General features: G+C 34.5%; 1 protein-coding gene across 1 annotated transcript; it reads right to left on the reverse strand.

The window, feature by feature from the left end:
* Positions 1 to 31252: 31252 nt before the first annotated feature.
* LOC139875629 (uncharacterized) lies at positions 31253 to 41899 on the reverse strand. Its single transcript, XM_071862951.1, has 4 exons — positions 41726 to 41899; positions 32049 to 32266; positions 31468 to 31573; positions 31253 to 31387 (listed from the first exon to the last, which is right to left on the reverse strand). Exons 1-4 carry the CDS (start codon positions 41897 to 41899, stop codon positions 31253 to 31255), a joined length of 633 nt encoding a protein of 210 aa, XP_071719052.1.
* Positions 41900 to 72089: the final 30190 nt, after the last annotated feature.

Here is a 72089-nt window from a genome sequence, read left to right on the forward strand (position 1 = left end):
TCGATCTTCTCTTCCTCATCTTCGAATGCTCCCGGACACAATAGGCACAATTCTGTGAATCGTCTTTCGTACATGGTAATATCAAATCCTTGGGTTCATAACCCTCTAAGTTCTGTCTTGAGCTTATTGACCTCGGTTCTGGGACGGTACTTCTCGTTCATCAAGTACTTTAATGCTGACCACGGTAGTGCGTACGCATCGTCTTGTCCCACTTGCTCTAGATAGGTATTCTACCATGTTAACGCAGAACCTGTGAAGGTATGCGTAGCGTATTTTACTTTGTCCTCTTCAGTACACTTACTTATGGCAAACACCGATTCGACCTTCTCAGTCCACCGTTTTAATCCGATCGGTCCTTCGGTTCCATCAAATTCCAAAGGTTTGCAGGCAGTGGATTCTTTGTAGGTGCATCCTACACGATTTCCTGTACTGCTAGATCCAAGGTTATTGTTGGTATGTAGCGCAGCCTGTACTGCGGCTATGTTTGAAGCTAGAAAAGTACGGAATTCCTCTTCATTCATATTCACGGTGTGTCGAGTAGTCGGTGCCATTTCCTTCAAAATAGTAAAATGGAACAAGTTAATCATACAGAATATTAAGAGTAGTTGATAGTATTTTGTAGCATAATATGAACTCATTTATAAAAGCTTTTTCTTCATATTAGCGTTTTATAAGTTTAAATTCGGGTAGTACCTACCCGTTAAGTTCATACTTAGTAGCTAATATACAATTCAACTACTACAATTCTATATGAAAAACTGATTATAATAATATTTCGCGTTCAAACTTTTACACAATATTTTACAAACTTACAATACCGCTTATTTTACATATAGCATGAAATATAGCACACAATAAATTTGATACAAGATGGTTGTGAAGATAATTCTAGCTAGTACACAAGTCGTTCAGCAAAGGCAATAAAGACACGTAATTCATACGTCCAGAAACAAGTCATGCATTCTGGTTTTACTAGGACTACTTCCCATCCTTGGTCTTGTGGAACATAACCATTATGGCCGTTGATAAGACAGCGTGTTGTAACGTCGTCAAAGGGACGAGGGTTACGTAATGTCCAACAGTCCCGTAACAATCTAAAAACCTCATTTCTTACCCCAATTACCGACTCCGTCACTTGTGGAAACGTTTTGTTTAATAGTTGTAGCCCGATGTTCTTGTTCTCACTTTGGTGAGAAGCGAACATTACTAATCCGTAAGCATAACATGCTTCTTTATGTTGCATGTTAGCCGCTTTTTCTAAATCACGAAATCCAATATTCAGATATATTGAGTCAAAATAATTTCTTAACCCATTGCGTAAAATAGCATTTGGGTTCCCCGCAATATATGCGTCAAAGTAAACACATCGTAACTTATGGATTTCCCAATATGACATCCCCCATCTTTCGAACGAAAGCCTTTTATAAACCAAGGCATTCTTGGAACGTTCTTCGAATGTCTTACAAACTGATCTCGCCTTAAATAGTTGTGCCGAAGAATTCTGACCGACTCTAGACAAGATTTCATCAATCATGTCTCCGGGTAGGTCTCTTAAAATATTGGGTTGTCTATCCATTTTGTGTTTTTATACTGTAAAATAGACAAGTGTTAGATTCATAAAAAAATATACTTATTAATACAAGCAATTTTTACATATATCATAAAGCATAAGCACACTATATTACATATATTACACCACACGAATACAACTATCTTATTCCGACTCGCTTGTTTCTTCTTCTTCGGTTTTGGTTCGTTTTGCCAAGTTTCTAGGGATATATGATGTTCCCCTAATACGAGCCGTTATTTTCCACATTGGTTTAGAAAAACCTGGTGGTTTAGAGGTTCCCGGGTCATTGTTACAACTTAAGGACTTCGGGGGTTGACGATACATATAAAGTTCATCGGGGTTGGAATTAGATTTCTCTATTTTTATGCCCTTTCCCTTATTATTTTCTTTTACCTTTTTAAATTCAGTTGGGGTAATTTCTATAACATCATCGGAATTCTCGTCGGAATTCGATTCATCGGAGAATTGGTAATCCTCCCAATATTTTGCTTCCTTGGCGGAAACACCATTGACCATAATTAACCTTGGTCGGTTGGTTGAGGATTTTCTTTTACTTAACTGTTTTATTATTTCCCCCACCGGTTCTATTTCTTCATCCGGTTCCGATTCTTCTTCCGGTTCCGATTCTTCTTCCGGTTCTGACTCTTCTTCCGGTTCCTCTTCGGGAACTTGTGAATCAGTCCACGAATCATTCCAATTTACATTTGACTCTTCATTATTATTAGGTGAGTCAATGGGACTTGTTCTAGAGGTAGACATCTATCACATAATATCAAACGCGTTAAGAGATTAATATATCACATAATATTCACATGTTAAAAATATATAGTTTCCAACAAAATTTGTTAAGCAATCATTTTTCAAGTAAACACGGTCGAAGTCCAGACTCACTAATGCATCCTAACAAACTCGATAAGACACACTAATGCAAAATTCTGGTTCTCTAAGACCAACGCTCGGATACCAACTGAAATGTCCCGTTCTTATTGATTAAAAACGTTCCATATTAATTGATTTCGTTGCGAGGTTTTGACCTCTATATAAGACGTTTTTCAAAGACTGCATTCATTTTAAAACAAACCATAACCTTTATTTCATCAATAAAGGTTTAAAAAGCTTTACGTAGATTATCAAATAATGATAATCTAAAATATCCTGTTTACACACGACCATTACATAATGGTTTACAATACAAATATGTTACAACAAAATAAGTTTCTTGAATGCAGTTTTTGCACAATATCATACAAGCATGGACTCCAAATCTCGTCCTTATTTAAGTATGCGACAGCGAAAGCTCTTAATAATCACCTGAGAATAAACATGCTTAAAACGTCAACAAAAATGTTGGTGAGTTATAGGTTTAACCTATATATATCAAATCATAATAATAGACCACAAGATTTCATATTTCAATACACATCCCATAAATAGAGATAAAAATCATTCATATGGTGAACACCTGGTAACCGACATTAACAAGATGCATATATAAGAATATCCCCATCATTCCGGGACACCCTTCGGATATGATATAAATTTTGAAGTACTAAAGCATCCGGTACTTTGGATGGGGTTTGTTAGGCCCAATAGATCTATCTTTAGGATTCGCGTCAATTAGGGTGTCTGTTCCCTAATTCTTAGATTACCAGACTTAAATAAAAGGGGCATATTCGATTTCGATAATTCAACCATAGAATGTAGTTTCACGTACTTGTGTCTATTTTGTAAATCATTTATAAAACTTGCATGTATTCTCATCCCAAAAATATATGATTTTAAAAGTGGGACTATAACTCACTTTCACAGATTTTTACTTCGTCGGGAAGTAAGACTTGGCCACTGGTCGATTCACGAACCTATAACAAATATGTACATATATATCAAAGTATGTTCAAAATATATTTACAACACTTTTAATACATTTTGATGTTTTAAGTTTATTAAGTCAGCTGTCCTCGTTAGTAACCTACAACTAGTTGTCCACAGTTAGATGTACAGAAATAAATCGATAAATATTATCTTGAATCAATCCACGACCCAGTGTATACGTATCTCAGTATTGATCACAACTCAAACTATATATATTTTGGAATCAACCTCAACCCTGTATAGCTAACTCCAACATTCACATATAGAGTGTCTATGGTTTTTCCGAAATATATATAGATGTGTCGACATGATAGGTCAAAACATTGTATACGTGTCTATGGTATCTCAAGATTACATAATATACAATACAAGTTGATTAAGTTATGGTTGGAATAGATTTGTTACCAATTTTCACGTAGCTAAAATGAGAAAAATTATCCAATCTTGTTTTACCCATAACTTCTTCATTTTAAATCCGTTTTGAGTGAATAAAATTGCTATGGTTTCATATTGAACTCTATTTTATGAATCTAAATAGAAAAAGTATAGGTTTATAGTCGGAAAAATAAGTTACAAGTCGTTTTTGTAAAGGTAGTCATTTCTGTCGAAAGAACGACGTCTAGATGACCATTTTAGAAAACATACTTCCACTTTGAGTTTAACCATAATTTTTGGATATAGTTTCATGTTCATAATAAAAATCATTTTCTCAGAATAACAACTTTTAAATCAAAGTTTATCATAATTTTTAATTAACTAACCCAAAACAGCCCGCGGTGTTACTACGACGGCGTAAATTCGATTTTACGGTGTTTTTCGTGTTTCCAGGTTTTAAATCATTAAGTTAGCATATCATATAGATATAGAACATGTGTTTAGTTGATTTTAAAAGTCAAGTTAGAAGGATAAACTTTTGTTTGCGAACAAGTTTAGAATTAACTAAACTATGTTCTAGTGATTACAAGTTTAAACCTTCGAATAAGATAGCTTTATATGTATGAATTGAATGATGTTATGAACATCATTACTACCTTAATTTCCTTGGATAAACCTACTGTAAAAGAGAAAAATGGATCTAGCTTCAACGGATCCTTGGATGGCTCGAAGTTCTTGAAGCAGAATCATGACACGAAAACAAGTTCAAGTAAGATCATCACTTGAAATAAGATTGTTATAGTTATAGAAATTGAACCAAAGTTTGAATATGATTATTACCTTGTATTAGAATGATAACCTACTGTAAGAAACAAAGATTTCTTGAGGTTGGATGATCACCTTACAAGATTGGAAGTGAGCTAGCAAACTTGAAAGTATTCTTGATTTTATGTAACTAGAACTTGTAGAATATATGAAGAACACTTAGAACTTGAAGATAGAACTTGAGAGAGATCAATTAGATGAAGAAAATTGAAGAATGAAAGTGTTTGTAGGTGTTTTTGGTCGTTGGTGTATGGATTAGATATAAAGGATATGTAATTTTGTTTTCATGTAAATAAGTCATGAATGATTACTCATATTTTTGTAATTTTATGAGATATTTCATGCTAGTTGCCAAATGATGGTTCTCACATGTGTTAGGTGACTCACATGGGCTGCTAAGAGCTGATCATTAGAGTGTATATACCAATATTACATACATCTAAAAGCTGTGTATTGTACGAGTACGAATACGGGTGCATACGAGTAGAATTGTTGATGAAACTGAACGAGGATGTAATTGTAAGCATTTTTGTTAAGTAGAAGTATTTTGATAAGTGTATTGAAGTCTTTCAAAAGTGTATAAATACATATTAAAACACTACATGTATATACATTTTAACTGAGTCGTTAAGTCATCGTTAGTCGTTACATGTAAGTGTTGTTTTGAAACCTTTAGGTTAACGATCTTGTTAAATGTTGTTAACCCAATGTTTATAATATCAAATGAGATTTTAAATTATTATATTATCATGATATTATCATGTATGAATATCTCTTAATATGATATATATACATTAAATGTCTTTACAACGATAATCGTTACATATATGTCTCGTTTAAAAATCATTAAGTTAGTAGTCTTGTTTTTACATATGTAGTTCATTGTTAATATACTTAATGATATGTTTACTTATCATAGTATCATGTTAACTATATATATATATATCCATATATATGTCATCATATAGTTTTTACAAGTTTTAACGTTCGTGAATCACCGGTCAACTTGGGTGGTCAATTGTCTATATGAAACATATTTCAATTAATCAAGTCTTAACAAGTTTGATTGCTTAACATGTTGGAAACATTTAATCATGTAAATATCAATCTCAATTAATATATATAAACATGGAAAAGTTCGGGTCACTACAGTTAACATGATATTATGATAAGTAAACATATCATTAAGTATATTAACAATGAACTTCATTTGTAAAAACAAGACTACTAACTTAATGATTTTGAAACGAGACATATATGTAACGATTATCGTTGTAATGAAATTTAATGTATATATATCATATTAAGAGATATTCGTACATCATAATATCATGATAATATAATAATTTAAAATCTCATTTGATATTATCAACATTGGGTTAACAACATTTAACAAGATCGTTAACCTAAAGGTTTCAAAACAACACTTACATGTAACGACTAACGATGACTTAACAACTCAGTTAAAATGTATATACATGTAGTGTTTTAATATGTATTCATACACTTTTGAAAGAATTCAAGACAATTATCAAAATACTTCTACTTAACAAAAATGCTTACAATTACATTCTCGTTCAGTTTCATCAACAATTCTACTCGTATGCACCCGTATTCGTACTCGTACAATACACAGCTTTTAGATGTATGTACTATTGGTATATACACTCCAATGATCTGCTCTTATCAGCCCATGTGAGTCACCTAACACATGTGGGAACCATCATTTGGCAACTAGCATGAAATATATCATAAAATTACAAAAATATGAGTAATCATTCATGACTTATTTACATGAAAACAAAATTACATATCCTTTATATCTAATCCATACACCAACGACCAAAAACACCTGCAAACACTTTCATTCTTCAATTTTCTTCATCTAATTAATCTCTCTCAAGTTCTATCTTCAAGTTCTAAGTGTTCTTCATAAATTCTACAAGTTCTAGTTTCATAAAATCAAGAATACTTCCAAGTTTGCCAGCTTACTTCCAATATTGTAGAGTGATCATCCAACCTCAAGAAATCTTTCTTATGTACAATAAGATATCTTTATAATATAAGGTAATACTCATATTCAAACTTTGATTCAATTTCTATAACTATAACAATCTTATTTCGAGTGAAAATCTTACTTGAACTTGTTTTCGTGTCATGATTCTACTTCAAGAACTTTCAAGCCATCCAAGATCCTTTGAAGCTCGATCCATTTATATTTTTTCCAGTAGGTTTATCCACAAAACTTGAGGTAGTAATGATGTTCATAACATCATTCGATTCATACATATAAAGCTATCTTATTCGAAGGTTTAAACTTGAAATCACTAGAACATAGTTTAGTTAATTCTAAACTTGTTCGCAAACAAAAGTTAATCCTTATAACTTGACTTTTAAAATCAACTAAACACATGTTCTATATCTATATTATATGCTAACTTAATGATTTAAAACCTGGAAACATGAAAAACACCGTAAAACTGGACATAAGCTGTCGTAGTAACACCGCGGGCTGTTTTGGGTTTGATAATTAAAAACTATGATAAACTTTGATTTAAAAGTTGTTCATTTGGGAAAATGATTTTTCTTATGAACATGAAACTATATATAAAATCATGGTTAAACTCAAAGTTGAAGTAGGTTTTTCAAAATGGTCATCAAGACGTCGTTCTTTCGACTGAAATGACTACCTCTTACAAAAACGACTTGTAACTTATATTTCCGACAATAAACTTAAACTTTTTATGTTTAGATTCATAAAATAGAGTTCAATATGAAACCATAGCAATTTGATTCACTCAAAACGGATTTAAAATGAAGAAGTTATGGGTAAAACAAGATTGGATATTTTTTATTTTTGTAGCTACGGGAAATACTAACAATTCTATACAAATCATATCCTAGCTAACTTATATTGTATTATACATGTATTCTTATATATTATGTAATCTTGGGATACCATAGAAACGAATGCAAATGTTTTTACATATCATATCGACCCATGTATATATATTATTTGGAACAACCATAGACACTCTATATGCAGTAATATTGGAGTTAGCTATACAGAGTTGAGGTTGATTCCAAAAATATATATACTTTGAGTTGTGATCTAGCCTGAGACGTGTATACACTGGGTCGTGGATTGATTCAAGATAATATATATCGATTTATTTCTGTAAATCTAACTGTGGAAAACTAGTTGTAGGTTACTAACGAGGACAGCTGACTTAATAAACTTAAAACATCAAAATGTATTAAAAGTGTTGTAAATATATTTTGAACATACTTTGATATATATGTACATATTTGTTATAGGTTCGTGAATCGACCAGTGGCCAAGTCTTACTTCCCGACGAAGTAAAAATCTGTGAAAGTGAGTTATAGTCCCACTTTTAAAATCTAATATTTTTGGGATGAGAATACATGCAGGTTTTATAAATGATTTACAAAATAGACACAAGTACGTGAAACTACATTCTATGGTTGAATCATCAAAATCGAATATGCCCCTTTTTATTAAGTCTGGTAATTTAAGAATTAGGGAACAGACACCCTAATTGACGCGAATCCTAAAGATAGATCTATTGGGCCTAACAAACCTCATCCAAAGTACCGGATGCTTTAGTACTTCGAAATTTATATCATATCTGAAGGATGTCCCGGAATGATGGGGATATTCTTATATATGCATCTTGTTAATGTCGGTTACCAGGTGTTTACCATATGAATGATTTTTGTCTCTATGTATGGGATGTGTATTGAAATATGAAATCTTGTGGTCTATTGTTACGATTTGATATATATAGGTTAAACCTATAACTCACCAACATTTTTGTTGACGTTTAAAGCATGTTTATTCTCAGGTGATTATTAAGAGCTTCCGCTGTCGCATACTTAAATAAGGACAAGATTTGGAGTCCATGCTTGTATGATATTGTGTAAAAACTGCATTCAAGAAACTTATTTCGTTGTAACATATTTGTATTGTAAACCATTATGTAATAGTCGTGTGTAAACAGGATATTTTAGATTATCATTATTTGATAATCTACGTAAAGCTTTTAAACCTTTATTGATGAAATAAAGGTTATGGTTTGTTTTAAAATGAATGCAGTCTTTGAAAAACGTCTCATATATGTAGTGACCCGAACTTTTCCATGTTTATATATATTAATTGAGATTGATATTTACATGATTAAGTGTTTCCAACATGTTAAGCAATCAAACTTGTTAAGACTTGATTAATTGAAATATGTTTCATATAGACAATTGACCACCCAAGTTGATCGGTGATTCACGAACGTTAAAACTTGTAAAAACTATATGATGACATATATATGGATATATATATATATATATATAGTTAACATGATACTATGATAAGAAAACATATCATAAAGTATATTAACAATGAACTACATATGTAAAAACAAGACTACTAACTTAATGATTTTTAAACGAGACATATATGTAACGATTATCGTTGTAAAGACATTTAATGTATATATATCATATTAAGAGATATTCATACATGATAATATCATGATAATATAATAATTTAAAATCTCATTTGATATTATAAACATTGGGTTAACAACATTTAACAAGATCGTTAACCTAAAGGTTTCAAAACAACACTTACATGTAACGACTAACGATGACTTAACGACTCAGTTAAAATGTATATACATGTAGTGTTTTAATATGTATTTATACACTTTTGAAAGACTTCAATACACTTATCAAAATACTTCTACTTAACAAAAATGCTTACAATTACATCCTCATTCCGTTTCATCAACAATTCTACTCGTATGCACCCGTATTCGTACTCGTACAATACACAGCTTTTAGATGTATGTACTATTGGTATATACACTCCAATGATCAGCTCTTAGCAGCCCATGTGAGTCACCTAACACATGTGGGAACCATCATTTGGCAACTAGCATGAAATATCTCATAAAATTACAAAAATATGAGTAATCATTCATGACTTATTTACATGAAAACAAAATTACATATCCTTTATATCTAATCCATACACCAACGACCAAAAACACCTACAAACACTTTCATTCTTCAATTTTCTTCATCTAATTGATCTCTCTCAAGTTCTATCTTCAAGTTCTAAGTGTTCTTCATAAATTCCAAAAGTTCTAGTTTCATAAAATCAAGAATACTTTCAAGTTTGCTAGCTCACTTCCAATCTTGTAAGGTGATCATCCAACCTCAAGAAATCTTTGTTTCTTACAGTAGGTTATCATTCTAATACAAGGTAATAATCATATTCAAACTTTGGTTCAATTTCTATAACTATAACAATCTTATTTCAAGTGATGATCTTACTTGAACTTGTTTTCGTGTCATGATTCTGCTTCAAGAACTTCGAGCCATCCAAGGATCCATTGAAGCTAGATCCATTTTTCTCTTTTCCAGTAGGTTTATCCAAGGAACTTAAGGTAGTAATGATGTTCATAACATCATTCGATTCATACATATAAAGCTATCTTATTCGAAGGTTTAAACTTGTAATCACTAGAACATAGTTTAGTTAATTCTAAACTTGTTCGCAAACAAAAGTTAATCCTTCTAACTTGACTTTTAAAATCAACTAAACACATGTTCTATATCTATATGATATGCTAACTTATTGATTTAAAACCTGGAAACACGAAAAACACCGTAAAACCGGATTTACGCCGTCGTAGTAACACCGCGGGCTGTTTTGGGTTAGTTAATTAAAAACTATGATAAACTTTGATTTAAAAGTTGTTATTCTGAGAAAATTATTTTTATTATGAACATGAAACTATATCCAAAAATTATGGTTAAACTCAAAGTGGAAGTATGTTTTCTAAAATGGTCATCTAGACGTCGTTCTTTCGACTGAAATGACTACCTTTACAAAAATGACTTGTAACTTATTTTTCCGACTATAAACCTATACTTTTTCTGTTTAGATTCATAAAATAGAGTTCAATATGAAACCATAGCAATTTGATTCACTCAAAACGGATTTAAAATGAAGAAGTTATGGGTAAAACAAGATTGGATAATTTTTCTCATTTTAGCTACGTGAAAATTGGTAACAAATCTATTCCAACCATAACTTAATCTACTTGTATTGTATATTATGTAATCTTGAGATACCATAGACACGTATACAATGTTTCGACCTATCATGTCGACACATCTATATATATTTCGGAACAACCATAGACACTCTATATGTGAATGTTGGAGTTAGCTATACAGGGTTGAGGTTGATTCCAAAATATATTTAGTTTGAGTTGTGATCAATACTGAGATACGTATACACTGGGTCGTGGATTGATTCAAGATAATATTTATTGATTTATTTCTGTACATCTAACTGTGGACAACTAGTTGTAGGTTACTAACAAGGACAGCTGACTTAATAAACTTAAAACATCAAAATATATTAAAAGTGTTGTAAATATATTTTGAACATACTTTGATATATATGTATATATTGTTATAGGTTCGTGAATCAACCAGTGGCCAAGTCTTACTTCCCGACGAAGTAAAAATCTGTGAAAGTGAGTTATAGTCCCACTTTTAAAATCTAATATTTTTGGGATGAGAATACATGCAGGTTTTATAAATGATTTACAAAATAGACACAAGTACGTGAAACTACATTCTATGGTTGAATTATCAAAATCGAATATGCCCCTTTTTATTAAGTCTGGTAATCTAAGAATTAGGGAACAGACACCCTAATTGACGCGAATTCTAAAGATAGATCTATTGGGCCTAACAAACCCCATCCAAAGTACCGGATGCTTTAGTACTTCGAAATTTATATCATATCCGAAGGGTGTCCCGGAATGATGGGGATATTCTTATATATGCATCTTGTTATTGTCGGTTACCAGGTGTTCACCATATGAATGATTTTTATCTCTATGTATGGGATGTGTATTGAAATATGAAATCTTGTGGTCTATTGTTACGATTTGATATATATAGGTTAAACCTATAACTCACCAACATTTTTGTTGACGTTTTAAGCATGTTTATTCTCAGGTGATTATTAAGAGCTTCCGCTGTCGCATACTTAAATAAGGACAAGATTTGGAGTCCATGCTTGTATGATATTGTGTAAAAACTGCATTCAAGAAACTTATTTTGTTGTAACATATTTGTATTGTAAACCATTATGTAATGGTCGTGTGTAAACAGGATATTTTAGATTATCATTATTTGATAATCTACGTAAAGCTTTTTAAACCTTTATTGATGAAATAAAGGTTATGGTTTGTTTAAAAATGAATGCAGTCTTTGAAAAACGTCTCATATAGAGGTCAAAACCTCGCAACGAAATCAATTAATATGGAACGTTTTTAATCAATAAGAACGGGACATTTCAGTTGGTATCCGAGCGTTGGTCTTAGAGAACCAGAAAATTTGCATTAGTGTGTCTTATCGAGTTTGTTAGGATGCATTAGTGAGTCTGGACTTCGACCGTGTTTTCTTTAAAAATGATTGCTTAACATTTTTGTTGGAAACTATATATTTTTAACATATGAATATTATGTGATATATTAATCTCTTAACGTGTTTGATATTATGTGATAGATGTCTACCTCTAGAACAAGTCCCATTGACTCACCTAATAATAATGAAGAGTCAAATGTAAATTGGAATGATTTGTGGACTGATTCACAAGTTCCCGAAGAGGAACCGGAAGAAGAGTCGGAACCGGAAGAAGAATCGGAACCGGAAGAAGAATCGGAACCGGATGAAGAAATAGAACCGGTGGGGGAAATAATAAAACGGTTAAGTAAAAGAAAATCCTCAACCAACCGACCAAGGTTAATTATGGTCAATGGTGTTTCCGTTAAGGAAGCAAAATATTGGGAGGATTACCAATTCTCCGATGAATCGGATTCCGACGAGAATTCCGATGATGTTATAGAAATTACCCCAACTGAATTTAAAAAGGCAAAAGAAAATAATAAGGGAAAGGGCATAAAAATAGAGAAATCTAATTCCAACCCCGATGAACTTTATATGTATCGTCAACCCCCGAAGTCCTTAAGTTGTAACAATGACCCGGGAACCTCTAAACCACCAGGTTTTTCTAAACCAATGTGGAAAATTACGGCTCGTATTAGGGGAACATCATATATCCCTAGAAACTTGGCAAAACGAACCAAAACCGAAGAAGAAGAAACAAGCGAGTCGGAATAAGATAGTTGTATTCGTGTGGTGTAATATATGTAATATAGTGTGCTTATGCTTTATGATATATGTAAAAATTGCTTGTATTAATAAGTATTTTTTTTTATGAATCTAACTCTTGTCTATTTTACAGTATAAAAACACAAAATGGATAGACAACCCAATATTTTAAGAGACCTACCCGGAGACATGATTGATGAAATCTTGTCTAGAGTCGGTCAGAATTCTTCGGCACAACTACTTAAGGCGAGATCAGTTTGTAAGACATTCGAAGAACGTTCCAAGAATGCCTTGGTTTATAAAAGGCTTTCGTTCGAAAGATGGGGGATATCACATTGGGAAATCCATAAGTTACGATGTGTTTACTTTGACGCATATATTGCGGGGAACCCAAATGCTATTTTACGCAATGGGTTAAGAAATTATTTTGACTCAATATATCCGAATATTGGACTTCGTGATTTAGAAAAAGCGGCTAACATGCAACATAAAGAAGCATGTTATGCTTACGGATTAGTAATGTTCGCTTCTCACCAAAGTGAGAACAAGAACATCGGGCTACAACTATTAAACAAAACGTTCCCACAAGTGACGGAGTCGGTAATTGGGGTAAGAAATGAGGTTTTTAGATTGTTACGGGACTGTTGGACATTACGTAACCCTCGTCCCTTTGACGACGTTACAACATGCTGTCTTATCAACGGCCATAACGGTTATGTTCCACAAGACCAAGGATGGGAAGTAATCCTAGTAAAACCAGAATGCATGACTTGTTTCTGGACGTATGAATTACGTGTCTTTATTGCCTTTGCTGAACGACTTGTGTACTAGCTAGAATTATCTTCACAACCATCTTGTATCAAATTTATTGTGTGCTATATTTCATGCTATATGTAAAATAAGCGGTATTGTAAGTTTGTAAAATATTGTGTAAAAGTTTGAACGCGAAATATTATTATAATCAGTTTTTCATATAGAATTGTAGTAGTTGAATTGTATATTAGCTACTAAGTATGAACTTAACGGGTAGGTACTACCCGAATTTAAACTTATAAAACGCTAATATGAAGAAAAAGCTTTTATAAATGAGTTCATATTATGCTACGAAATACTATTAACTACTCTTAATATTCTGTATGATTAACTTGTTCCATTTAACTATTTTGAAGGAAATGGCACCGACTACTCGACACACCGTGAATATGAATGAAGAGGAATTCCGTACTTTTCTAGCTTCAAACATAGCCGCAGTACAGGCTGCGCTACATACCAACAATAACCTTGGATCTAGCAGTACAGGAAATCGTGTAGGATGCACCTACAAAGAATTCACTGCCTGCAAACCTTTGGAATTTGATGGAACCGAAGGACCGATCGGATTGAAACGGTGGACCGAGAAGGTTGAATCGGTGTTTGCCATAAGTAAGTGTACTGAAGAGGACAAAGTGAAGTACGCTACGCATACCTTCACAGGTTCTGCGTTAACATGGTGGAATACCTATCTAGAGCAAGTGGGACAAGATGATGCGTACGCACTACCGTGGTCAGCATTCAAGCACTTGATGAACGAGAAGTACCGTCCCAGAACCGAGGTCAATAAGCTCAAGACAGAACTTAGAGGGTTACGAACCCAAGGATTTGATATTACCACGTACGAAAGACGATTCACAGAATTGTGCCTATTGTGTCCTGGAGCATTCGAAGATGAGGAAGAGAAGATCGACGCGTTTGTGAAAGGATTACCGGAAAGAATCCAAGAAGATATAAGTTCACACGAGCCCGCCTCCATACAACAGGCATGTAGAATGGCTCACAAACTAGTGAACCAGATTGAAGAAAGAATTAAAGAACAGACTGCTGAAGAGGCCAATGTGAAGCAAGTCAAAAGAAAGTGGGAGGAAAACGGTGATAAGAATCACCAATACAACAACAACAGCAATTACAACAATAATCGCAACAATTATCCCAACAATCGCAACATCAATCGCAACTACAACAAACGGCCCAACAACAACAACAACAACAACAACAACAACAACAACAGCAACTACAACAATCATCCCAACAACAATAATAACCGCAACAACAACAACAATCAGAAGCAGCTATGCCAAAGGTGTGAAAAGAATCACTCGAGGTTCTGCACCAAATTTTGCAACAAGTGTAAAAGAAATGGTCATAGCGCGGCGAAGTGTGAGGTCTACGGACCAGGGGTTAATAGAACGAAAGGAACAAATGGTGTCGGAACGAGTAATGGCGGAGCAAGTAGTGTCGGAGCAAGTTATGCCAATGTAGTTTGTTATAAATGTGGAAAACCAGGCCACATTATTAGAAATTGCCCGAACCAGGAGAACACGAATGGACAAGGCCGTGGAAGAGTTTTCAATATTAATGCGGTAGAGGCACAGGAAGACCCGGAGCTTGTTACGGGTACGTTTCTTATTGACAATAAATCTGCTTACGTTTTATTTGATTCGGGTGCGGATAGAAGCTATATGAGTAGAGATTTTTGTGCTAAATTAAGTTGTCCATTGACGCCTTTGGATAGTAAATTTTTACTCGAATTAGCAAATGGTAAATTAATTTCAGCAGATAATATATGTCGGAATCGAGAAATTAAACTGGTTAGCGAAACATTTAAGATTGATTTGATACCAGTAGAGTTAGGGAGTTTTGATGTGATAATCGGTATGGACTGGTTGAAAGAAGTGAAAGCGGAGATCGTTTGTTACAAAAATGCAATTCGCATTATACGAGAAAAAGGAAAACCCTTAATGGTGTACGGAGAAAAGGGCAACACGAAGCTACATCTTATTAGTAATTTGAAGGCACAAAAACTAATAAGAAAAGGTTGCTATGCTGTTCTAGCACACGTCGAGAAAGTACAAACTGAAGAAAAGAGCATCAATGATGTTCCCATTGCAAAAGAATTTCCCGATGTATTTCCGAAAGAATTACCGGGATTACCCCCACATCGATCCGTTGAATTTCAAATAGATCTTGTACCAGGAGCTGCACCAATAGCTCGTGCTCCTTACAGACTCGCACCCAGCGAGATGAAAGAACTACAAAGCCAATTACAAGAACTTTTAGAGCGTGGTTTCATTCGACCAAGCACATCACCGTGGGGAGCTCCTGTTTTGTTTGTCAAGAAGAAAGATGGTACATTCAGGTTGTGTATCGACTACCGAGAGTTGAACAAACTTACCATCAAGAACCGCTACCCACTACCGAGAATCGATGACTTATTTGATCAACTACAAGGCTCGTCTGTTTATTCAAAGATTGACTTACGTTCCGGGTATCATCAAATGCGGGTGAAAGAAGATGATATTCCAAAGACTGCTTTCAGAACACGTTACGGTCATTACGAGTTTATGGTCATGCCGTTTGGTTTAACTAATGCACCAGCTGTGTTCATGGACCTTATGAACCGAGTGTGTGGACCATACCTTGACAAGTTTGTCATTGTTTTCATTGATGACATACTTATTTACTCAAAGAATGACCAAGAACACGGTGAACATTTGAGAAAAGTGTTAGAAGTATTGAGGAAGGAAGAATTGTACGCTAAGTTTTCAAAGTGTGCATTTTGGTTGGAAGAAGTTCAATTCCTCGGTCACATAGTGAACAAAGAAGGTATTAAGGTGGATCCGGCAAAGATAGAAACTGTTGAAAAGTGGGAAACCCCGAAAACTCCGAAACACATACGCCAGTTTTTAGGACTAGCTGGTTACTACAGAAGGTTCATCCAAGACTTTTCCAGAATAGCAAAACCCTTGACTGCATTAACGCATAAAGGGAAGAAATTTGAATGGAATGATGAACAAGAGAAAGCTTTTCAGTTATTGAAGAAAAAGCTAACTACGGCACCTATATTGTCATTGCCTGAAGGGAATGATGATTTTGTGATTTATTGTGACGCATCAAAGCAAGGTCTCGGTTGTGTATTAATGCAACGAACGAAGGTGATTGCTTATGCGTCTAGACAATTGAAGATTCACGAACAAAATTATACGACGCATGATTTGGAATTAGGCGCGGTTGTTTTTGCATTAAAGACTTGGAGGCACTACTTATATGGGGTCAAAAGTATTATATATACCGACCACAAAAGTCTTCAACACATATTTAATCAGAAACAACTGAATATGAGGCAGCGTAGGTGGATTGAATTATTGAATGATTACGACTTTGAGATTCGTTACCACCCGGGGAAGGCAAATGTGGTAGCCGATGCCTTGAGCAGGAAGGACAGAGAACCCATTCGAGTAAAATCTATGAATATAATGATTCATAATAACATTACTACTCAAATAAAGGAGGCGCAACAAGGAGTTTTAAAAGAGGGAAATTTAAAGGATGAAATACCCAAAGGATCGGAGAAGCATCTTAATATTCGGGAAGACGGAACCCGGTATAGGGCTGAAAGGATTTGGGTACCAAAATTTGGAGATATGAGAGAAATGGTACTTAGAGAAGCTCATAAAACCAGATACTCAATACATCCTGGAACGGGGAAGATGTACAAGGATCTCAAGAAACATTTTTGGTGGCCGGGTATGAAAGCCGATGTTGCTAAATACGTAGGAGAATGTTTGACGTGTTCTAAGGTCAAAGCTGAGCATCAGAAACCATCAGGTCTACTTCAACAACCCGAAATCCCGGAATGGAAATGGGAAAACATTACCATGGATTTCATCACTAAATTGCCAAGGACTGCAAGTGGTTTTGATACTATTTGGGTAATAGTTGATCGTCTCACCAAATCAGCACACTTCCTACCAATAAGAGAAGATGACAAGATGGAGAAGTTAGCACGACTGTATTTGAAGGAAGTCGTCTCCAGACATGGAATACCAATCTCTATTATCTCTGATAGGGATGGCAGATTTATTTCAAGATTCTGGCAGACATTACAGCAAGCATTAGGAACTCGTCTAGACATGAGTACTGCCTATCATCCACAAACTGATGGGCAGAGCGAAAGGACGATACAAACGCTTGAAGACATGCTACGAGCATGTGTTATTGATTTCGGAAACAGTTGGGATCGACATCTACCGTTAGCAGAATTTTCCTACAACAACAGCTACCATTCAAGCATTGAGATGGCGCCGTTTGAAGCACTTTATGGTAGAAAGTGCAGGTCTCCGATTTGTTGGAGTGAAGTGGGGGATAGACAGATTACGGGTCCGAAGATTATACAAGAAACTACCGAGAAGATCATCCAAATTCAACAACGGTTGAAAACCGCCCAAAGTCGACAAAAGAGCTACGCTGACATTAAAAGAAAAGATATAGAATTTGAAATTGGAGAGATGGTCATGCTTAAAGTTGCACCTTGGAAAGGCGTTGTTCGATTTGGTAAACGAGGAAAATTAAATCCAAGGTATATTGGACCATTCAAGATTATTGATCGTGTCGGACCAGTAGCTTACCGACTAGAGTTACCTCAACAACTCGCGGCTGTACATAACACTTTCCACGTCTCGAATTTAAAGAAATGTTTTGCTAAAGAAGATCTCACTATTCCGTTAGATGAAATCCAAATCAACGAAAAACTTCAATTCATCGAAGAACCCGTCGAAATAATGGATCGTGAGGTTAAAAGACTTAAGCAAAACAAGATACCAATTGTTAAGGTTCGATGGAATGCTCGTAGAGGACCCGAGTTCACCTGGGAGCGTGAAGATCAGATGAATAAGAAATACCCGCATCTATTTCTAGAATATTCGTCAACACCTTCAACAGCTTAAAATTTCGGGACGAAATTTATTTAACGGGTAGGTACTGTAGTGACCCGAACTTTTCCATGTTTATATATATTAATTGAGATTGATATTTACATGATTAAATGTTTCCAACATGTTAAGCAATCAAACTTGTTAAGACTTGATTAATTGAAATATGTTTCATATAGACAATTGACCACCCAAGTTGATCGGTGATTCACGAACGTTAAAACTTGTAAAAACTATATGATGACATATATATGGATATATATATATATATATATAGTTAACATGATACTATGATAAGAAAACATATCATAAAGTATATTAACAATGAACTACATATGTAAAAACAAGACTACTAACTTAATGATTTTTAAACGAGACATATATGTAACGATTATCGTTGTAAAGACATTTAATGTATATATATCATATTAAGAGATATTCATACATGATAATATCATGATAATATAATAATTTAAAATCTCATTTGATATTATAAACATTGGGTTAACAACATTTAACAAGATCGTTAACCTAAAGGTTTCAAAACAACACTTACATGTAACGACTAACGATGACTTAACGACTCAGTTAAAATGTATATACATGTAGTGTTTTAATATGTATTTATACACTTTTGAAAGACTTCAATACACTTATCAAAATACTTCTACTTAACAAAAATGCTTACAATTACATCCTCATTCCGTTTCATCAACAATTCTACTCGTATGCACCCGTATTCGTACTCGTACAATACACAGCTTTTAGATGTATGTACTATTGGTATATACACTCCAATGATCAGCTCTTAGCAGCCCATGTGAGTCACCTAACACATGTGGGAACCATCATTTGGCAACTAGCATGAAATATCTCATAAAATTACAAAAATATGAGTAATCATTCATGACTTATTTACATGAAAACAAAATTACATATCCTTTATATCTAATCCATACACCAACGACCAAAAACACCTACAAACACTTTCATTCTTCAATTTTCTTCATCTAATTGATCTCTCTCAAGTTCTATCTTCAAGTTCTAAGTGTTCTTCATAAATTCCAAAAGTTCTAGTTTCATAAAATCAAGAATACTTTCAAGTTTGCTAGCTCACTTCCAATCTTGTAAGGTGATCATCCAACCTCAAGAAATCTTTGTTTCTTACAGTAGGTTATCATTCTAATACAAGGTAATAATCATATTCAAACTTTGGTTCAATTTCTATAACTATAACAATCTTATTTCAAGTGATGATCTTACTTGAACTTGTTTTCGTGTCATGATTCTGCTTCAAGAACTTCGAGCCATCCAAGGATCCATTGAAGCTAGATCCATTTTTCTCTTTTCCAGTAGGTTTATCCAAGGAACTTAAGGTAGTAATGATGTTCATAACATCATTCGATTCATACATATAAAGCTATCTTATTCGAAGGTTTAAACTTGTAATCACTAGAACATAGTTTAGTTAATTCTAAACTTGTTCGCAAACAAAAGTTAATCCTTCTAACTTGACTTTTAAAATCAACTAAACACATGTTCTATATCTATATGATATGCTAACTTATTGATTTAAAACCTGGAAACACGAAAAACACCGTAAAACCGGATTTACGCCGTCGTAGTAACACCGCGGGCTGTTTTGGGTTAGTTAATTAAAAACTATGATAAACTTTGATTTAAAAGTTGTTATTCTGAGAAAATTATTTTTATTATGAACATGAAACTATATCCAAAAATTATGGTTAAACTCAAAGTGGAAGTATGTTTTCTAAAATGGTCATCTAGACGTCGTTCTTTCGACTGAAATGACTACCTTTACAAAAATGACTTGTAACTTATTTTTCCGACTATAAACCTATACTTTTTCTGTTTAGATTCATAAAATAGAGTTCAATATGAAACCATAGCAATTTGATTCACTCAAAACGGATTTAAAATGAAGAAGTTATGGGTAAAACAAGATTGGATAATTTTTCTCATTTTAGCTACGTGAAAATTGGTAACAAATCTATTCCAACCATAACTTAATCTACTTGTATTGTATATTATGTAATCTTGAGATACCATAGACACGTATACAATGTTTCGACCTATCATGTCGACACATCTATATATATTTCGGAACAACCATAGACACTCTATATGTGAATGTTGGAGTTAGCTATACAGGGTTGAGGTTGATTCCAAAATATATTTAGTTTGAGTTGTGATCAATACTGAGATACGTATACACTGGGTCGTGGATTGATTCAAGATAATATTTATTGATTTATTTCTGTACATCTAACTGTGGACAACTAGTTGTAGGTTACTAACAAGGACAGCTGACTTAATAAACTTAAAACATCAAAATATATTAAAAGTGTTGTAAATATATTTTGAACATACTTTGATATATATGTATATATTGTTATAGGTTCGTGAATCAACCAGTGGCCAAGTCTTACTTCCCGACGAAGTAAAAATCTGTGAAAGTGAGTTATAGTCCCACTTTTAAAATCTAATATTTTTGGGATGAGAATACATGCAGGTTTTATAAATGATTTACAAAATAGACACAAGTACGTGAAACTACATTCTATGGTTGAATTATCGAAATCGAATATGCCCCTTTTTATTAAGTCTGGTAATCTAAGAATTAGGGAACAGACACCCTAATTGACGCGAATTCTAAAGATAGATCTATTGGGCCTAACAAACCCCATCCAAAGTACCGGATGCTTTAGTACTTCGAAATTTATATCATATCCGAAGGGTGTCCCGGAATGATGGGGATATTCTTATATATGCATCTTGTTATTGTCGGTTACCAGGTGTTCACCATATGAATAATTTTTATCTCTATGTATGGGATGTGTATTGAAATATGAAATCTTGTGGTCTATTGTTACGATTTGATATATATAGGTTAAACCTATAACTCACCAACATTTTTGTTGACGTTTTAAGCATGTTTATTCTCAGGTGATTATTAAGAGCTTCCGCTGTCGCATACTTAAATAAGGACAAGATTTGGAGTCCATGCTTGTATGATATTGTGTAAAAACTGCATTCAAGAAACTTATTTTGTTGTAACATATTTGTATTGTAAACCATTATGTAATGGTCGTGTGTAAACAGGATATTTTAGATTATCATTATTTGATAATCTACGTAAAGCTTTTTAAACCTTTATTGATGAAATAAAGGTTATGGTTTGTTTAAAAATGAATGCAGTCTTTGAAAAACGTCTCATATAGAGGTCAAAACCTCGCAACGAAATCAATTAATATGGAACGTTTTTAATCAATAAGAACGGGACATTTCAATATAGAGGTCAAAACCTCGCAACAAAATCAATTAATATGGAACGTTTTTAATCAATAAGAACGGGACATTTCAGTTGGTATCCGAGCGTTGGTCTTAGAGAACCAGAATTTTGCATTAGTGTGTCTTATCGAGTTTGTTAGGATGCATTAGTGAGTCTGGACTTCGACCGTGTTTACTTGAAAAGTGATTGCTTAACAAATTTTGTTGGAAACTATATATTTTTAACATGTGAATATTATGTGATATATTAATCTCTTAACGTGTTTGATATTATGTGATAGATGTCTACCACTAGAACAAGTCCCATTGACTCACCTAATAATAATGAAGAGTTAAATGTAAATTGGAATAATTCGTGGACTGATTCACAAGTTCCCGAAGAGGAACCGGAAGAAGAGTCGGAACCGGAAGAAGAATCGGAACCGGAAGAAGAATCGGAACTGGAAGAAGAAATAGAACCAGTGGGGGAAATAATAAAATGGTTAAGTAGAAGAAAATCCTCAACCAACCGACCAAAGTTAATTATGGTCAATGGTGTTTCCGCCAAGGAAGCAAAGTATTGGGAGGATTACCAATTCTCCGATGAATCAGATCCCGACAATGATTTCGATGATGTTATAGAAATTACCCCAACACAATTTAATAAGGCAAAAGAGAACAATAAGGGAAAGGGCATAAAAATAGAGAAATTTGATTCCAAACCCGATGAACTTGATATGTATCGTCAACACCCGCATTTCTTAAGTTGTGACAATAACCCGGGAACCTCTAAACCACCAGGTTTTTCTAAACCAATGTGGAAAACGACGGCTCGTATTAGGGGAACATCATATATCCCTAGAAACTTGGCAAAACGAACCAAAACCGAAGAAGAAGAAACGAGCGAGTCGGAATAAGATAGTTGTATTCGTGTGGTGTAATATATGTAATATAGTGTGCTTATGCTTTATGATATATATAAAAATTGCTTGTATTAATAAGTATTTTTTTATGAATGTAACTCTTGTCTATTTTACAGTATAAAAACACAAAATGGATAGACAACTCAATATTTTAAGAGACCTACCCGGAGACATGATTGTTGAAATCTTGTCTAGAGTCGGTCAGAATTCCTCGGTACAACTATTTAAGGCGAGATCAGTTTGTAAGACATTCGAAGAACGTTCCAAGAATGCCTTAGTTTATAAAAAGCTTTCGTTCGAAATATGGGGGATATCACATTGGGAAATCCATAAGTTACGATGTGTTTACTTTGACGCATATATTGCGGGGAACCTAACTGCTATTTTATGCAACGGGTTAAGAAATTTTTTTGACTCAATATATCCGAATATAGGATTTTGTGATTTAGAAAAAGCGGCTAACATGAAACATAAAGAAGCATGTTATGCTTACTGGTTAGTAATGTTCGCTTCTTACCAAAGTGAGAACAAGAACATCGGGCTACAACTATTAAACAAAACATTCCCACAAGTGACGGAGTTGGTAATTGGGGTAAGAAATGAGGTTTTTAGGTTATTACGAGACTGTTGGTCATTACGTAACCTTCATCCTTTTGACGACGTTACAACACATTGTCTTACTATCGGTTACAACGGTTATGTTCCACAAAACCAAGGATGGGAAGTGGTATTAGTAAAACCAGAATGCATGACTTGTTTCTGGACGTATGAATTACGTGTCTTTATTGCCTTTGCTGAAAGCCTTATTTATTAACTAGAATTATCTTCGCAACTACTTTGTATCAAAGTTTTATGTGCTATATTTCATGCTATATGTAAAATAGCGGTATTGTAAGTTTGCATTTTATTGTATAAAGGTTTGAATATGATATATATATTTTTTTTTTGTGATTAGTTTTTCATATAGAATTGTAGTAGTTGAAATGGTATGTTAGCTACTAAGTATGACCTTAACGGGTAGGTACTACCCGAATTAAAGAGTATAAAATGCTAATATGAAGAAAGAGCTTTTATAAATAAGTTCATATTACGCTACGAAATACTATTGACTACTCTTGATATTCTATATGATTAACTCGTTTCATTTGACTATTTTGAAGGAAATGGCACCGACTACTCGACACACCTTAAATATGAGTGAAGAGGAATTTCGTGCCTTTTTTGCTTCAAACATGGCCGCAGTACAGGCCGCGCTACATACCAACAATAACTCTGAATCTAGTAATACAGCTAACGGCGCAAGAAATCGTGTAGGATGCTCCTACAAGGAATTCACTACCTGCAAACCTTCAGAATTTGATAGGACCGAAGGACCAATCGGATTGAAACGGTGGACCAAGAAAGTTGAATCGGTCTTTGCCATAAGTAAGTGTGCTGAAGGAGACAAAGTGAAGTACGCTACGCATACCTTCACAGGTATTGCGTTAACATGGTGGAATACCTATCTAGAGCAAGTGGGACAAGATGCTGCTTACGCGCTACCGTGGTCAGCATTCAAGCACTTGATGAACGTGAAGTACCGTCCTAGAACCGAGGTTAATAAGCTCAAGTTAGAACATAGAGGGTTACGAACACAGGGATTCGATATTACTTCGTACGAAAGACTATTCACAGAATTGTGCCTATTGTGTCCGAGAGCGTTCGAAGATGAGGAAGAGAAGATCGACGCGTTTGTGAAAGGGTTATCGGAGAGAATCCAAGAAGATATAAGTTCACACGAGCCTGCCTCTATACAAAAGGCATGTAGAATGGCTCACAAACTAGTGAACTAGATTGAGGGAAGAATTAAAGAACAGGCGGCCGAAGAGGCCAACGTGAAGCTAGTCAAAAGAAAGTGGGAGGAAAATGGTGATAAGAGTCACCAAAACAACAACAACTATCCCAACAATCGCAACATCAACCGCAACTACAACAAACGGTAAAACAACAACAACAACAACAACTACAACAATCATTCCAACAACAATAACAACCGCAACAACCACAACAACAACAACAATCAGAAGCAGCTATGCCAAAGGTGTGAAAAGTATCACTCGAGATTCTGCACCAAATTTTGCAACAAGTGTAAAAGAAATGGTCATAGCGCAGCGAAGTGTGAGGTCTACGGACCAGGGGTTAACAGAACGAAAGGAACAAATGGTGTTCGGAATGAGTAATGGCGGAGCAAGTAGTGTCGGAGCAAGTTATGCCAATGTAGTTTGTTATAAATGTGAAAACCGGGCCACATTATTAGAAATTGCCCGAACCAGGAGAATACGAATGGACAAGACCGCGGAAGAGTTTTCAATATTAATGCGGCAGAGGCACAGGAAGACCCGGAGCTTGTTACGGGTACGTTTCTTATTGACAATAAATCTGCTTACGTTTTATTTGATTCGGGTGCGGATAGAAGCTATATGAGTAGAGATTTTTGTGCTAAATTAAGTTGTCCATTGACGCCTTTGGATAGTAAATTTTTACTCGAATTAGCAAATGGTAAATTAATTTCAGCAGATAATATATGTCGGAATCGAGAAATTAAACTGGTTAGCGAAACATTTAAGATTGACTTGATACCAGTAGAATTAGGGAGTTTTGATGTGATAATCGGTATGGACTGTTGAAAGAAGTGAAAGCAGAGATCGTTTGTTACAAAAATGCAACATTATACGAGAAAAAGGAAAACCCTTAATGGTGTACAGAGAAAAGGGAAACACGAAGCTACATCTTATTAGTAATTTGAAGGCACAAAAACTAATAAGAAAAGGTTGCTATGCTGTTCTAGCACACGTCGAGAAAGTACAAACTGAAGAAAAGAGCATCAATGATGTTTCCGTCGCAAAAGAATTTCCCGATGTATTTCCGAAAGAATTACCGGGATTACCCCCACATCGATCCGTTGAATTTCAAATAGATCTGGTACCAGGAGCTGCACCAATAGCTCGTGCTCCTTACAGACTCGCACCCAGCAAGATGAAAGATCTGCAAAGCCAATTACAAGAACTTTTAGAGTGTGGTTTCATTTAACCAAGCACATCACCGTGAGGAGCTCCTGTTTTGTTTGTCAAGAAGAAAGATGGTACATTCAGGTTATGTATCGACTACCGAGAGTTGAACAAACTTACCATCAAGAACCGCTACCCACTACCGAGAATGGACGACTTATTTGATCAACTACAAGGCTCGTCTGTTTATTCAAAGATTGATTTACGTTCCGGGTATCATCAAATGCGGGTGAAAGAAGATGATATTCCAAAGACTGCTTTCAGAACACGTTACGGTCATTACGAGTTTATGGTCATGCCGTTTGGTTTAACTAATGCACCAGCTGTGTTCATGGACCTTATGAACCGAGTGTGTGGACCATACCTTGACAAGTTTGTCATTGTTTTCATTGATGACATACTTATTTACTCAAAGAATGACCAAGAACACGGTGAACATTTGAGAAAGGTGTTAGAAGTATTGAGGAAGGAAGAATTGTACGCTAAGTTTTCAAAGTGTGCATTTTGGTTGGAAGAAGTTCAATTCCTCGATCACATAGTGAACAAAGAAGGTATTAAGGTGGATCCGGCAAAGATAGAAACTGTTGAAAAGTGGGAAACCCCGAAAACTCCAAAACACATACGCCAGTTTTTAGGACTAGCTGGTTACTACAGAAGGTTCATCTAAGACTTTTCTAGAATAGCAAAACCCTTGACTGCATTAACGCATAAAGGGAAGAAATTTGAATGGAAGGATGAACAATAGAAAGCGTTTCAGTTATTGAAGAAAAATCTAACTACAGCACCTATATTGTCATTGCCTGAAGGGAATGATGATTTTGTGATTTATTGTGATGCATCAAAGCAAGGTCTCAGTTGTGTATTAATGCAACGAACGAAGGTGATTGCTTATGCGTCTAGACAATTGAAGATTCACGAACAAAATTATACGACGCATGATTTGGAATTAGGCGCGGTTGTTTTTACATTAAAGACTTGGAGGCACTACTTATATGCGGTCAAAAGTATTATATATACCGACCACAAAAGTCTTCAACACATATTTAATCAGAAACAACTAAATACGAGGCAGTGTAGGTGGATTGAATTGTTGAATGATTACGACTTTGAGATTCGTTACCACCCGGGGAAGGCAAATATGGTAGCCGACGCCTTGAGCAGGAAGGACAGAGAACCCATTCGAGTAAAATCTATGAATATAATGATTCACAATAACCTTACTACTCAAATAAAGGAGGCGCAACAAGGAGTTTTAAAAGTGGGAAATTTAAAGGATGAAATACCCAAAGGATCGGAGAAGCATCTTAATATTCGGGAAGACGGAACCCGGTATAGGGCTGAAAGGATTTGGGTACCAAAATTTGGAGATATGAGAGAAATTGTACTTAGAGAAGCTCATAAAACCAGATACTCAATACATCCTGGAACGGGGAAGATGTACAAGGATCTCAAGAAACATTTTTGGTGGCCGGGTATGAAAGCCGATGTTTCTAAATACGTAGGAGAATGTTTGACGTGTTATAAGGTCAAAGCTGAGCATCAAAAACCATCAGGTCTACTTCAACAACCCGAAATCCCGGAATGGAAATGGGAAAACATTACCATGTATTTCATCACTAAATTACCAAGGACTGCAAGTGGTTTTGATACTATTTGGGTAATAGTTGATCGTCTCACCAAATCAGCACACTTCCTGCCAATAAGAGAAGATGACAAGATGGAGAAGTTAGCACGACTGTATTAGAAGGAAGTCGTCTCCAGTCATGGAATACCAATCTCTATTATCTCTGATAGGGATGGCAGATTTATTTCAAGATTCTGGCAGACATTACAGCAAGCATTAGGAACTCGTCTAGACATGAGTACTTCCTATCATCCACAAACTGATGGGCAGAGCGAAAGAACGATACAAACGCTTGAAGACATGCTACGAGCATGTGTTATTGATTTCGGAAACAGTTGGGATCGACATCTACCGTTAGCAGAATTTTCCTACAACAACAGCTACCATTCAAGCATTGAGATGGCGCCGTTTGAAGCACTTTATGGTAGAAAGTGCAGGTCTCCAATTTGTTGGAGTGAAGTGGGGGATAGACAGATTACGGGTCCAGAGATAATACAAGAAACTACCAAGAAGATCATCCAAATTCAACAACGGTTGAAAACCGCCCAAAGTCGACAAAAGAGCTACGCTGACATTAAAAGAAAAGATATAGAATTTGAAATTGGAGAGATGGTCAAGCTTAAAGTTGCACCTTGGAAAGGCGTTGTTCAATTTGGTAAAAGAGGGAAATTAAATCCAAGGTATATCGGACCATTCAAGATTATTGATAGTGTCGGACCAGTAGCTTACCGACTTGAGTTACCTCAACAACTCGCGACTGTACATAACACTTTCCACGTCTCGAATTTGAAGAAATGTTTTGCTAAAGAAGATCTCACTATTCCGTTAGATGAAATCCAAATCAACGAAAAACTTCAATTCATCGAAGAACCCGTCGAAATAATGGATCGTGAGGTTAAAAGACTTAAGCAAAACAAGATACCAATTGTTAAGGTTCGATGGAATGCTCGTAGACGACCCGAGTTCACCTGGGAATGAGAAGATCAGATGAAGAAGAAATACCCGCATTTATTTCCAGAAGATACGTCAACACCTCCAACTGCTTAAAATTTCGAGACGAAATTTATTTAACGGGTAGGTACTGTAGTGACCCGAACTTTTCCATGTTTATATATATATTAAATGAAATTGTTATTTACATGATTAAGTGTTTCCAACATGTTAAGCAATCAAACTTGTTAAGACTTGATTAATTGAAATAGGTTTCATATAGACAATTGACCACCCAAGTTGACCGGTGATTCACGAACGTTAAAACTTGTAAAAACTATATGACGACATATATATGGTTATATATATATATATATATAGTTAACATGATATTATGATAAGTAAACATATCATTAAGTATATTAACAACAAACTTCATTTGTAAAAACAAGACTACTAACTTAATGATTTTGAAACGAGACATATATGTAACGATTATCGTTGTAATGATATTTAATGTATATATATCATATTAAGAGATATTCATACATCATAATATCATGATAATATAATAATTTAAAATCTCATTTGATATTATAAACATTGGGTTAACAACATTTAACAAGATCGTTAACCTAAAGGTTTCAAAACAACACTTACATGTAACGACTAACGATGACTTAACAACTCAGTTAAAATGTATATACATGTAGTGTTTTAATATGTATTCATACACTTTTGAAAGACTTCAAGACACTTATCAAAATACTTCTACTTAACAAAAATGCTTACAATTACATTCTCGTTCAGTTTCATCAACAATTCTACTCGTATGCACCCGTATTCGTACTCGTACAATACACTGCTTTTAGATGTATGTACTATTGATATATACACTCCAATGATCAGCTCTTAGCAGCCTATGTGAGTCACCTAACACATGTGGGAACCATAATTTGGCAACTAGCATGAAATATCTCATAAAATTACAAAAATATGAGTAATCATTCATGACTTATTTACATGTAAACAAAATTACATATCCTTTATATCTAATCCATACACCAACGACCAAAAACACCTACAAACACTTTCATTCTTCAATTTTCTTCATCTAATTGATCTCTCTCAAGTTCTATCTTCAAGTTCTAAGTGTTCTTCATAAATTCTACAAGTTCTAGTTTCATAAAATCAAGAATACTTCCAAGTTTGCTAGCTTACTTTCAATCTTGTAGAGTGATCATCCAACCTCAAGAAATCTTTCTTATGTACAGTAAGATATCTTTCTAATATAAGGTAATACTCATATTCAAACTTTGATTCAATTTCTATAACTATAACAATCTTATTTCGAGTGGAAATCTTACTTGAACTTGTTTTCGTGTCATGATTCTACTTCAAGAACTTTAAAGCCATCCAAGATCCTTTGAAGCTAGATCCATTTGTCTTTTTTCCAGTAGGTTTATCCACAAAACTTGAGGTAGTAATGATGTTCATAACATCATTCGATTCATACATATAAAGCTATCTTATTCGAAGGTTTAAACTTGAAATCACTAGAACATAGTTTAGTTAATTCTAAACTTGTTCGCAAACAAACGTTAATCCTTCTAACTTGAATTTTAAAATCAACTAAACACATGTTCTATATCTATATGATTTAAAACTTGGAAACACGAAAAACACCGTAAAACTGGACATACGCCATCGTAGTAACACCGCGGGCTGTTTTGGGTTTGATAATTAAAAACTATGATAAACTTTGATTTAAAAGTTGTTCTTCTGGGAAAATGATTTTTCTTATGAACATGAAACTATATCCAAAAATCATGGTTACTCAAAGTGGAAGTATGTTTTTCAAAATGGTCATCAAGACGTCGTTCTTTCGACTGAAAGGACTACCTCTTACAAAAACGACTTGTAACTTATATTTACAACTATAAACCTATAATTTTTCTATTTAGATTCATAAAATAGAGTTCAATATGAAACCATAGAAATTTTATTCACTCAAAACGGATTTAAAATGAAGAAGTTATGGGTAAAACAAGATTGGATATTTTTTATTTTTGTAGCTACGGGAAATATTAACAATTCTATACAAATCATATCCTAGCTAACTTATATTGTATTATACATGTATTCTAATATATTATGTAATCTTGGGATACCATAGACACGTATGCAAATGTTTTGACATATCATATCGACCCATGTATATATATTATTTGGAACAACCATAGACACTCTATATGCAGTAATGTTGGAGTTAGCTATACAGAGTTGAAGTTGATTCCAAAAATATATATACTTTGAGTTGTGATCTAGCCTGAGACGTGTATACACTGGGTCGTGGATTGATTCAAGATAATATATATCGATTTATTTCTGTACATCTAACTGTGGACAACTAGTTGTAGGTTACTAACGAGGACAGCTGACTTAATAAACTTAAAACATCAAAATGTATTAAAAGTGTTGTAAATATATTTTGAACATACTTTGATATATATGTACATATTTGTTATAGGTTCGTGAATCGACCAGTGGCCAAGTCTTACTTCCTGACGAAGTAAAAATCTACGAAAGTGAGTTATAGTTCCACTTTTAAAATCTAATATTTTTGGGATGAGAATACATGCAGGTTTTATAAATGATTTACAAAATAAACACAAGTACGTGAAACTACATTCTATGGTTGAATCATCGAAATCGAATATGCCCCTTTTTATTAAGTCTGATAATCTAAGAATTAGGGAACAGATGAAATGTCCCGTTCTTAATGATTAATAATCCATGTCCTAACTTTACCAATAGATGCTAAACTTAATGTAGTATCACAATGATTGAATGTTCATAAAGCAGTGTACCTGAAATAAATGGTAATTGCGGAAGAATAAGAGAACGGAATATGCAGATAATCTCATGACATCTTCCGCATTACACATCCAAAATGAAGTACATATTGGGAACTAACATACATATAATTTGTTTGATTATATGTTTATAAGCTTAAAGAGTAATAATCACATCTTAATATAAGTTTTCTTACAAGATAAGACTTTTGAAATAGTTCAGAATACTCATGTGATGTGATAAAATCCCATAGTGTGTCATTCTGACCAATGTCATTGTTGTGCTCAAGCTCCATAAGGTACCTATGTTGGGTATGAAGTTGGAACGTTGGTTGTTAGATGAGGCCATTATTTTACTACTAGATACCTGAGTAGTACTCCCTCCATCCCAAATCTAAAACCATTTTTTTTTATTTTGTTCCAAATTAATTGCCTATTTCCAAAAATATATAAGAATAAAGATGTAAAAGTTCTTTTATAACTTATAAGACTAAAAGATATGTAATAATCAAGAGGTAAACCTGAAAGTTAACAAAAATACGATATTTTTTAATCCACGTGTTTTTTTTATATGTATACAATGGAATTGGAATAGAGTGAGTAATTAAATACGAGTAGGTAGCTAGTTTTCAGAGACTAAAAGCTTCTGACCTAGCGGTAATAAGAAAACTCATCAATCTTGAGGTTGTGAGTTCGATTTCCATTATGGACAAAAAAAGAGTGTGTGTGCGTGTGTGTTTGTTGTTCCAAAAATATATTATTCCGAGCATAAATGTACCTCAAAGCATCATCCTTGAACTTGGTCAATTCCCGAAGAATCATCAAAAAGAAAGGATTTACTACATTTGTTTTTTGTGCAAACAAACTTGATAAACCGTTTCGATTACCCCATTCATAGCCATTGCCTTCATCTAAGCTCACTGAGAACGACATGTCAGAAATCTTCATATCAACTTCGAGCGTCTCAAATAAATCCATAATGTTGGGACATGTGACCTGCGTAATAGTTCAAAATAATACATCAACTATGCACACAATGACACTCAGGGTGGCAATTTGGGCAGATCAAGTTGGGTCACATGGATTAACGGGTAGAAAGTACCCATATGAGAAATTAATGGTTGATGGGTAAAACGAATCTACCATGAACACAAATGTACTTCATAACCCGTTTAGGTTACATATCAAACAAGTTGCGTCAAATGGTCAAATTTTAAAACTTAAATTCGGATCGTGTCAAGTAGTTAAAATAAAAATATAATAGTTTCGGTTTTTTTATCGTTAACCGGAACTCCACTGATAAATGAAAGTTGTTGATGGTTGACTCGAAATCTAAGAAGTTTAATTTAGTATATTTATACTTAGGTTTATGGTCGTGTCGAGAAGGCTAACTCGTTGTTGAAGTTCATTAGGTTTTTAGGATATATTTATGTTAACTTATTCCCAAAATTATGCTCTATTATAAATTGACATGCAATACAATAAGAATCTTCCAGATTATCATATCTAAGTTATTTTCAACATAAAAAAAAAAAGATGATTAACTAAATTATTAATATAGACATTCTATGTAATCACAATAAGGATCACAAGGTATGTTCTATAATGGTAGAAAAGTGTGCACAAGGTAAAATATAATTCCATTTAGTGATGATATGCCATTTCTTGTTTAATTTGACCACAAAGCTGTTCTGTTTTGTCTTAATCAGTTAGATAAAGTATTAATATTTTCCTTTTTTAAATTTATTAATATTTTCTGTTAGATGCTTCAAAACAATCTCTCTTTAGAAAAATAATGAAGGCATTGTTTTGATAGCAAAACACACACATGTATATATATTGTGGAGAGTTCATCAAGAACCAAAAAAGTACAAATTTACTACAACCAACTTTTCCCTATTAGATGAGACTCAATTACTATATCAATGAATAAATTCGTTCAGTTATGTTACGTCAATTTAATAGAAGATTCAGGATGCTAACTATATCAAGTTGCAAGTATTACATGTTACTTGTATGTTGATGAATGGAAGAGAAACTTAGTATCAGGGCCGGCCCAAAGGGTGTACAAGATGTACACTTGTACAGGCCCATTAATTTTGAGGGCCCAATATACTATTATAAATACACAAAAATTAATTAATTCCACACACATGTATATATATTGTGGAGAGTTCATCAAGAACCAAAAAAGTACAAATTTACTACAACCAACTTTTCCCTATTAGATGAGACTCAATTACTATATCAATGAATAAATTCGTTCAATTATGTTACGTCAATTTAATAGAAGATTCAGGATGCTAACTATATCGAGTTGCAAGTATTACATGTTACTTGTATGTTGATGAATGGAAGAGAAACTTAGTATCAGGGCCGGCCCAAAGGGTGTACAAGATGTACACTTGTACAGGCCCATTAATTTTGAGGGCCCAATATACTATTATAAATACACAAAAATTAATTAATTCAACCCAGATCTACAGGCCCACCTCATCAAGAACCAAAAAAGTACAAATTTACTACAACCAACTTTTCCCTATTAGATAAGACTCAATTACTATATCAATGAATAAATTCGTTCAGTTATGTTACGTCAATTTAATAGAAGATTCAGGATGCTAACTATATCGAGTTGCAAGTATTACATGTTACTTGTATGTTGATGAATGGAAGAGAAACTTAGTATCAGGGCCGGCCCAAAGGGTGTACAAGATGTACACTTGTACAGGCCCATTAATTTTGAGGGCCCAATATACTATTATAAATACACAAAAATTAATTAATTCAACCCAGATCTGCAGGCCCACCTCATCTTATCCCCAAACCAGAGCTTTATTATATATAGGGTCATTTGTTTATAAAACCCAACGATGTGGGATGAAATACATAGTACTTTAAGTAGAGATAAAATAGAGAAATCCAGTACTCTGGATGACATTAACCAGATGTTTCCTACATGTCAGTTTCTATAACTATGTATATTTATGTTTGTGATTATATGATTAGGTCAAACTGAATTTTGGTTGTATTTCATTCTTATGGTTGATTATGTCATTTGCACTTCTAGCGAATTGACAGAAGAAACGATAATTTAGATGGGAGCATAATAATTAGCTATATTATAAAATGTTTATAGTGGGTGAAGGGATCTTATAGATCTTAGGTATACATTTAGTTTAAAATGAGGGTGTACTAGGTATGTGCAGGATCTTATTGATCTTGGGTATACATTCAGTTTAAATCGAAGTAATTTTTTTTAACTCTTGTTTTTTTTTAATAAAAATGACAACAATATTTAATTTTTGTGTATGCTAACTTCAATGGTCATGAACTTTATATTATTCATTTGAGTCGAAGGGCCTTTTTTTTTTATTTCGTTCAGGCACTTAAATTCTTGGGACCGGCCCTGCTTAGTATTCATTTTGTTGGGATAAATGAACGAGTTTGGTGATTTGTGTCTTAACTTTAGGATTTTATGAATTAGTCTATCTAGTTTCTACCTTGCATTTACTTTTTGAATTAGTCAGTAACCACATGCATGGTGATGGAGTTATTTTATTACCATTTTAGTTTTCAAGTATGACTATTAATGGTTTTTTGTTTCTAGCAATATAATGGATCAAGTTTTCATTTATTTTGTTGTTTGCATACTTTGACATTTGGTATCAGAGTTCTCACATAGTTAACACTTATAAAATATATGGCTTACAAAAAAACTGCTATGCTAATCACTTTGATGGTCATTATGACCATTTGAGTGAATTAATGAAAAACTTTTTAAGAACTAAAGGACTATGGCACATAGTTGAAGATGGGTTCGAAGAACCAAAGAGTGTGGGGATTCATAAAAAAAGGCAAATAAAGCAGCTTGAAAGTTCTTGGATCAAGGAAATTAGGTAAAGCATTACCTGTTCCAAGCCCTTGATATATCAATGTTCGAACAAATATTGAACACGCAAACATCCAAGATCATCTAGGAATTGATGAAGTTGAAGTACGGTGGAAATATGAGAGTGAAGAATGCTCTTTAATAAGAGAATTTGAAATCTCGCTAATGAAATGATGAAAGTATCACTAAGTACTTTACTAGAGTGATGGAAATTTCAAATAAGATGAGGACTAAAGGGGAATCGATTGCTTGAAGAAAAAATTATTGAGAAGATACTACCTATACTTACCAAAAAGTTTACCTACATCATAGTCACTACTCAATAGGATCAAGACACGGAACTGATGTATTTTGATTTCAAAGCACTTAAGTTGTTCACGAACAAAACCTTCAAGTGTAGCAGTATTGAAAGTGAGGATCAAGCACTCAAAGCTGTAGATTATTCAGGTTACAGGGGGTAGAGGTAGGGTATATCATTGTTCATGGGTAGAAGTCGAGGAAGATCAAGTTTCGATGAAGCCACGATGGAATGCTAAAAGTGTCATACTTTATGGCACTTCCAATATGCGTGCATGAAGCGGAATAATGAAGTCAATCATATTCAGATGAATGAAGACCAGATGCTACTGTAGTCAAATTTCATGTCACCATGTAATGCGTGTTTCTTAGACTCGGGGTGTTTGAATCACATGTGAGGGAATCGAAACATGTTCTCTAGTTTTGATTCATCATTTAACCACGCGGTGAAACAAGGAAATAATGTTCGAATGAAGTTAAAATGCAAAGGAAGTGTAAAGATATCTCTCAACGGAATCTAGTACACTATAAGTGATGTTTACTTTGTACCTTTATTACATAACAATTTGCTAAGCATTGGACATTTTCAAAACAAGGGAGTTATGGTCTTTATTAAAGATGACAGGTGTAATGTGTACCATCCTTAACGTGGGAAGATGAAAGTCTATGTGTGTCTATAAATAAGATGTACATTCTACAAAATGAATCAAATGCAATAACAAAAGGAGTATGCTTTCAAGAAGAATTGATTGCTCAATCAAAGTTGTGGCATCAAAGATATCGACACATAAGTTACAAAGGTTTAGGAACCTTACATTGCAAGAGTATTGTAATCGATTATTTAAAGGTGATGGCAAAAGATGTTCCATGTGAGGCTTGTATGAAGCAGTAGAGGGCACATTCTAAAGGCAAGTGATTGGAGGGTTATAAAGTAAGTGAAACTTGTTCGTGTTGACATTCGTGATCTCATTATTACAACATCTAACAACGAAAGAATTAACATAACGTACATTTTATGTTTTATTTATGATTACTCTAGAAAGGCATGGACATATATTTTGAAAGAAATATAAGAAGCATTTACATACTGCAGTTCAAAGTGATGTTTGAAAAAAGAAGTTGATTTAGCTCTAAAGTGTCTACGTACCGGAGTGGGGAATTTAACTCCCTTGAAGTTAATGAGTTCTAAAACTCGGGATAAAAAGACAACTTATAACCGAATATACGCCACAACAAAATGGAGTGGTAGAATGGAAGAATCGACTGTTATGAACTTGGTTCGATCCATAAAGAATGTACCCAAGAAGTATTGCCTTTCATTGGACAATCAATGTTTAGAAACGATCACCAACTTTGGTCAATTAAAAAAGACCCCCGAGGAAGCCAGGAACGGGAAAAAGTCAAATGTTGACTACTTTAGAGTATTTGGTTGTATTGGACACGTGCATAATTCTGATCGGGGGAGAAAAAAATTGACAATAAAAGTGTGAACTGTTTATTTTTAGGGTTAAGTGTCGAGTCAAAGGGTACAAAATGTATTATCCGATGGCTAAAGGTGTTTTATTAGTCGTGATGTATTTGATGAGAATCAAAGCTGGGAATGGGATATAAGTCACAAAGAGGGTCAAAGAGTGAACTTAGGGTGGGAAGACGGTAATGGTGAATGTTAGAATGAAGACTCACTCAAAATGAATTTGAACAAGTTGTGCAAGAAGAGAACACATGTGCACAAATATGGCAGCACAATCATCTTTGAAGGAAGAGAATGTTACATTAAAGGAAGGCAGATTGTCAAGAAGAAGAGAACCACCTACATGGGCAAATGCTTACATTTTGGATGAGGGTCTATCTGATGATGAGGACGAAACTAACATGGTTTTAATGACATACGCTCCTCACCTATTTCAAAAAACAAACTCACTGTCCGGTAGCTCCTTTTCCGGCCACCGGCTTGACGCTGGTGGTCCGGCTCTCCGAGTTCCGTTTTGCTCGCCTTTTTCCGTTTTGCTCGCCTCTGGCTCTCCATTTTGCTCGCCTCTTGCCTTGTTCCTTGTTTTCCGACGCTCCTTTTTTGCCGGTGGTCTCTCCGGCCGTAGATCCTTGTGCCTCTACCCTCCGTCATCGGCTCTTCTTGCTGAGCTCCTTTTGGTTCAGTAAGTTGTCAGGGTAATTCCTTTGCTGTGATTAGGTGTGGTTTGTGGTAGATCCACGGCCCTCGGGTTTCTCCGCGACTGAGGAGTAGTCAGTTTTAGGGTACTTGGTTTTTTCGGCGATGGGGTCGCCGGAGTGGTGTCTTTTCGGGTTTGGTGGTCCCGGTTGTCAGATCGGTTAGTTGCAGCTTCAAGTTTAGACCCCATTCGCTTTCCCTTGTCTCCATCTCCTTCGATGCCATCAAGTCTCGTTTTCGTTTTTATCCGGGCATTTTATCCCTGTGCCGCTGCTCCCCCGCTTGTTCACCACTTGTTCGTGAGTTTCTAGCGGTTTGTCTGCTTCGTGAATCTAGTTGAATATGTGGTATGGGTGATTCCGTGTTCGGGCTGGGATGGTTTGCGGTGGATTTTGGTGCTCTTGGTTTGGAATTTCGGGTCATCAGAGGTTTCGATTCATGGTTCGTAGTTTTTGATTGTTGATTCGTGGTTCGTGGTTTTTGATTGTTGATCCGTGGTTGTCGCTTTGTGATTGTCGATTGGTTTCGATTGTGGTTCGTGGATATCGGTTCTGATTCGTGGTGGTTGCCGACCTATGTCGATTTATGTATTCGTGGTGGGTTTTTGTCAAACTTGTGTTGCGATGAAGACCTGAAGTCGTGATTGCTTCGTGTTGTGTATTCGAGTTATGTATTGTTTTAGTCGTGATGTTGTAGGTTGCCAACTAATCTGTATTGTCTTAGTAGATTCGTGTTCACTGTAGAATGTTCAGCGGAGGTTGTGTTATGGAGGTCGTGTTGTGTATTCGAGTTATGTATTCCCTAGCATCTTGCTAGTTTTTTTAATTTTAATATAATTATTGCCTTTCGAAAAGAAAAAAAACATGGTTTTAATGACTATGGCCGATCCAATAACATTTGAAGAAGTTGTGAAGCATGAAAAATGGAGACAAGCAATGGATGAGGAAATTAGCTATATTAAACGAAATGAAACATGGTCATGATATACATAATGGTGAGAAGAATATTGGTGCCAAGTGGATTTACAAAGCAAAGCTAAACGAATTGGGATATGTTGATAAACACGAGGCTAGCTTGGTTGTGAAGGGATGTGCTCAAAAACAAGGTGTTGACTATACTGAAGTGCTTTTGAGCTTCTCGACGAATGAATAAGATATTTGTGTGGCCGCACCCAGATGTAATTAAGATGATACTTACATGATTTGGTGACCTAATTCAGTTCTAAGATCGAGAAATAAAATTGTTAAAAAAATGTGAATGACCGATGATCCATATCTCACGTTTAACTAAGTATCTGAAACAAAGGGACGAATGACATTTAACACTTACCATAATCAGTTTCGAGAAACTACCCTCACGTGAATTTAGGGACAATGGCCTGTTGCTAGACGGTATTCATTGTTTGTATAGTTACTTGGTGTTGTACAATGGACAAGTGGGAGTCTGTAGGATTAATGTGCAAGGTACAACATACAACTATATGTCTAAATTCATTTGAGCCTTTGGGGTCACACATATATACACCTAGACGTCAAATGAAATATATATATGTTGTATATATATTAATAAAGTAACGAAATAAATAAAAAAATATTTAATTATGAGTTAATTAATTAAATAAGTTGTAATGATTAATTATTAATTAATTATTATAATTAAATTGAGATTGTTTCTTGGTGGTTACGTACTAAACAAAAGGAAATAGATCTTCACCTTTTTTTTTATCGTGTACGAAGAACAAATATAGAAACTATTTTATCTTGGTGGCAAAGCAATTGTCATATGCTCCGTATCTTCTATTTTAAATGGTGTATCAATTGAAAATAAAACCAACTGACTTGGAGTCCGTTTGGGATATTTCATATGAGATATTCCATAATATTATATATTGCATAACTTGGCTCCTGGTGGGGTTGTTTTTGAGAAAATGAAAACGAGAACAAAAATATTAGTCAACCTTTTCTTGTTTGCCGCAGAACAACCAAACACTTTTCTTTTCCGGTTCGTCTGTAACACAAGAAAAACACATACGGAGTAATAGTCTATTAATTTGTTCATCAGTGGAAATATTAGTTAAAATGTTACCATTCTATGACATTTTTTATAATAATAAACAATTATAATTAATACTTTCTACATTTCAAAAAGTGTCCTAGTAATTTATATCGAATTTAAAAAGATTCGATAATGTTAGTATTGTCATTATATTCGATGTAAACATGACTAAATTTATTTAAGAATATATAATTTAGAGTAACAAATAATGTGAAATTGGAAAAAGAAATAGACAACCCGCATGAAGCCATGAATATACGTATATTTTGTTTGTAATAGAATAGACGAATGGGGTAAAAATACTTGTAGAAGTTGATATGAAGTTAGAAATTTGAAAATAGAATCCGGAAGTTAGAAAATTGACAGAATAATGTAATGGAAACAAAGGAAACTGGAAAAGGTATAGACGTTTACATTTTTTTGAGTCGTTATAATTACTCGGCATTTTTTATGTGGAGTTTTTTTTGCCCCCGGTGAGTTACTTGAATTTGGAATAGCATCCATGTGTCGTTTAAAAGTGTAGTGGACTATACAAAGAGACGGTCATACCCTTTGATCGTAGGTTTCTCTCCGTTCATCAGTTTCTTCAAAAAAGGTATGTCGTTAACTCATCTTGTGTTTTTATATTCATGATAATTATTATGGTATAACTGGATCTTATTGAGATAGATTAATCGTGTTCATGTTTCATTAAATAATTTATTATTTAATAATTTAAATATTTCGTAAAATAATAAACGATTATTATTTTAATTATCCAATACGTTAATCTGAAGTGTTAAAAGTACACACAATTTTTCATCAATCCAACTGGGAAATAATTCGGCATGTCTACATGGAACATTGGAACACGATGTTTATGTTGAACAACCAATGGGGTATGCCTAGGAAGGAAATGAACACAAGCTATACAAACTAAACAAGGCTTTCTATGGATTGAAACATGCTCCGAGAGCTTAGTTTAGTCGAATTGAAGCTTACTTTCTCAAGGAACGTTTCACGTCCAGTCCTAGTCAACAAACGTTGTTCACTAGAGAATATGAAAATAAATTTATCATAGTTAGTATCTATGTTGACGATTTATTATACACTAACAATGATGAATAATAATATCCGAGTTCAAGGCTTGGATGAAAAGTGATTTTGATATGAAAGACTTGGGTGAAATGAGATTTTTCTTGTGTGTTGAAGTAACTCAGAAAGAAAATGGGTCACCCATTTATCAAAATAAATATGCAAATGATTAATTCGATTTGTATGGTTGGGTCTAATTATGTGGTTAAAAATCCAATGGCATCAGGTGTAAAGGTAGACAAAGATAATAATGGTGTGAAGCCTGATGTAAATCATTTCAAGCAACTGATAGGCTGACTATTGTACTTAAAGAAGTTTCGACTCTGATTATCTCAGTATATAATAATCGTGTAAACATGGTAAAGAGATAAGATTTTCTCTATATACAATTGTTATATACGAGGAGTCGAGGATACATGGGCCGTGGGCAAGGCAGTTTCAATAATTTGGATGTTCCTCCATTGACGATTTAGGAATCGAATCTAGAAATGATAGTCACTAGTGTCATTCATATTGGAATGGTTTCACTATTAAAATTATACTATCCACTGGTGTCACTAGTTAAACATTTAATTTTTTTTCGCTAGATAGCTTATTTAACTGGTAGCACATGCTACGAATGCTAACCAAGTAGGTCTGCCCCTAAGTTCTTCTACTGGGACAAAAAATTGGATCATTATAAACATTAAATTTTTATTTTTAATATATACTAAAAGATGTTTTTAGTAAAAAGTTATCAATATAGAAACTGAGATTAGAATGGTGATTTATAACATTGAATAAAATCAATCATTCAATTAAATTGTTTAATAAACAAATTTTTTGTAATTAAGAACAAATATATACACGAATGAATCATTATACGGGCTTTTTCAAATTTTGGGTCCTTTCAAAAGTTTGAGGTCTTCATTAACACCTCATCGACTAGAAGAAAATAAGAGATGATTATTATAAAGACCGAGAAAGTTACCCTATTAACGGCCATGAGACTAAGGTCCAAATTAACGCCATTAACGGTGAATGTTTGTGGTTGACTGCCAATATGATCATATAGAACCACCTTCACCCCGGCTTTCGAGATGAGATACGCGGATACCAACCCACTAACACCTGCACCAACTACACACACTTTCATCCCAGACATCTTTTGTTTCAATGCGTGAAATTAAATACTAGTATATGCTAACTCAAATATATGCATGTATATATAGGGTCGATGCAGCCACTATGTATGACTACATATTATATCAATTAATGAAGTTATCTTTCCCATTATCATGGGTAGTTATTTAGTGGACATATATTGGATCCACCCACTTAATATTAGATACGGATGATTTATGGATATGAACGTGTATATACTAGTGGAATAGATGTGAATGACAATTTACTAATCCATTAGTATATAGATATAAGTAATCACTCAAAATGGAGTTTATACTTGCATAAATATATATAAACTAGTGAAATAGTGAAATGACCTGTGAAATCACGAGTTTATTTAAACGAAACCTTTTAATGATATGTTTTAGGTATTAAGTAAACGTAAATGTTAAAGTTATTTAGTTTAATGACTCGTGGAACCACAGAGTCCGACTAAGTAACTCGTCAGCTGAATATTTCATCAAACACCTAAAATGCATATTAAAAAATCTACATCCAATTTGGTTGTCATTATATTTTAAAAGTGTAAATTAAAATAAAAATTTCCTTCTACCTAGCTTTTATAATAATTAATTAAAATTATTTCAAAATTATTTAATTTTAATAGTTAAAATAATTATTAATAAGATTTAATAATAATAATTAATTAATAAGATTTAATTTTAATTCAAAATTATTTAGATTAATGACATCACTCACTATACTTAGATTTTTTTCATTTTCTTTTTGATTTTTTCTAAACAAAGGAATTAGCCTAATAATGACATCACCATTATAAGATTTTAATATTAACTATATATAAGGGCAAATGGCCCGAAAAGGTAACTAAAGTTACCCAATTTGACAATCAAGGTATTCCCCAATTGCATAAGCTCGAAAAGGATTTGAGTTTTATTTTTGCTTAAGAAAAGGATTGCGTGTTTATATATTTTAAAATTGGGGTAATCATTGTCAAGTTCATTAACGATCATTACTCAAAAATACACGTTTCGTCCCTGTAGTTTATTAAACAATTGCAAAAATCATACTCTTCATCACCATCTTCATATGAAGAGCAAACAAGTGCTTGGTCCCAAATTATGAACATCAAACGTTCTTTATCTCAACATCTTCATCATCATCTCTATCATCAACACCAAAATTAAACCTACCACCCAAATCAAACCCTAACCCGCATAATTAAACAAATCATAAATGCTATGCTCACCAAAACTGACTAAAAAAAGTTCACTCGCAATACTATATATGTACGGCACAATCGTATCGGTTATATAGCAAATAATTTCACATAGATTTAATTAATGATTTCCAAGTAGCGTACTATTGCAAAAAAAAAAGTAAAAATTTAACCGATTTGGCCTTCGAATCGATCTGGAACGAATCTATAACAACCCTCACATTTTCGTTCCGAAATGACCAAAATGCCATTGGATTTTTTCATCCGTTCCTCTGTGTAACCGATTTAGGGTTGTTATCCGTTACGACCAATGAACTAAAAATTTATGCTTTCATTAAATGATCGTATTTATTATTAAAACCCTAATATTATATAAAACCCTAAACCTAACCCTACCTATTAACTACTGAATCCTAATCCCATTTAATATTGAATATTAAACCCTAACCCTAATACTAAATAAATAATATAAACAATATGTCATAAATTAAAATGTGACAATATTTATAAGGTTCAAACAAATAAGAGTATAAATAAACTAAATGGGACCAAATAAAATTTATAAAAGTTAGGGTCTAATAATTAAATAAAATGTAACCCTAATAATAGTAGTAGTAATAATAATAATAATAATAATAATAATAATAATAATAATAATAATAATAATAATAATAATAATAATAATAATAAATATAAAATATGAAAATAAATACATAATGCCGTTTAAAAAAAATAAATAAATAATATGTATCAATCGGCTGTAGGAGAAAAAGGGAAGAAATATTAAACTTAATCCCTAAGTTACAAATCCTAGTTTAACACCAATTAAGGTTCTTGATCTCCAAGCAAGTTGAATATAATTAGGAAGCTAGCACAACTATAAAAGATCAAGTTTTCCCATATTTTGCACCACAATTAAACTCCAAAAATCCCTCACATTGTTGCTTTTAGTCGACAAGTCTCCTGCAGCCCAATCCTTGTTTTAGTCGACAGTTTTTAGCTCCTCATCCTCACCCTTTTGTCGACCCAAACTGCCCCCTAAACCCTCCACCTGCATCATCCATTATCACTACCAAAATAACCCTCAACAGCCTCCATTCGATCACCTCCAACAGCCTGCAATACGCCACCTTTCAGCCTGCTGTTCAGCCATCTGTTTACAGCCTTTTCCTGCTGTATTCGACAACTAAAACAGCCCCATAATCGACCCGATCAGCTGCTGTTTGATCGTGATTTATTGCTGCGTTTTTCCTGCTCATTTTGCTGTTTCTGTCGAGCCAAAACAGCCCCAAAAATCCATCTGTTTTGGATCGAAATTGCTGCTGTCTTGCTGTTTTCTTTCGCTAAAGCCAAGATCCATCGATCGCCATTCATTCGAAGGTATAACGTTATCCCAACTTAAATATATTACTAGATCTTATTAATCATACGGATTCATATACGGAACTAAACAAATCGGAACTAATCGTTGGGGTCGTCGGTTTCAATCACAATGTCTATAGGGCTTTACGTTTTAAAATAATTTGGTAAAAACCAACTTGGAATCATGTACGTTATTAATCAAAAACAAAGTCAACATTATAGTTTAAGCCCAAAGTTAAAATTTGTTCGAATTACATGCAGTTTTACAAGTTCATATATATATATATATATATATATATATATATATATATATATATATATATATATATATATATATATATATGTATATATATATAATAAAAAGATGCTATAAAAACCATATCTTCTATTCACTAATATTTTAGTATAGTGTATTGGAGTATATATGAATGTAATGAAAGTGTTCATAATATTAATCGGAACTAATCGAAATAAACTGTTAAAACTCATCGTTTCGATGACTATATCGGAATGTTTGGTTCTTAAAACATTTACAGTTTACAGTGAATTATCATCTAAAAGTTGATAATAACACTTTACAATAAGTTGGATGGTTTATAAATCAAAAGAAACTGAAAGTAAAACTTACTATTTATAACCATGAATATGAACTAGACACACACACACACACACATATATATATATATATATATATATATATATATATATATATACTCGAAGAGGACGTAAAACTGATCATGAGTTGTTTTATAAAATTTTACACCTTATACTCCTTGACTATATTTAATTTTACAACTTAAATATATAAAAAGATGAACACTTTGTTTTCTCGTACGAAAAATTAAAAGAAAGAAAGATGTTTTTTATTTTTATTTTATTTTAAATTCACGCATATAGTTATTTTTGTTCGATCAGTTTACTAAATCCAATTAAATTTTAAAGAGTACACACTCTGTACGATCAAAATTTCAAAAAGATGATAAGTAGTTATATGTATATATATGTACCACCTTTACACTAATGTATATGTAACACATACATAAAATATACATATATAGTATAGCTATAAACATATACATATGATACAATAATAAGATATGCATATAATGTAATATTAAACATACACATGTATTGATAAAATTACTTAATGGTTGATTAATTAAAGAATAATAATATTATTACTATTACTTATGAACTTACTATAAGTGGAAGCTTTCCATAAATAGTAGGTTTTCAAATATAGAAACTTTTGAGAATAGGAACTTTTCTCGAAAACCGTCACTGTTAATATAGTTTATTATATTAATAAACAAACTTTATGTCTATTAATCATTAACTAATCAAAGGTTATATCTCTAGGTTGAGATCTCCGATTTCATACTCCGTTCATACTTTTGCGTGGAATATCTTACTTGCTACTAAGGTGAACTTCATAGCCCCTCTTTTTATTATTTCTTAAATGTTTTATAAACTTTTGGGGTGAGACACATGCTTGCTTTTAAATGATTTACAATTTAGACACAAGTACCTAAACTATTTGATATGCAATTTCGTGAGACTTTTATTAAACATGTATTTATTTTTACATGCAAATCCCCGCCATAATATCGTTAATTGCTGGAATTAAAATTTGCAAGCTTAATTATTGTGAGTAGGCCTATTGAGAGTGTGGTCTCTACCCATTGGTGTGATCGTCAAGGGGGTACATAATAATGATTTCCGACACCCGTACAGTGTCAGGGGTTAATGTTTAGTTCGATATTATAACTCCTGGCATATTGATATATTGATATTTTGAATTAAATCTTGTGGTCTAAAACTTATTATAATTATTAAACCTATGATGTTCACTCAACCTTTGTGTTGACACTTTAAGCATGTTTGTCTCAGCTGAAGATTAGCTTGTGTGCTGCCCTGTGATGCTTAGTTAGCTGTTGCATTGGAGTCCACATATTAGACTTATCATTTGAATTTCATTATGTAAAACATTATTATGTTTCCGCTACAAATCAAATTTTGTTAAAACGTCTCATTTAGAGTCGTTCTCGTTTATACATATTTGTGTTGTGATATTGTGAAGTCATATTTCCCCGACCCTATTTGGGGGTATGACAGAGTGGTATCAGAGCCAGGCTTGTTATAGAGAACCAGGATTGCATTTTATGTGTGTCTTATGTGTTAGTTAGGTGCCTTAGCAATCTTTAGGACTATAACCTTTCCTGCCTTAGTTTTAAGCGCTTTCCTTTAATCTTTATAATGCCAATTCATCTTAGTACCTGCTTTTACCTCTTTTGATATTCTGTATCCTTTCTTAAGGAAATCAAGCTAAAACCCTATCATCTTGCCTGATCCCGACTCTAAAGGATCGGTTAGTATGTGATTGTTATCATATCCATACATATCTTATGACCTGACTTCTCCATTGTGATTCAAAGTATTCTTTGACTCACGTGAAGGGAAGTCACTCATGACTCAACATTCTCACGTCAACTATCTAAGTTTGATCACATGTCCCGACCTTATGAGGTGATATTGAAGTGGAGGTATGAATTAGTGAAATATAATGACGCTTGGCCGACGTGATTATATTACGGTAATTCATATAGAAATTCCAATATCATGACATATGGGATAGAAAGTGAATCAAAGAAAAATTCCCAATACATTAATTCAAAAATCTCAATGTTATTACATGAAGGGTAATTATCGTCTGATTTATATATATAAGAAGAGATCGTTACGATCAAACTATCTATCTCATACCCATGAGTAGATTAACAAATTCTCCTATGCCATAAAAGTTGTAAAGCTTAGCATTCTTTCTTTCTTTAACAACTTATCTATTTGACGCTTAATTATCACATCCCCGCTGGAAGGAAGGATCCATGTTCTTAAGTGACCTGAAGTGACACCCCCGAAACTTCTTCGAAGCATGCCTCCTGTTATCTGCAATTACGCTCCTAGTGTAGATTTTCATAATTCCATTAGGAAACCCGTCGAAGATAAGCGACAACCACTCACAAGATTTTCATTTAAATATTCAAACGAAGATATTATAAATACCACGTTCACTATCACGTTTGAAATGTCCCGTTCTTATTGATTAAAAACGTTCCATATTAATTGATTTTGTTGCGAGGTTTTGACCTCTATATGAGACGTTTTTCAAAGACTGCATTCATTTTTAAAACAAACCATAAAATTTATTTCATAAATAAAGGTTTAAAAAGCTTTACGTAGATTATCAAATAATGATAATCTAAAATATCCTGTTTACACACGACCATTACATAATGGTTTACAATACAAATATGTTACATCGAAATCAGTTTCTTGAATGCAGATTTTACACAATATCATACAAACATGGACTCCAAATCTTGTCCTTATTTTAGTATGCAACAGCGGAAGCTCTTAGTATTCACCTGAGAATAAACATGCTTTAAACGTCAACAAAAATGTTGGTGAGTTATAGGTTTAACCTATATATATCAAATCGTAACAATAGACCACAAGATTTCATATTTCAATACACATCCCATACATAGAGATAAAAATCATTCATATGGTGAACACCTGGTAACCGACATTAACAAGATGCATATATAAGAATATCCCCATCATTCTGGGACACCCTTCGGATATGATATAAATTTCGAAGTACTAAAGCATCCGGTACTTTGGATGGGGTTTGTTAGGCCCAATAGATCTATCTTTAGGATTCGCGTCAATTAGGGTGTCTGTTCCCTAATTCTTAGATTACCAGACTTAATAAAAAGGGGCATATTCGATTTCGATAATTCAACCATAGAATGTAGTTTCACGTACTTGTGTCTATTTTGAAAATCATTTATAAAACCTGCATGTATTCTCATCCCAAAAATATTAGATTTTAAAAGTGGGACTATAACTCACTTTCACAGATTTTTACTTCGTCGAGAAGTAAGACTTGACCACTGCTGATTCACGAACCTATAACAATATATACATATATATTAAAGTATGTTCAAAATATATTTACAACACTTTTAATATATTTTGATGTTTTAAGTTTATTAAGTCAGCTGTCCTCGTTAGTAACCTACAACTAGTTGTCCACAGTTAGATGTACAGAAATAAATCGATAAATATTATCTTGAATCAATCCACGACCCAGTGTATACGTATCTCAGTATTGATCACAACTCAAACTATATATATTTTGGAATCAACCTCAACCCTGTATAGCTAACTCCAACATTCACATATAGAGTGTCTATGGTTGTTCCAAAATATATATAGATGTGTCGACATGATAGGTCGAAACATTGTATACGTGTCTATGGTATCTCAAGATTACATAATATACAATACAAGTTGATTAAGTTATGGTTGGAATATATTTGTTACCAATTTTCACGTAGCTAAAATGAGAAAAATTATCCAATCTTGTTTTACCCATAACTTCTTCATTTTAAATCCGTTTTGAGTGAATCAAATTGCTATGGTTTCATATTGAACTCTATTTTATGAATCTAAACAGAAAAAGTATAGGTTTATAGTCGGAAAAATAAGTTACAAGTCGTTTTTGTAAAGGTAGTCATTTCAGTCGAAAGAACGACGTCTAGATGACCATTTTAGAAAACATACTTCCACTTTGAGTTTAACCATAATTTTTGGATATAGTTTCATGTTCATAATAAAAATAATTTTCTCAGAATAACAACTTTTAAATCAAAGTTTATCATAGTTTTTAATTAACTAACCCAAAACAGCCCGCGGTGTTACTACGATGGCGTAAATCCGGTTTTACGGTGTTTTTCGTGTTTTCAGGTTTTAAATCATTAAGTTAGCATATCATATAGATATAGAACATGTGTTTATTTGATTTTAAAAGTCAAGTTAGAAGGATTAACTTTTGTTTGCGAACAAGTTTAGAATTAACTAAACTATGTTCTAGTGATTACAAGTTTAAACCTTCGAATAAGATAGCTTTATATGTATGAATCGAATGATGTTATGAACATCATTACTACCTTAAGTTCCTTGGATAAACCTACTGGAAGTGACAAGAAATGATCTAGCTTCAAAGGATCTTGGATGGCTTGAAAGTTTTTGAAGTAGGATCATGACACAAAAACAAGTTCAAGTAAGATTTTTACTCGAATTAAGATAGTTTATAGTTATAGAAATTGAATCAAAGTTTGAATATGAATATTACCTTGAATAAGAAAGATAACCTACTGTATATAACAAAGGTTTCTTGATCTTAGATGATTACTTGGAATGGATTAGAAAGCTTGGAAGTAAATTAGTAAACTTGAAGGGATTTTTGAAGTGTTCTTGAAGTGTTCTTCCTATGATGATTATAGCTTGATTCTTGAAGTGATTTTTGATGAAGATGATAATTAAATACTGGAAAAATACGTTCATAATAGTGTGTGTGTGTTGAGAGAGAATTAGAAAGAGAATTGGAAGTGAAATGGAGTGAATGATGAGTGGTAATTGGTGAGTGGTGAGTGGGGTTAAAAGGAGTTCTAGTTAGTTGACTAGCTCATGGTAGAAGTTAAAATTGATTAGTCATACATGACATAATCAAGAGTGGAATCCCATGCTAGTTCCTATTGGTATATACCCATAGTAAGTACGTTTTGAAGCTGTGTATAATACGGGTAAGAATACGACTAGAATTCTTGATGAAAGAAAAGAATGGGAAAGTAACTGTAACCATTTTCGTTAAGTATGAGTGTTTTGATATATGTCTTGAAGTCTTCCAAAAGTATTTTAATACATCTAAATACACTACATGTATATACATTTTAACTGAGTCGTTAAGTCATCGTTAGTCGTTACATGTAAGTGTTGTTTTGAAACCTTTAAGTTAACGATCTCAATTATTGTTGTTAACCCATTGTTTATTATATCTAATGAGATGTTAAATTATTATATTATCATGATATTATGATATATTAATATATCTTAATATGATATATATACATTTAAATGTCGTTACAACGATAATCGTTACATATATGTCTCGTTTCGAAATCCTTAAGTTAGTAGTCTTGTTTATATGTATATAACTCATTGTTAATATACTTATGGAGATACTTAATTATAATAATCTCATGTTAACCATATGTATATCCATATATATATCGTCATGTCGTGTTTACAAGTTTTAACGTTCGTGAATCGCCGGTCAACTTGGGTGGTCAATTGTCTATATGAAACATATTTCAATTAATCAAGTCTTAACAAGTTTGATTGCTTAACATGTTGGAAACATTTAATCATGTAAATATCAATTTCAATTAAAATATATAAACATGGGAAAGTTCGGGTCACTACAGTACCTACCCGTTAAATAAATTTCGTCCCAAAATTTTAAGCTGTTGAAGGTGTTGACGAATCTTCTGGAAATAGATGCGGGTATTTCTTCTTCATCTGATCTTCACGCTCCCAGGTGAACTCGGGTCCTCTACGAGCATTCCATCAAACCTTAACAATTGGTATCTTGTTTTGTTTAAGTCTCTTAACCTCACGATCCATTATTTCAACGGGTTCTTCAATGAATTGAAGTTTTTTCATTGATTTGGATTTTGTCCAACGGAATAGTGAGATCTTCTTTAGCAAAACATTTCTTCAAATTCGAGACGTGGAAAGTGTTATGTACAGCCGCGAGTTATTGAGGTAACTCAAGTCGGTAAGCTACTGGTCCGACACGATCAATAATCTTGAATGGTCCAATATACCTTGGATTTAATTTCCCTCGTTTACCAAATCGAACAACACCTTTCCAAGGTGCAACCTTAAGCATGACCATCTCTCCAATTTCAAATTATATATCTTTTCTTTTAATGTCGGCGTAGCTCTTTTGTCGACTTTGGGCGGTTTTCAACCGTTGTTGAATTTGGATGATCTTCTCGGTAGTTTCTTGTATAATCTCCGGACCCGTAATCTGTCTATCCCCCACTTCACTCCAACAAATTGGAGACCTGCACTTTCTATCATAAAGTGCTTCAAACGGCGCCATCTCAATGCTTGAATGGTAGCTGTTGTTGTAGGAAAATTCTGCTAATGGTAGATGTCGATCCCAACTGTTTCCGAAATCAATAACACATGCTCGTAGCATGTCTTCAAGCGTTTGTATCGTCCTTTCGCTCTGTCCATCAGTTTGTGGATGATAGGCAGTACTCATGTCTAGACGAGTTCCTAATGCTTGCTGTAATGTCTGCCAGAATCTTGAAATAAATCTGCCATCCCTATCAGAGATAATAGAGATTGGTATTCCATGTCTGGAGATGACTTCCTTCAAATACAGTCGTGCTAACTTCTCCATCTTGTCATCTTCTCTTATTGGCAGGAAGTGTGCTGACTTGGTGAGACGATCAACTATTACCCAAATAGTATCAAACCCACTTGCAGTCCTTGGCAATTTAGTGATGAAATCCATGGTAATGTTTTCCCATTTCCATTCCGGGATTTCGGGTTGTTGAAGTAGACCTGATGGTTTCTGATGCTCAGCTTTGACCTTAGAACACGTCAAACATTCTCCTACATATTTAGCAATATCGGCTTTCATACCTGGCCACCAAAAATGTTTCTTGAGATCCTTGTACATCTTCCCCATTCCAGGATGTATTGAGTATCTGGTTTTATGAGCTTCTCTAAGTACCATTTCTCTCATATCTCCAAATTTTGGTACCCAAATCCTTTCAGCCCTATACCGGGTTCCGTCTTCCCGAATATTAAGATGCTTCTCCGATCCTTTGGGTATTTCATCCTTTAAATTTCCCTCTTTTAAAACTCCTTGTTGCGCCTCCTTTATTTGAGTAGTAAGGTTAGTGTGAATCATTATATTCATAGATTTTACTCGAATGGGTTCTCTGTCCTTCCTGCTCAAGGCGTCGGCTACCACATTTGCCTTCCCCGGGTGGTAATGAATCTCAAAGTCATAATCATTCAACAATTCAATCCACCTATATCATATTCAGTTGTTTCTGATTAAATATGTGTTGAAGACTTTTGTAGTCGGTATATATAATACTTTTGACCCCATATAAGTAGTGCCTCCAAGTCTTTAATGCAAAAACAACCGCGCCTAATTCCAAATCATGCGTCGTATAATTTTGCTCGTGAATCTTCAATTGTCTAGACGCATAAGCAATCACCTTCGTCCGTTGCATTAATACACAACCGAGACCTTGCTTTGATGCGTCACAATAAATCACAAAATCATCATTCCCTTCAGGCAATGACAATATAGGTGCCGTAGTTAGCTTTTTCTTCAATAACTGAAACGCTTTCTCTTGTTCATCCTTCCATTCAAATTTCTTCCCTTTATGCGTTAATGCAGTCAAGGGTTTTGCTATTTTGGAGAAATCTTGGATGAATCTTCTGTAGTAACCAGCCAATCCTAAAAATTGACGTATATGCTTCGGAGTTTTTGGGGTTTCCCACTTTTCAACGGTTTCGATCTTTGCCGGGTCCACCTGGATACCTTCTTTGTTCACTATGTGACCGAGGAATTGAACTTCTTCCAACCAAAATGCACACTTTGAAAACTTAGCGTACAGTTTTTCTTTCCTCAATACTTCTAGCACTTTTCTCAAATGTTCTTCGTGCTCTTGATCATTCTTTGAGTAAATAAGTATGTCATCGATGAAAACAATGACAAACTTGTCAAGATATGGCCCACACACTCGGTTCATAAGGTCCATGAACACAGCTGGTGCGTTAGTCAATCCAAACGGCATAACCATAAACTCGTAATGACCATAACGCGTCCTAAAAGCAGTTTTTGGAATATCATCCTCTTTTACTCGCATTTGATGATACCCGAAACGTAAGTCAATCTTTGAATAAATAGACGAGCCTTGTAGTTGATCAAATAAGTCGTCGATTCTCGATAATGGGTAGCGGTTCTTGATGGTAAGTTTGTTCAACTCTCTGTAGTCAATACACAACCTAAATGTACCATCCTTCTTCTTGACAAACAAAACAGGAGCTCCCCATGGTGATGTGCTTGGTCGTATGAAACCACGTTATAATAGTTCTTGTAGTTGGCTTTGCAGTTCTTTCATCTCGCTGGGTGTGAGTCTATAAGGAGCACGAGCTATTGGTGCAGCTCCTGGTACAAGATCTATTTGAAATTCAACAGATCGATGTGGTGGTAGTCCCGGTAATTCTTTCGGAAATACATCGGGAAATTCTTTTGCGACGGGAACATCATTGATGCTCTTTTCTTCAGTTTGTACTTTCTCGACGTGTGCTAGAACAGCATAGCAACCTTTTCTTATTAGTTTTTGTGCCTTCAAATTACTAATAAGATGTAGCTTCGTGTTTCCCTTTTCTCCGTACACCATTAAGGGTTTTCCTTTTTCTCGTATAATGCGAATTGCATTTTTGTAACAAACGATCTCTGCTTTCACTTCTTTCAACCAGTCCATACCGATTATCACATCAAAACTCCCTAACTCTACTGGTATCAAGTCAATCTTAAATGTTTCGCTAACCAGTTTAATGAAATGTCCCGTTCTTATTGATTAAAAACGTTCCATATTAATTGATTTCGTTGCGAGGTTTTGACCTCTATATGAGACGTTTTTCAAAGACTGCATTCATTTTTAAACAAACCATAACCTTTATTTTATCAATAAAGGTTTAAAAAGCTTTACGTAGATTATCAAATAATGATAATCTAATATATCCTGTTTACACACGACCATTACATAATGGTTTACAATACAAATATGTTACAACAAAATAAGTTTCTTGAATGCAGTTTTTACACAATATCATACAAGCATGGACTCCAAATCTTGTCCTTATTTAAGTATGCGACAGCGGAAGCTCTTAATAATCACCTGAGAATAAACATGCTTAAAACGTCAACAAAAATGTTGGTGAGTTATAGGTTTAACCTATATATATCAAATCATAACAATAGACCACAAGATTTCATATTTCAATACACATCCCATACATAGAGATAAAAATCATTCATATGGTGAACACCTGGTAACCGACAATAACAGGATGCATATATAAGAATATCCCCATCATTCCGGGACACCCTTCGGATATGATATAAATTTCGAAGTACTAAAGCATCCGGTACTTTGGATGGGGTTTGTTAGGCCCAATAGATCTATCTTTAGGATTCGCGTCAATTAGGGTGTCTGTTCCCTAATTCTTAGATTACCAGACTTAATAAAAAGGGGCATATTCGATTTCGATAATTCAACCATAGAATGTAGTTTCACGTACTTGTGCCTATTTTGTAAATCATTTATAAAACCTGCATGTATTCTCATCCCAAAAATATTAGATTTTAAAAGTGGGACTATAACTCACTTTCACAGATTTTTACTTCGTCGGGAAGTAAGACTTGGCCACTGGTTGATTCACGAACCTATAACAATATATACATATATATCAAAGTATGTTCAAAATATATTTACAACACTTTTAATATATTTTGATGTTTTAAGTTTATTAAGTCAGCTGTCCTCGTTAGTAACCTACAACTAGTTGTCCACAGTTAGATGTACAGAAATAAATCGATAAATATTATCTTGAATCAATCCACGACCCAGTGTATACGTATCTCAGTATTGATCACAACTCAAACTATATATATTTTGGAATCAACCTCAACCCTGTATAGCTAACTCCAACATTCACATATAGAGTGTCTATGGTTGTTCCGAAATATATATAGATGTGTCGACATGATAGGTCGAAACATTGTATACGTGTCTATGGTATCTCAAGATTACATAATATATAATACAAGTTGATTAAGTTATGGTTGGAATAGATTTGTTACCAATTTTCACGTAGCTAAAATGAGAAAAATTATCCAATCTTGTTTTACCCATAACTTCTTCATTTTAAATCCGTTTTGAGTGAATCAAATTGCTATGGTTTCATATTGAACTCTATTTTATGAATCTAAACAGAAAAGTATAGGTTTATAGTCGGAAAAATATGTTACAAGTCGTTTTTGTAAAGGTAGTCATTTCAGTCGAAAGAACGACGTCTAGATGACCATTTTAGAAAACATACTTCCACTTTGAGTTTAACCATAATTTTTGGATATAGTTTCATGTTCATAATAAAAATCATTTTCTCAGAATAACAACTTTTAAATCAAAGTTTATCATAGTTTTTAATTAACTAACCCAAAACAGCCCGCGGTGTTACTACGACGGCGTAAATCCGGTTTTACGGTGTTTTTCGTGTTTCCAGGTTTTAAATCATTAAGTTAGCATATCATATAGATATAGAACATGTGTTTAGTTGATTTTAAAAGTCAAGTTAGAAGGATTAACTTTTGTTTGCGAACAAGTTTAGAATTAACTAAACTATGTTCTAGTGATTACAAGTTTAAACCTTCGAATAAGATAGCTTTATATGTATGAATCGAATGATGTTATGAACATCATTACTACCTTAAGTTCCTTGGATGAACCTACTGGAAAAGAGAAAAATGGACCTAGCTTCAATGGATCCTTGGATGGCTCAAAGTTCTTGAAGCAAAATCATGACACGAAAACAAGTTCAAGTAAGATCATCACTTGAAATAAGATTGTTATAGTTATAGAAATTGAACCAAAGTTTGAATATGATTATTACCTTGTATTAGAATGATAACCTACTGTAAGAAACAAAGATTTCTTGAGGTTGGATGATCACCTTACAAGATTGGAAGTGAGCTAGCAAACTTGAAAGTATTCTTGATTTTATGAAACTAGAACTTTTGGAATTTATGAAGAACACTTAGAACTTGAAGATAGAACTTGAGAGAGTTCAATTAGATGAAGAAAATTGAAGAATGAAAGTGTTTGTAGGTGTTTTTGGTCGTTGGTGTATGGATTAGATATAAAGGATATGTAATTTTGTTTTCATGTAAATAAGTCATGAATGATTACTCATATTTTTGTAATCTTATGAGATATTTCATGCTAGTTGCCAAATGATGGTTCCCACATGTGTTAGGTGACTCACATGGGCTGCTAAGAGCTGATCATTGGAGTGTATATACCAATAGTACATACATCTAAAAGCTGTGTATTGTACGAGTACGAATACGGGTGCATACGAGTAGAATTGTTGATGAAACTGAACGAGAATGTAATTGTAAGCATTTTTGTTAAGTAGAAGTATTTTGATAAGTGTATTGAAGTCTTTCAAAAGTGTATAAATACATATTAAAACACTACATGTATATACCTTTTAACTGAGTCGTTAAGTCATCGTTAGTCGTTACATGTAAGTGTTGTTTTGAAACCTTTAGGTTAACGATCTTGTTAAATGTTGTTAACCCAATGTTTATAATATCAAAAGAGATTTTAAATTATTATATTATCATGATATTATGATGTACGAATATCTCTTAATATGATATATATACATTAAATGTCGTTACAACGATAAACGTTACATATATGTCTCGTTTCAAAATCATTAAGTTAGTAGTCTTGTTTTTACATATGTAGTTCATTGTTAATATAATTAATGATATATTTACTTATCATAATATCATGTTAACTATATATATAACCATATATATGTCATCATATAGTTTTTTTACAAGTTTTAACGTTCGTGAATCACCGGTCAACTTGGGTGGTCAATTGTCTATATGAAACCTATTTCAATTAATCAAGTCTTAACAAGTTTGATTGCTTAACATGTTGGAAACATTTAATCATGTAAACATCAATCTCAATTAATATATATAAACATGGAAAAGTTCGGGTCACTACAGTACCTACCCGTTAAATAAATTTCGTCCCGAAATTTTAAGCTGTTGAAGGTGTTGACGAATCTTCTGGAAATAGATGCGGGTATTTCTTCTTCATCTGATCTTCACGCTCCCAGGTGAACTCGGGTCCTCTACGAGCATTCCATCGAACCTTAACAATTGGTATCTTGTTTTGCTTAAGTCTTTTAACCTCACGATCCATTATTTCGACGGGTTCTTCGATGAATTGGAGTTTTTCGTTGATTTGGATTTCATCTAACGGAATAGTGAGATCTTCTTTAGCAAAACATTTCTTCAAATTCGAGACGTGGAAAGTGTTATGTACAGCCGCGAGTTGTTGAGGTAACTCAAGTCGGTAAGCTACTGGTCCGACACGATCAATAATCTTGAATGGTCCAATATACCTTGGATTTAATTTCCCTCGTTTACCAAATCGAACAACGCCTTTCCAAGGTGAAACTTTAAGCATGACCATCTCTCCAATTTCAAATTCTATATCTTTTCTTTTAATGTCAGCGTAGCTCTTTTGTCGACTTTGGGCGGTTTTCAACCGTTGTTGAATTTGGATGATCTTCTCGGTAGTTTCTTGTATAATCTCCGGACCCGTAATCTGTCTATCCCCCACCTCACTCCAACAAATCGGAGACCTGCACTTTCTACCATAAAGTGCTTCAAACGGCGCCATCTCAATGCTTGAATGGTAGCTGTTGTTGTAGGAAAATTCTGCTAACGGTAGATGTCGATCCCAACTGTTTCCGAAATCAATAACACATGCTCGTAGCATGTCTTCAAGCGTTTGTATCGTCCTTTCGCTCTGCCCATCAGTTTGTGGATGATAGGCAGTACTCATGTCTAGACGAGTTCCTAATGCTTGCTGTAATGTCTGCCAGAATCTTGAAATAAATCTGCCATCCCTATCAGAGATAATAGAGATTGGTATTCCATGTCTGGAGATCACTTCCTTCAAATACAGTCGTGCTAACTTCTCCATCTTGTCATCTTCTCTTATTGGTAGGAAGTGTGCTGATTTGGTGAGACGATCAACTATTACCCAAATAGTATCAAAACCACTTGCAGTCCTTGGCAATTTAGTGATGAAATCCATGGTAATGTTTTCCCATTTCCATTCCGGGATTTCGGGTTGTTGAAGTAGACCTGATGGTTTCTGATGCTCAGCTTTGACCTTAGAACACGTCAAACATTCTCCTACGTATTTAGCAACATCGGCTTTCATACCCGGCCACCAAAAATGTTTCTTGAGATCCTTGTACATCTTCCCCGTTCCAGGATGTATTGAGTATCTGGTTTTATGAGCTTCTCTAAGTACCATTTCTCTCATATCTCCAAATTTTGGTACCCAAATCCTTTCAGCCCTATACCGGGTTCCGTCTTCCCGAATATTAAGATGTTTCTCCGATCCTTTGGGTATTTCATCCTTTAAATTTCCCTCTTTTAAAACTCCTTGTTGCGCCTCCTTTATTTGAGTAGTAATGTTATTATGAATCATTATATTCATAGATTTTACTCGAATGGGTTCTCTATCCTTCCTGCTCAAGGCATCGGCTACCACATTTGCCTTCCCCGGGTGGTAACGAATCTCAAAATCGTAATCATTCAATAATTCAATCCACCTACGCTGCCTCATATTCAGTTGTTTCTGATTAAATATGTGTTGAAGACTTTTGTGGTCGGTATATATAATACTTTTGACCCCATATAAGTAGTGCCTCCAAGTCTTTAATGCAAAAACAACCGCGCCTAATTCCAAATCATGCGTCGTATAATTTTGTTCGTGAATCTTCAATTGTCTAGACGCATAAGCAATCACCTTCGTTCGTTGCATTAATACACAACCGAGACCTTGCTTTGATGCGTCACAATAAATCACAAAATCATCATTCCCTTCAGGCAATGACAATATAGGTGCCGTAGTTAGCTTTTTCTTCAATAACTGAAACGCTTTCTCTTGTTCATCATTCCATTCAAATTTCTTCCCTTTATGCGTTAATGCAGTCAAGGGTTTTGCTATTCTGGAAAAGTCTTGGATGAACCTTCTGTAGTAACCAGCTAGTCCTAAAAACTGGCGTATGTGTTTCGGAGTTTTCGGGGTTTCCCACTTTTCAACAGTTTCTATCTTTGCCGGATCCACCTTAATACCTTCTTTGTTCACTATGTGACCGAGGAATTGAACTTCTTCCAACCAAAATGCACACTTTGAAAACTTAGCGTACAATTCTTCCTTCCTCAATACTTCTAACACCTTTCTCAAATGTTCACCGTGTTCTTGGTCATTCTTTGAGTAAATAAGTATGTCATCAATGAAAACAATGACAAACTTGTCAAGGTATGGTCCACACACTCGGTTCATAAGGTCCATGAACACAGCTGGTGCATTAGTTAAACCAAACGGCATGACCATAAACTCGTAATGACCGTAACGTGTTCTGAAAGCAGTCTTTGGAATATCATCTTCTTTCACCCGCATTTGGTGATACCCGGAACGTAAGTCAATCTTTGAATAAACAGACGAGCCTTGTAGTTGATCAAATAAGTCGTCGATTCTCGGTAGTGGGTAGCGGTTCTTGATGGTAAGTTTGTTCAACTCTCGGTAGTCGATACACAACCTGAATGTACCATCTTTCTTCTTGACAAACAAAACAGGAGCTCCCCACGGTGATGTGCTTGGTCGAATGAAACCACGCTCTAAAAGTTCTTGTAATTGGCTTTGCAGTTCTTTCATCTCGCTGGGTGCGAGTCTGTAAGGAGCACGAGCTATTGGTGCAGCTCCTGGTACAAGATCTATTTGAAATTCAACGGATCGATGTGGGGGTAATCCCGGTAATTCTTTCGGAAATACATCGGGAAATTCTTTTGCAATGGGAACATCATTGATGCTCTTTTCTTCAGTTTGTACTTTCTCGACGTGTGCTAGAACAGCATAGCAACCTTTTCTTATTAGTTTTTGTGCCTTCAAATTACTAATAAGATGTAGCTTCGTGTTGCCCTTTTCTCCGTACACCATTAAGGGTTTTCCTTTTTCTCGTATAATGCGAATTGCATTTTTGTAACAAACGATCTCCGCTTTCACTTCTTTCAACCAGTCCATACCGATTATCACATCAAAACTCCCTAACTCTACTGGTATCAAATCAATCTTAAATGTTTCGCTAACCAGTTTAATTTCTCGATTCCGACATATATTATCTGCTGAAATTAATTTACCATTTGCTAATTCGAGTAAAAATTTACTATCCAAAGGCGTCAATGGACAACTTAATTTAGCACAAAAATCTCTACTCATATAGCTTCTATCCGCACCCGAATCAAATAAAACGTAAGCAGATTTATTGTCAATAAGAAACGTACCCGTAACAAGCTCCGGGTCTTCCTGTGCCTCTACCGCATTAATATTGAAAACTCTTCCACGGCCTTGTCCATTCGTGTTCTCCTGGTTCGGGCAATTTCTAATAATGTGGCCTGGTTTTCCACATTTATAACAAACTACATTGGCATAACTTGCTCCGACACTACTGGCTCCGCCATTACTCGTTCCGACACCATTTGTTCCTTTCGTTCTATTAACCCCTGGTCCGTAGACCTCACACTTCGCCGCGCTATGACCATTTCTTTTACACTTGTTGCAAAATTTGGTGCAGAACCCCGAGTGATTCTTTTCACACCTTTGGCATAGTTGCTTCTGATTGTTGTTGTTGTTGCGGTTATTATTGTTGTTGGGATGATTGTTGTAGTTGCTGTTGTTGTTGTTGCTGTTGTTGTTGTTGTTGGGCCGTTTGTTGTAGTTGCGATTGATGTTGCGATTGTTGGGATAATTGTTGCGATTATTGTTGTAATTGCTGTTGTTGTTGTATTGGTGATTCTTATCACCGTTTTCCTCCCACTTTCTTTTGACTTGCTTCACATTGGCCTCTTCAGCAGTCTGTTCTTTAATTCTTTCTTCAATCTGGTTCACTAGTTTGTGAGCCATTCTACATGCCTGTTGTATGGAGGCGGGCTCGTGTGAACTTATATCTTCTTGGATTCTTTCCGGTAATCCTTTCACAAACGCGTCGATCTTCTCTTCCTCATCTTCGAATGCTCCCGGACACAATAGGCACAATTCTGTGAATCGTCTTTCGTACGTGGTAATATCAAATCCTTGGGTTCGTAACCCTCTAAGTTCTGTCTTGAGCTTATTGACCTCGGTTCTGGGACGGTACTTCTCGTTCATCAAGAGCTTGAATGCTGACCACGGTAGTGCGTACGCATCATCTTGTCCCACTTGCTCTAGATAGGTATTCCACCATGTTAACGCAGAACCTGTGAAGGTATGCGTAGCGTACTTCACTTTGTCCTCTTCAGTACACTTACTTATGGCAAACACCGATTCAACCTTCTCGGTCCACCGTTTCAATCCGATCGGTCCTTCGGTTCCATCAAATTCCAAAGGTTTGCAGGCAGTGAATTCTTTGTAGGTGCATCCTACACGATTTCCTGTACTGCTAGATCCAAGGTTATTGTTGGTATGTAGCGCAGCCTGTACTGCGGCTATGTTTGAAGCTAGAAAAGTACGGAATTCCTCTTCATTCATATTCACGGTGTGTCGAGTAGTCGGTGCCATTTCCTTCAAAATAGTTAAATGGAACAAGTTAATCATACAGAATATTAAGAGTAGTTAATAGTATTTTGTAGCATAATATGAACTCATTTATAAAAGCTTTTTCTTCATATTAGCGTTTTATAAGTTTAAATTCGGGTAGTACCTACCCGTTAAGTTCATACTTAGTAGCTAATATACAATTCAACTACTACAATTCTATATGAAAAACTGATTATAATAATATTTCGCGTTCAAACTTTTATACAATATTTTACAAACTTACAATACCGCTTATTTTACATAAAGCATGAAATATAGCACACAATAACTTTGATACAAGATAGTTGTGAAGACAATTCTAGCTAGTACACAAGTCGTTCAGCAAAGGCAATAAATACACGTAATTCATACGTCCAGAAACAAGTCATGCATTCTGGTTTTACTAGGACTACTTCCCATCCTTGGTCTTGTGCAACATAACCGTTATGGTCGTTGATAAGACAGCGTGTTGTAACGTCATCAAAGGGACGAGGGTTACGTAATGTCCAACAGTCCCGTAATAATCTAAAAACCTCATTTCTTACCCCAATTACCGACTCCGTCACTTGTGGAAACGTTTTGTTTAATAGTTGTAGCCCGATGTTCTTGTTCTCACTTTGGTGAGAAGCGAACATTACTAATCCGTAAGCATAACATGCTTCTTTATGTTGCATGTTAGCCGCTTTTTCTAAATCACGAAGTCCAATATTCGGATATATTGAGTCAAAATAATTTCTTAACCCGTTGCGTAAAATAGCATTTGGGTTCCCCGCAATATATGCGTCAAAGTAAACACATCGTAACTTATGGGTTTCCCAATGTGATATCCCCCATCTTTCAAACGAAAGTCTCTTATAAACCAAGACATTCTTGGAACGTTCTTCGAATGTCTTACAAACTGATCTCGCCTTAAATAGTTGTGCCGAAGAATTCTGGCCGACTCTAGACAAGATTTCATCAATCATGTCTCCGGGTAGGTCTCTTAAAATATTGGGTTGTCTATCCATTTTGTGTTTTTAAACTGTAAAATAGACAAGAGTTAGATTCATAAAAAAAAATACTTATTAATACAAGCAATTTTTTTACATATATCATAAAGCATAAGAACACTATATTCCATATATTACACCACACGAATACAACTATCTTATTCCGACTCGCTCGTTTCTTCTTCTTCGGTTTTGGTTCGTTTTGCCAAGTTTCTAGGGATATATGATGTTCCCCTAATACGAGCCGTCGTTGTCCACATTGGTTTAGAAAAACCTGGTGGTTTAGAGGTTCCCGGGTCATTGTTACAACTTAAGGACTTCGGGGGTTGACGATACATATAAAGTTCATCGGGGTTGGAATTAGATTTCTCTATTTTTATGCCCTTTCCCTTATTATTTTCTTTTGCCTTTTTAAATTCAGTTGGGGTAATTTCTATAACATCATCGGAATTCTCGTCGGAATCCGATTCATCGGAGAATTGGTAATCCTCCCAATATTTTGCTTCCTTGGCGAAAACACCATTGACCATAATTAACTTTGGTCGGTTGGTTGAGGAATTTATTTTACTTAACCGTTTTATTATTTCCCCCACCGGTTCAATTTCTTCATCCGGTTCCGATTCTTCTTCCGGTTCCGATTCTTCTTCCGGTTCCGACTCTTCTTCCGGTTCCTCTTCGGGAACTTGTGAATCAGTCCACAAATCATTCCAATTTACATTTGACTCTTCATTATTATTAGGTGAGTCAATGGGACTTGTTCTAGAGGTAGACATCTATCACATAATATCAAACACGTTAAGAGATTAATATATCACATAATATTCATATGTTAAAAATATATAGTTTCCAACAAAAATGTTAAGCAATCATTTTTAAAGAAAACACGGTCGAAGTCCAGACTCACTAATGCATCCTAACAAACTCGATAAGACACACTAATGCAAATTTTCTGGTTCTCTAAGACCAACGCTCGGATACCAACTGAAATGTCCCGTTCTTATTGATTAAAAACGTTCCATATTAATTGATTTCGTTGCGAGGTTTTGACCTCTATATGAGACGTTTTTCAAAGACTGCATTCATTTTTAAACAAACCATAACCTTTATTTTATCAATAAAGGTTTAAAAAGCTTTACGTAGATTATCAAATAATGATAATCTAATATATCCTGTTTACACACGACCATTACATAATGGTTTACAATACAAATATGTTACAACAAAATAAGTTTCTTGAATGCAGTTTTTACACAATATCATACAAGCATGGACTCCAAATCTTGTCCTTATTTAAGTATGCGACAGCGGAAGCTCTTAATAATCACCTGAGAATAAACATGCTTAAAACGTCAACAAAAATGTTGGTGAGTTATAGGTTTAACCTATATATATCAAATCATAACAATAGACCACAAGATTTCATATTTCAATACACATCCCATACATAGAGATAAAAATCATTCATATGGTGAACACCTGGTAACCGACAATAACAGGATGCATATATAAGAATATCCCCATCATTCCGGGACACCCTTCGGATATGATATAAATTTCGAAGTACTAAAGCATCCGGTACTTTGGATGGGGTTTGTTAGGCCCAATAGATCTATCTTTAGGATTCGCGTCAATTAGGGTGTCTGTTCCCTAATTCTTAGATTACCAGACTTAATAAAAAGGGGCATATTCGATTTCGATAATTCAACCATAGAATGTAGTTTCACGTACTTGTGCCTATTTTGTAAATCATTTATAAAACCTGCATGTATTCTCATCCCAAAAATATTAGATTTTAAAAGTGGGACTATAACTCACTTTCACAGATTTTTACTTCGTCGGGAAGTAAGACTTGGCCACTGGTTGATTCACGAACCTATAACAATATATACATATATATCAAAGTATGTTCAAAATATATTTACAACACTTTTAATATATTTTGATGTTTTAAGTTTATTAAGTCAGCTGTCCTCGTTAGTAACCTACAACTAGTTGTCCACAGTTAGATGTACAGAAATAAATCGATAAATATTATCTTGAATCAATCCACGACCCAGTGTATACGTATCTCAGTATTGATCACAACTCAAACTATATATATTTTGGAATCAACCTCAACCCTGTATAGCTAACTCCAACATTCACATATAGAGTGTCTATGGTTGTTCCGAAATATATATAGATGTGTCGACATGATAGGTCGAAACATTGTATACGTGTCTATGGTATCTCAAGATTACATAATATATAATACAAGTTGATTAAGTTATGGTTGGAATAGATTTGTTACCAATTTTCACGTAGCTAAAATGAGAAAAATTATCCAATCTTGTTTTACCCATAACTTCTTCATTTTAAATCCGTTTTGAGTGAATCAAATTGCTATGGTTTCATATTGAACTCTATTTTATGAATCTAAACAGAAAAGTATAGGTTTATAGTCGGAAAAATATGTTACAAGTCGTTTTTGTAAAGGTAGTCATTTCAGTCGAAAGAACGACGTCTAGATGACCATTTTAGAAAACATACTTCCACTTTGAGTTTAACCATAATTTTTGGATATAGTTTCATGTTCATAATAAAAATCATTTTCTCAGAATAACAACTTTTAAATCAAAGTTTATCATAGTTTTTAATTAACTAACCCAAAACAGCCCGCGGTGTTACTACGACGGCGTAAATCCGGTTTTACGGTGTTTTTCGTGTTTCCAGGTTTTAAATCATTAAGTTAGCATATCATATAGATATAGAACATGTGTTTAGTTGATTTTAAAAGTCAAGTTAGAAGGATTAACTTTTGTTTGCGAACAAGTTTAGAATTAACTAAACTATGTTCTAGTGATTACAAGTTTAAACCTTCGAATAAGATAGCTTTATATGTATGAATCGAATGATGTTATGAACATCATTACTACCTTAAGTTCCTTGGATGAACCTACTGGAAAAGAGAAAAATGGACCTAGCTTCAATGGATCCTTGGATGGCTCAAAGTTCTTGAAGCAAAATCATGACACGAAAACAAGTTCAAGTAAGATCATCACTTGAAATAAGATTGTTATAGTTATAGAAATTGAACCAAAGTTTGAATATGATTATTACCTTGTATTAGAATGATAACCTACTGTAAGAAACAAAGATTTCTTGAGGTTGGATGATCACCTTACAAGATTGGAAGTGAGCTAGCAAACTTGAAAGTATTCTTGATTTTATGAAACTAGAACTTTTGGAATTTATGAAGAACACTTAGAACTTGAAGATAGAACTTGAGAGAGTTCAATTAGATGAAGAAAATTGAAGAATGAAAGTGTTTGTAGGTGTTTTTGGTCGTTGGTGTATGGATTAGATATAAAGGATATGTAATTTTGTTTTCATGTAAATAAGTCATGAATGATTACTCATATTTTTGTAATCTTATGAGATATTTCATGCTAGTTGCCAAATGATGGTTCCCACATGTGTTAGGTGACTCACATGGGCTGCTAAGAGCTGATCATTGGAGTGTATATACCAATAGTACATACATCTAAAAGCTGTGTATTGTACGAGTACGAATACGGGTGCATACGAGTAGAATTGTTGATGAAACTGAACGAGAATGTAATTGTAAGCATTTTTGTTAAGTAGAAGTATTTTGATAAGTGTATTGAAGTCTTTCAAAAGTGTATAAATACATATTAAAACACTACATGTATATACCTTTTAACTGAGTCGTTAAGTCATCGTTAGTCGTTACATGTAAGTGTTGTTTTGAAACCTTTAGGTTAACGATCTTGTTAAATGTTGTTAACCCAATGTTTATAATATCAAAAGAGATTTTAAATTATTATATTATCATGATATTATGATGTACGAATATCTCTTAATATGATATATATACATTAAATGTCGTTACAACGATAAACGTTACATATATGTCTCGTTTCAAAATCATTAAGTTAGTAGTCTTGTTTTTACATATGTAGTTCATTGTTAATATAATTAATGATATATTTACTTATCATAATATCATGTTAACTATATATATAACCATATATATGTCATCATATAGTTTTTTTACAAGTTTTAACGTTCGTGAATCACCGGTCAACTTGGGTGGTCAATTGTCTATATGAAACCTATTTCAATTAATCAAGTCTTAACAAGTTTGATTGCTTAACATGTTGGAAACATTTAATCATGTAAACATCAATCTCAATTAATATATATAAACATGGAAAAGTTCGGGTCACTACATTTAATTTCTCGATTCCGACATATATTATCTGCTGAAATTAAATTACCATTTGCTAATTCGAGTAAAAATTTACTATCCAAAGGCGTCAATGGACAACTTAATTTAGCACAAAAATCTCTACTCATATAGCTTCTATCTGCACCCGAATCAAATAAAACGTAAGCAGATTTATTGTCAATAAGAAACGTACCCGTAATAAGCTCCGGGTCTTCCTGTGCCTCTGCCGCATTAATATTGAAAACTCTTCCGCGGCCTTGTCCATTCGTGTTCTCCTGGTTCGGGCAATTTCTAATAATGTGGCCTGGTTTTCCACATTTATAACAAACTACATTGGCATAACTTGCTCCGACACTACTTGCTCCGCCATTACTCGTTCCGACACCATTTTTTCCTTTCGTTCTATTAACCCCTGGTCCGTAGACCTCACACTTCGCCGCGCTATGACCATTTCTTTTACACTTGTTGCAAAATTTGGTGCAGAACCCCGAGTGATACTTTTCACACCTTTGGCATAGCTGCTTCTGATTGTTGTTGTTGTTGCGGTTATTATTGTTGTTGGGATGATTGTTGTAGTTGCTGTTGCTGTTGTTGTTGTTGTTGTTGTTGGGCCGTTTGTTGTAGTTGAGATTGATGTTGCGATTGTTGGGATAATTGTTGCGATTATTGTTGTAATTGCTGTTGTTGTTGTATTGGTGATTCTTATCACCGTTTTCCTCCCACTTTCTTTTGACTTGCTTCACATTGGCCTCTTCAGTAGTCTGTTCTTTAATTCTTTCTTCAATCTGGTTCACTAGTTTGTGAGCCATTCTACATGCCTGTTGTATGGAGGCGGGCTCGTGTGAACTTATATCTTCTTGGATTCTTTCCGGTAATCCTTTCACAAACGCGTCGATCTTCTCTTCCTCATCTTCGAATGCTCCCGGACACAATACGCACAATTCTGTGAATCGTCTTTCGTACGTGGTAATATCAAATCCTTGGGTTCGTAACCCTCTAAGTTCTGTCTTGTAACAATCCAAACCATCCAACGACAAAACCACGTGAAAACAGCAAAATAAAAAAAAAATTTCCTGAACAGCATGTGGCGCGGCGCGCCATATAGGCCGCGCGGCGCACCAAAGTGGACTGTCCGGAAAGTCTTTAAATGCGAAAATGTTTGACTAGTTCCCGACGTATTTAGACAAAACGCTTTTAACCGCATGTTCAATATATGAAAACTAGCGCGTTCCATTAATAAAATTTAGTTTACGAAGCGGGGCCCACATCGACCCAAATTACCCTTTAAGTTTCAAAATACAATTTTCGACCATAAGACTTTTAATACAAAACAAAGCCGAGCATGGCGATTGGGGATACGCTACCCAATCCTAATAAATCCAAAAGCAAGCCTTCTACGCAAACTATGCAAGTCCTCTAATCCTCGCGCTTACCCGAGCCACCATCTGCATGCAATCTATAAAAAGTGTCAACAACGAGAGGGTAAGCTAACGCTTAGTGAATGATAATATACTACATACATATATATGTATAAAATGAACACGCCACAAAATAACAAATACCGCATACCGAGGCATCCATATATAAGGCACTACACTAAGCATGCCGTACGATCTCTAAGCAACGAGCTAAAGATACAACAACAATATAAGTTCACCAACGACGATGTGAACAACGCCAAATAGCTACACCTGGAGGGTTAGCTACAACACAACAATACATTAATATATAACAATATAAACGAACAAGGTTAACACCTTAACCCGATACCGAGAACCAAATACCACAATGAAGATTGGCCGAACTACACGAGCCTTAGTAATCCGAAACCACACGAGATTACTATCTTCACAACATCGAGGTTGGCCGAACTACACGAGCCTTAGTAATCCGAAACCACACGAGATTACTACCTCAATAAGATGACCGAACTACACGAGTCACCATGAATCCGAACTACACGAGATTCATTTTGATAAGATGACCGAACTACACGAGTCACCATGAATCCGAACTAGACGAGATTCATTTTGATAAGATGATCGAACTACACGAGTCACCATGAATCCGAACTACACGAGATTCATTTTGATAAGATGACCGAACTACACGCGTCATCGTGAATCCGAACTACACGCGACTCACTTCTCCAACTCAAAACCCTTCGCCATTGGGGTTATATCATCCACATCACAATCACGTGTGATAGTGTACACACAAAACGTGTACCTCGCCAAATATGGTCAACCAAAACGCACAACCGTGCCAATTGGATCTAAACGCAAGTCTATCAAATCCATCTATATGTGAAGTGAGCTCTATAGCCGAGAATCACTTCACCCGACCCGCACCCATCCTACACATACATATGCACATAGGATATTATCACTCACCTTGAAGTCTTGAAGAATGCTTCCAAGTAAACCGCAACTCGCCAATGGAAAATACCTATTCCATTATCACAATTACAACAATACACTTAGAGTGGATTCACAAATCAACCCAATTCGACACTTAGTGCAAATTTGACCCAAATGCACTTCCAAGCACAAACCGTGCCCAAAACTAACCAATAATCACTAACACAAGTGAGAATGGTCCTAATACGCCAATTAAACCCGAACTCAAGTGTTAAACACGTGTCATACCCATTTTGACACTTAAACCCTAATTTTGACCCATTAAGTCAAAATCTCACCATTTACAAGTTTTGACACTAAAACACATTTAACTTGGTTTTATACTTCAACTTAATCCATTTCAAGTTTATAAACCACATTAAATCGCCAATTGGGTCATAATCACCACCAAACCCTAATTTGACCCAAAGTCAAAGTTAGTCAACAAAATAACCTTAAATGGGTTTCAATACTTTCATAATCATTAACTTAAGTGATTAAACTCAATTTTAAGTCCTAAACATAGCCAATTAGTTCACCAACCCAAAATCCACCAACAATTAACAATAAACCCAATTACTAGCATCACTAAACCCATTTCATCATCTAAAAGGCTTTTTCATCAAACTAACTCAAAACCCTAACTTGAATAACAAATCCAATAAATGAAATTCGGAGTTTGAGCTTACCAATACTACCACAACGTAGCTAGGAACGAAAGGAACAACTTTAGAACTCGAGCTTTTGATCAATTCGGCCTCCTTCTTCACCAAAACCCTAAATCTCTCTCTAGAATCTCTCGCTCTCTCTAGATAGTTGGGAGTGATGGATGGATGTGAATATCATCCAAAACTGATCCAAACCAGCTAATATGGCTCACAAATCTGGCCCCAAGTGAAATTACCCAATTACCTTTCATTTAAAACAATTAAAAAGAAGAAGAGGGCTGTCTGCGCGATTTGGAGCGGAGCGCCCCAGACCCGCGCGGCGCGCAAGTAGCCAGTTTCAGATTCTTTTACCTTTTCAATTACATAACAATATTCAACGAAGCCCATTCTCGAATGTCATAAGTACACAAGTATACAAGATAAATATTCGGGTCTTACATGTCTTGAGCTTATTGACCTCGGTTCTGGGACGGTACTTCTCATTCATCAAGTGCTTGAATGCTGACCACAGTAGTGCGTACGCATCGTCTTGTCCCACTTGCTCTAGATAGGTATTCCACCATGTTAACGCAGAACCTGTGAAGGTATGCGTAGCATACTTTACTTTGTCCTCTTCAGTACACTTACTTATGGCAAACACCAATTCGACCTTCTCGGTCCACCGTTTCAATCTGATCGGTCCTTCGGTTCCATCAAATTCCAAAGGTTTGCAGGCAGTGAATTCTTTGTAGGTGCATCCTACACGATTTCCTGTACTGCTAGATCCAAGGTTATTGTTGGTATGTAGCGCAGCCTGTACTGCGGCTATGTTTGAAGCTAGAAAAGTACAGAATTCCTCTTCGTTCATATTCACGGTGTGTCGAGTAGTCGGTGCCATTTCCTTCAACATAGTCAAATGGAACAAGTTAATCATACAGAATATTAAGAGTAGTTAATAGTATTTCGTAGCATAATATGAACTCATTTATAAAAGCTTTTTCTTCATATTAGCGTTTCATAAGTTTAAATTCGGGTAGTACCTACCATTTTAAGTTCATACTTAGTAGCTAATATACAATTCAACTACTACAATTCTATATGAAAAACTGATTATAATAATATTTCGCGTTCAAACTTTTATACAATATTTTACAAACTTACAATACCGCTTATTTTACATAAAGCATGAAATATAGCACACAATAACTTTGATACAAGATAGTTGTGAAGATAATTCTAGCTAGTACACAAGTCGTGCAGCAAAGGCAATAAAGACACGTAATTCATACGTCCAGAAACAAGTCATGCATTCTGGTTTTACTAGGACTACTTCCCATCCTTGGTCTTGTGGAACATAACCATTATGGCCGTTGATAAGACAGCGTGTTGTAACGTCGTCAAAGGGACGAGGGTTACGTAATGTCCAACAGTCCCGTAACAATCTAAAAACCTCATTTCTTACCCCAATTACCGACTCCGTCACTTGTGGGAACGTTTTGTTTAATAGTTGTAGGCCGATGTTCTTGTTCTCACTTTGGTGAGAAGCGAACATTACTAATCCGTAAGCATAACATGCTTCTTTATGTTGCATGTTAGCCGCTTTTTCTAAATCACGAAGTCCAATATTCGGATATATGGAGTCAAAATAATTTCTTAACCCATTGCGTAAAATAGCATTTGGGTTCCCTTCAATATATGCGTCAAAGTAAACACATCGTAACTTATGGATTTCCCAATGTGATATCCCCCATCTTTCAAACGAAAGCCTTTTATAAACCAAGGCATTCTTGGAACGTTCTTCGAATGTCTTACAAACTGATCTCGCCTTAAATAGTTGTGCCGCAGAATTCTGACCGACTCTAGACAAGATTTCATCAATCATGTCTCCGGGTAGGTCTCTTAAAATATTAGGTTGTCTATCCATTTTGTGTTTTTATACTGTAAAATAGACAAGAGTTAGATTCATAAAAAAATA

This window comes from Rutidosis leptorrhynchoides, chromosome 11, assembly GCF_046630445.1.
Source record: "Rutidosis leptorrhynchoides isolate AG116_Rl617_1_P2 chromosome 11, CSIRO_AGI_Rlap_v1, whole genome shotgun sequence".
Taxonomy (NCBI): Eukaryota; Viridiplantae; Streptophyta; class Magnoliopsida; order Asterales; family Asteraceae; genus Rutidosis; species Rutidosis leptorrhynchoides.

Excerpts from the sequence above, each read along its gene's own strand:
- LOC139875629 (XM_071862951.1), bottom strand. The coding sequence starts at position 41,899 with ATGTCTGGGATGAAAGTGTGTGTAGTTGGTGCAGGTGTTAGTGGGTTG. Across the intron at positions 32,267-41,725 it reads GTCTCATGGCCGTTAATAGG|GTCACATGTCCCAACATTAT; the intron begins GTAACTTTCTCG and ends ACTATTACGCAG. Across the intron at positions 31,574-32,048 it reads TTCAAGGATGATGCTTTGAG|GTACCTTATGGAGCTTGAGC; the intron begins GTACATTTATGC and ends TACCCAACATAG.